The 57,474-nt window shown below is 41.0% G+C and overlaps 1 protein-coding gene across 2 annotated transcripts; it reads right to left on the minus strand.

The window, feature by feature from the left end:
- Positions 1-497: 497 nt before the first annotated feature.
- Positions 498-19,910, minus strand: LOC115162097 (DDB1- and CUL4-associated factor 7). 2 transcript variants are annotated; one of them, XM_029713070.1, is made up of 7 exons: positions 19,409-19,910; positions 14,097-14,255; positions 4,940-5,051; positions 4,185-4,303; positions 3,642-3,851; positions 3,285-3,402; positions 498-2,638 (listed from the first exon to the last, which is right to left on the minus strand). In XM_029713070.1, the coding sequence occupies exons 1-7, from the start codon at positions 19,544-19,546 to the stop codon at positions 2,466-2,468; spliced, it is 1,029 nt and encodes a 342-aa protein (XP_029568930.1). In that variant the 5' UTR covers positions 19,547-19,910; the 3' UTR covers positions 498-2,465. The 2 variants fall into 2 exon arrangements, with proteins under 2 accessions (XP_029568930.1, XP_029568925.1); XM_029713065.1 differs by having other exon boundaries at positions 498-2,641.
- Between the last annotated feature and the right edge of the window lie 37,564 nt (positions 19,911-57,474).

Below are 57,474 nucleotides of genomic sequence, written 5' to 3' on the forward strand. Positions count from 1 at the left end.
ATGGTATGGGCAGGCATAAGCTATTGACAATGAATACAATTGCACTTTATCGAAGGCAATACCGTGACGAGATCCTGAAGCCCATTTTATCTGCCGCCATCACCTCATCTCTTAGTATGATAATGCGCGGCCCCATGTCACAAATATCTGTACACAATTCCTGGAAGCTGAAAATGTCCCAGTTCTTCTATGGCCTGCATACTCAGACATGTCATCCATTGAGCCTGTTTGGGATGCTCTAGATGTCCCACCAATATCCAGCAACTTCGCACAGCCATTGAAGAGGAGTGGGACAGCAATACACAACTCTATGTGAAGGAGATGTGTCGCACTGCATGATGCACAGTGGTCACACCAGACACTGACTGGTTTTCTGATCCATCTGTGACCAACAGATGCATATCTGTATTCCCAGTCATGTGAAATCCATAGATTAGGGCCTAATTAATTAAAATTGACTGATTACCTTATATGAATTGTAACTCAATAAAATCTTTGAAATTGTTGCATGTTGCATTTATTTTTGTTCAGTGTAGTTCATATTTATTTAACAATCCCTTGAAAACAGCACATAGGCTTAGTTGTCAATGGTTATAGCAGAGCTGGGGGTCTCCTTGACCCAGAGCAGCCAAATCGAACGCTCTGCACCGTATTGTGACGTTTTATTGATAACAACCTATAGGGGGGGTGCACGCAAGCAGATGAGGAAATCTGTCTAGGATAGAATAAATGACACAGTAAAACCTGCAAAAAGGGTGAATGTAAACAGAGAGAAGAGAAAAAAAAGCATTGCCCTCCCCTGTACCCAATAAAAAAAAGTAATAAAACAAATCAACTTTTTTTTGACAGCCCTCCCTTATTCCCCTCCCCCCCCACCACCACTGACTAAGCCTATTAATGGTGTGTCATTTTTTAAAGTTGGTTGCCATAAGGTGACACCAGCTGTCATGGCTGTTTATGTCATTGTGACAGTGTTACGTAGCCCTTACGACCGAGGCTTGAAGTAAAATGTAAAAAGTACAACCCCTTCTTGATATGACATTTGCACCTCAACAATACAATATCCCTCTCTGTACATTACAACAATTCATATACATTCACCTAATCTAGTTTATACACAAAGTGTTTAGGGTTACCTTTAGCACTAAGAACATGTTTTACAATATTTTACAGGCAGAACCAAGTAAGACAAATAGGAAAGCTGTATTGTAGTAGTGGATGAATAAGTTCAATGCAGATATTAACTGTAGTTTGTATTAAAGATGTTTTTCATATCACAATTGTCACTGTGTTCAATGGCAAAATTGTAAATGTGAAGATAAACATTTTTTTGAATACCTGAACAGTTGAATTCAGTCCCATTTTAAATATAACCATATGATCTGAAACTGTGTGATTCAGACATAAATGGGGTGTTAAGAGAATAAAGATATTGTAAATTACAATGGCCACTCAACTAATAACTACGTACATTATACAGCATTTTTAAAAAAAATAAAAAAGTTTAAAAGCGGAACCGGCAGTAGAAACAATAAGAGACTCCCTGCCCCCGTTTCGGTCAAAAGCTGAGGGGTGGGGCTGGAGAAATCTAACCACTCAAATTCGTAGACAGCTATGGATGCAAGTACTGACCATTCATGATATCAAAACTATAGTTTTACCATGTTGAGGCTATACAGTGTTTACATTTACTTTGTTTACAAACATGAGCTTATATTTTGGGTTCTGATTTGGAACGACTTTGAACTAAGCTCATGAAGCATTTATAGGTTATAGTATTCAAGAATCAAATGGGTACACATCATTAAATGTATAAGTCCAAAAATGAATGTAGCAACGGCTGATTCTACCAAAGACCACTTTAAAGAAATAGACCCATTCACATGTTAAAGCCTATACGCTTATCAAACAACATGCTGAAAAGTCTCAGATTTAAACAAAGTGCCCTGGTAAGTGTGGGTATAATTGTGATAAGTTGAGTCTTTTGGCTACTCTTGATTTGTGTTCTTGTTTTCCCTTCACAAACATGATCTCACAATGAACCGCATCTTATTCAAACATGTCTGTCAAAAATAACAGCCGCTGAGAAAATTCTAAATTGAGAGGCAGCCATGGGGAGTCTTGAGCATTTCCGTAAGTTACTCAGGAGGGTGTAAACATTGTCTGTGGGTAACGTTGTCGCCCCCCTTTTGAATGTAAAGGGCGTCTATAACATTATCCTCAAATGAAAAGGGCAACAACACATACACAATCCAGTATCATACAGTTCAGTCCTACATGAACAGGAGTCCCTGTTGACGTCAGATCATAAAAATGAAGTTGCCATGTCCGTTCTTGAGCGGGCCGGAGTTACACTATCCCTCTCGGTTTACCAACTGTATTAAAATAGGACGTCGACACTGAGCTCAGATCAGATTCCAAGGATCACCTCAGACTGTCCCGCTAAGAGCTGAGCCCAGGTTATGTCAGACGCGGAGAATCTCTAGGCAGTTGTTATAGCAGATTGCGATCCAGTCAGGCTGGGTGGATGCCCACTGGACGTTATTGATCTCGCCTTCGGCCGTGTAGGCCAGGATGGGGTCCTCGATGGCCCTGGGCATCTGCTGGATGTCCCAGATCAGTGCCTGATGGTCATCCGCTACTTTCCGGACAGGAAAGGGGACAGTAGTTAGTGTATTGTAGACTGAAATCAATGCTTGTGTTCTGGGCTACTAGAGGGCAGATTTGATAATCGATGCTATACATTTTTCAGCCCTGTGCTCTAGTTTTACTAAATAATTCCATGGGGATGTTATGGAACAACGATTTATAAAATCTCACCAGCGGTGCAGATGTGCCATTTCATTTATATTCATATTTTCTGAGAATGTCTGATGTTTTTGTCAACAGAATCTTATGGATTAATCAAATCAATAATATACATTTAAGGGATAGTTCACCCAAATTACAAATTGACATATGTTTCCATACCTTGCAAGCACTCTATTGAAGGACGGAGTGCATTGCAAGCTTTGAGTTTGTTTACCTAGCCACTGCCACCATCCGCCAACTTTAGCATTTTACACCCAAAAACCAATTTAAGTAACTGTACCCTATATTATCATGTTTTAATTTAAGTACAAATAATCCCAAAGTCCTTGGCATTTTCCATATATTGCTTAAAAAAAAAAAGGAAACAAATACGTTTTTTTTTTTTTTACTTGGAAGGTTAGCACATGGCTGGTTGGCACATTTGCACATGGATAATACTGTATAAGATAAGCAGGAGGAAACAGAGGGCTTACCTGCTGTACAGATGTGGCAGGAGGAGTGGGGCGCCCAGGCGATTCCGTTGACACAGGCGCGGTGGTTGTTAAGTCTGGCCACTGGGGTGCATGGCACACGGACATCCAAGATCACCACCTGGGACAGACAGAGAAAAACGCGCATGCTAAGGTAGAATACATATAATCATAGACCACTAGAATTTTTATTTAGCATAATTGACCGACTTTTACTGGTCCAATATTGTAGCCAGATAACCAAACATGCATTATTTGAATTGCTATAGCATTGATCAATCACATGATTGAAATCACATGCAGTACAATGAAGGATGGGACAGACATGCAGATGAACAGGCAAAAAGATGCAGAGCTGACCTCCATTCCATCCATCGCCATGGTAGCCAGGTAGTTGGGGTCTTGTTTGTTCCAGCAGAGGCGGAGCAGCGGGTGGTGCTGGGGGTCTTCGTAGATGATGGTGCTGTGCTCCAAGTGGCGCAAGTCAAACATGCGCACAGAGCCGTCTGCCCCCACCGACGCAAACATGTCCCGGCCACCACCGGCTCGGCTGAATGCGATGTCATAGACCTGCGACAAGGACACACACACATACGACAGACATTTGGTGAAATAACAGGTGACATCTGTTTCGATAGAAAATATGGTTTGTTCATAGTCTATTGACTTGACAGATACTTTAGGCAAGTATGGCTAAAATACAACAACTGACAACGGGTGGAGGCCATCATTTCATTGATCACTTAGAACATTGCTATACCATTACATTGCCTATGCCCAATATCCAGACTAGCACACTACTTAGCATGAATGGCCAATACATCACCACATACTAAGTACGCAAGTGTGGATATTGGAACTTAATTTATTTCAGCTCTGGCCTAACCCCTGCAGTGCCTTTACCTCTTTGTCATGGGCGATGAGCTGAGTCTTGACATGGCCAGACACCAGGTTGACCCTGCCTAGTACCTGACCTGTCTCCAGGCCCCAGATAGTGCAGGTGGTGTCAATACTGGAGGTACCTACAGAGAAGAAACATAATGAGATTTATTGAACAGGATCTTAAGCACTTATAAATTCGTAATATGTTGTATGAACTGGAATTTCTAACATATCATTTCAATTGCAGGGGACCCGTTTTGGCTTGTCAGAGATAAAACTACTGGCTGAAATTATACAAAAGCTTTACAACACATCTTTAATGATGCCTTCCTATACCCTTTAAGGCCTATGTATCATTCATAAGCAAATGGCATGCTATATAAAGGGTGGCAAAAGGGTTATGCTGCATTTGACAAAGCAACAGATGTAAGGACCTTTTATATCACCTTTCATGTAGTATGACTTTGCTTAAAAAATGTCAAGTGAAGTGTCGATGTAGAGCTAATGAAGACATTATGAATGCTCTACACAAAGTCTTAGGGTTTTTTAATTTTTTTTAAAATGAGACCAACCAAGGCTGTATAACAATGACACCTGGAGAGCTAATGGTATATGCTAGAGTCTCTTGTTTGTGAAGAGACGTCAAGAGCTCATACTTGCTCAAGACTCAATTGTTTGCTATTGACATTTAGTGTTCAAAATAAGCTAATCTGGAAGAGGCGTCCAGAGAATCCGGTAATATCCATAAAAAAAAAAAAGGATAAAGTTATTCTCACCCAGCAGGTTAGGGTCCACCTCATTCCAGTCAAAGGATGTCAGCGGTGCACAGAAGTCAGAGTTTTTGTTGTTGTTGAGCAGGCATTCCAGACGAGTCTCAGTGTCACTCACCTGTCAGGACCAACAAAAGTTTTTTTTTTTAAATCACCGAATCAAATGAAGCAGACATATTTATACCCCCGAGTGTTCCCCCCTGGATAATTTGTATGTCCACCCTGGATAAGTTTTATGTAGAAAGACCACGAAGCTCAGTTCTGGTGACTTTTCAAAAAGGGCATTCTACTCTAAAATGAATGAAAATTTTATTATGCTGACACCATCTAAAATATACATTTCCAACTCCAGAAATGAGCACAACAACAACATATTGGAAAAATGATTTGTTACAAATATTTATACATATTGGACCATGCATCTAGACTATGCTTGGTCTATATTATCAGATATGCCATTAGCAATAAGCATTATCACCTGTAGACCAACTGATGCAGCATTATGGCTATAATTTAATAGGCAGAAGCATGGGGTAGCCCATCTGCATTTACTCTATTGGGCTAAACACCAGACAGATCCCAAATGTGATCTCTAGATTTAAATTGGTGCAGTTCACGTATATTTAGGAGTTGAGAAATAAATAAAGTAGAAATGGAAAGCTGGGATCCCCCGCTTTAAAAAGAGGCCATTAAAACTTCTGTTTCCACCCACGATTGCAAGAACTGGTATGCATTGAATGCTTGTCAGAATGCATGTTTCTCTCACATAGAACACACAACAAGCCGACTAGGTAAATAGATAACCCAATAGTAAAATAGTTTTTCAGATTTTTCTATTCATTACTTGTTTTCATTGCAGAGGAAAAGATAAAATGTGGACTGTTCTAGCATCTTCAAAGTGCGCCTCGGCAGAAATATATATGTTTTTTTTTTTTTGTCCTGGTGGCAAATAACTGCAGCGCCACCCTCCCCTTTTTTGCTTTATATGCCAAGCCTATAAATAACTCCAACATGCAGCTATGAGCTTTTGACAGTTGTAGAGATAAAGCAGGAAAGCAGAGACCAATCTTCATATACTAGTTGCAATAAAATTATTTCCCCAATTAAGAGGGTAGTCCCAGCCGGGACTCGAACCTGGCACAAGTGACTGTCAACCCAACACCTTAACCGTTGCGCCAACTGATCCGAACCTCTTCACAAAGTCACTAGGTATTGGGTATAAAATTAGGATCCCCATTAGCTGTTGTAAAAGCAGCAGCTACTTTTCCTAGGGTCCACAGAAAACATGACATAATACAGAACATTAGACGAGAACAGCTCAAGAACAAAACTACAAATATTAAGAAGTATATATATTTTTTTTTAAAAAGGCACACATAGCTTACAGTACATATCAATACATACAAACTATCTAGGGCAAATAGGGGAGAGACGTTGTGCCTTGAGGTGTTGCTTTTAGTGATGCACCGATATGACATTTTTGGCCGATATCAATATCAGATATTTTCCTTGCCCCCCCCCCCCCCAAAAAAAAACCTATACTGATAACCGGTATTAACATTTTTAGCAGCCTTAAGCATTCTAGTACAGTTAACACACACAAAGTGGTTTAAGGCACTGCATCTCAGTGCAAGAGGCATCACTACAGTCCCTGGTTCGAATCCAGGCTTTATCATATCCGGCCGTGATTGGAAGTCTCATAGGGCGGTGCACAATTGGCCCAGCGTCATCCGGGTTTGGCCGTCATTGTAAATAAGAATTTGTTATTAACCGACTGGCCTAGTTAAATACAGGTTACACACACACACACACACAGACACACACACAGACACACACACACACACACAGACACACCAAAAAGTTATTGTTGGCACTTACGCATGTCTCCATTACCAAACCTATATTTCTTTCACTTACTTCCTGTGCAGTTTCGTTGTTCATTCGTTTCATTCTCAACCAGGATTTTTATGGAACGCCGTTTGGGTCTTTGCATGTCAAAAAATATACTATTTAACACGATTTGACTTGTCAAATAGTTACTTGACATGTCAATTAAGCTTGCTGACCAAATCAGGACCACAAATTTAACGTGTTCCTAAGTTTTTTTTACGTAGTTATTACCTATCACTCGTATTTCATATGTCACGACGACTCATATGCTATGATGCTGGTAAAGTTGTCTCGCGCACCTACAGTGCTGGTCATAAAAAAAGCTAGCTAGCTCATGGATGCAAACAATGTTCTTTCCCAAAAACATAGCGAAACGACATCTGTTTCAGTAGCTATATAGTTAGCCAGCTAACTATATAGCTAGGTGTCATCTAAAATAACCTTAATATAAAAGAGTTCTTATTTGATTAATGGTGGTCGGACCCACCTATGTGAAGCTATCCACAATAAGGATTAGCCACAACAGTGGACTTTGCGTTTAGCATTCAAAATAAAAAGTATGGCATAATTATTCAATTTGTATTCATTTGCATCACTGTCAATGGCATACTTTTATTTTGAAAGCAAACTGCAAATTCCACTATTGTGCCTAATCCATTTTGTAGCTAGCTTCACAACACATAGCCCTGTCCGGTCGAGCCTCACTAGCTAGATGAAGCTAGCTGGCTGCTTATAACGTTAGCTTTGGGAAACAGGGTTAAGTACCTGGCTAGCTATTTATTTAAGTCAATTTCAATAGACAAACAACAAGTGGCAACCTAGCTAATACTCACAAGGTTTCCTAAATCATTGCAAAGAATAAATGAAAATGACTGCAGTTTCTACTGGTCATTTTTTTCAGGCTGGTTGTATTGGTGCTAGCTAGGTACCAAGCTAAAAGCTAGCTACCCCAGAAGTTGCGGTGCAACAAATGCTTTATAACCAACGCGGTATTGAAAACACATCGTTCGTGGCCGGTGTTTTCAGACTTTTGTACAGCTTTGACAGTGCTACTGTATTTTTTTTGGACACAAAGACCCAAACAGCATTCCATAGTATGTATGTTGTGAAGCTAATAGCAGTGACGCTATTACTGTGTAACTCCAGTAGGGCAACATCTGAAAAAAAATTGCACACTTGGTAGTGTACCGGTGCTCGACCAGTCGGCGAAAGCCAACATCACCCACGCCAGAGAACGGTTGACTGTCAAGGGCAATGAATTCCATTATCTTGGCTTTAATGGATTTCGCCTTTGAGTTGTCTCGCTGAAATGTTCTTACTCTTTCAAATGACTGCTCGATCCACACAGCTTTGAAATCGGTGTTAAACTAGACAGACGTCGGCCGATACCGATGTTGGCATTTTTAGCTAATGTCGGCCGACTCCGATATGTTCACCGATATATCATATATCCCTAGTTGCATTCTGTTTTTTTAAACCAGGGTTGCTGTTCATTTGAGCAATATGATATGGAACGGAGTACCATGCAATAATGGCTCTATATAATACTGTACGCTTTCTTGAATTTGTTCTGAATTTGGGGACTGTTAAAAGATCCCTGGTGGCATGTCTGGTGGGGTAAGTGTGTGTAAGTTGACTATGCAAACAGTTTGGGATTTAACACATTGTTTCTTATAAAAAGAAGTGGTGCAGTCAGTCACTCCTCAACTCTTAGCTAAGAGTGACTTGCATGCATAGTATTTATAATCCGCCCTCTGATTACAATGAAGAGCAAGACGTGTCACTCTGTTCTGGGCCAACTGCAGCCTAACTAGGTCTTTCCTTGCAGCAGTCAACCACATGACTAGACAATAATCAAGATAAGACAAAACTAGAGCCTGCAGAACTTGCTTTTTGGAGTGTGGTGTCAAAAAAGCAGAGCATCTCTATTACGGACAGACCTCTCCCCATCTTTACAACAATTGAATCGGGATTTGACGATGACAGTTTACAATCTAAGGTAACACCAAGTAATTTAGTCTCCTCAACTTGTTAAACAGCCACACCATTCATGTCATGGACACACATGCTTTGTTTAATGCCAGTGGTAGGTCATTGGTAAAAATGAAAAACAGTAGATGGCCTAGAGCTGCCCTGCAGTACGCCACACTTCACATATTTGACATTAGAGAAGCTTCCATTAAAGAAAACCCTTTGAGCTATATTAGATAGAAAGCTCTAAATCCCCAATATGGCAGAGGTTGAAAAGCCATAACTTTTCAACAGGTTATGGTCAATAATATCAAAGGATGCAATGAAACCCAACAGTTCAACTCCCACAATCTTCTTCTTATCAATTTATTTCAACCAATCATCAGTCATTTGTGTCAGTGCAGTATATGTTGAGTGCCCTTCTCTATAAGCATGCTGAAAGTATGTTGCTAATTTGTTTACAGAGAAATAGCATTGTATTTGGACAAACACAATTTTTTCCCAACAGTTTGCTTAGAGCTGGCAGCAAGCTAATAGGTATGTTGTTTGAACCGGTAAAGGCTGCTTTACCACTCTTGGGTAGTGGAATGACTGGCTTCCCTCCAGACCTGAGGACAAATACTTTCCTCTAGGGACAGATTAAAGATATGACATATAGTAGTTGAGCCCCCTACCATCCTCAGTAGCTCTTCATCTAAGTTGTCAATGCCAGGTTTGTCATTATTGATCGTTAACAATCATTTTTCCACCTCTCCAACACTAACTTCACAAAATTCAAACTTGCAATGAATTTCATTAATTGTTTTTTTTCTTTTTATGGATGAATATGATGGCTCACTGTTCATTGTTGGCATTTCCTGCCTAAGTTTGCCCACTTTGCCAATGAAGTAATCATTAAAAACATTGTCAACATCAAATGGTTTTGTGATGAATAAGCCATCTGATACGATAAAAGATGTGGTTGAATGTCTTTCATTTAAAGTACGCCAAAGTTTTTTTTATATCATTGATCTTGGCTTCATAACACAGGTTCTTCTTTTTTGTTGTTGCGTTTAGTCACACAATTTCTCAATTTGCAGTAAATCAGATGTGCAGCCAGACTAAGACACTCCTTTTGCCCCATCTCTTTCAACCATACAGTTGATCAATTCCTCATCAACCCATGGAGCCTTAACAGTTCCAAGTCAGTTTAACAGGTGCATGTTTATCAATAATTGGAAAAAGCAGTGACTGTTAGCGCTTGGTGGCCTATAGCAACACAGCAAAATAAAGGCTTCAGATGTGCCAATTGAACCTGCAACCACAACTCCTCAATAACACTTGACATCAGATCTTCTCTAAGCATTACAGGGATATGGCTCTAAATACATACAGCAACACCTCCCGTATAAGCATTTCTGTCTCTTCTATAGATGTTAGATCCTTGTATTGCTACTGCTGTATCATCAAATTAATCATTTTTGTTAGTCTCTGAAAAGGCTAATATATTAATGTTATCTGAAGTTAGCAAGTTATTGATTTCATGAAACTTAGTTCTAAGGCTACATAGTGTCAAGAAAAAGTATGCGATGGCCTCCCGAGTGGTGCAAGGCACTGCATCGCAGATATTGGCTGAGCCACTAGAGATTCTGGGTTCGAGGCCAGGCTCTGTCGCAGCCGGGAGACCCATGGGGCAGCGCACAACTGGCCCAACGTTGTCCGGGTTAGGGGAGGGTTTGGCCGGCAGGGATTCCTTGTCCCATCGTGCACTAGCGACTCCTATGGCAAGCCGGTTGCAGTGCACGCTGACACGGTCGCCAGGTGTACGGTGTTTCCTCCAACACATTGGTGCGGCTGGCTTCCGGGTTAAGTAGGCATTGTGTCAAGAAGCAGTTGGGCTGTGTTGGTTGGGCTGTGTTTCAGAGGATGTACGGCTCTCAACCGTCGCCTCTCCCGAATCCGTACACGAGTTGCACTGATGAGACAAGACTACCAATTGGATAGCACGAAATTGGGGAGAAGACCTTTGAAGATTGTTGACTTCCATAAAGCTGGAAAGGGTTACAAAAGCATCTCTCAGTCCACGGTAAGACAAATTGTTTATAAAATTGAGAAAGTTCAGCACTGTTGCTACTCTCCATAGGAGTGGCCGTCCTGCAAAGACAACTGCAAGAGCACAGCGCAGAATGCTCAGAGGTTAAGAAGAATCCTAGAGTGTCAGCTAAAGACTTACAGAAATCTTTGGAACATGTTAACATCTCTGTTGACAGGTATATGATACGTAAAACACTAAACAAGAATGGTGTTCATGGAGGACACCACGGAAGAAACCACTGCTGTCCAAAGAAACCTTGCTGTACGTCTGAAGTTCATAAAAGAGCACCTGGATGTTCCACAGAGCTTCTGGCTAAATATTCTGTGGACCGATTAAACTAAAGTTGAGTTGTTTGGAAGGAACACACAACACTATGAGTGGAGGGGGGAAAAAGGCACAGCACACCAACATCAAAACCTAATGCCGGCCATAGCGGATGTAAGCAATGTCCCCACGCACTCTGGAAGCTTTCATGGCTGGAATAAGTTCTTTCCCCTTCTGGCACACAGCTTCAGCATAGTCATCTGAGGAAGATATACGTTCCACTCAAGTTCTTGGCTTTCCAGAGGAGCTACCTTGGCCTTGTTCACTGGGCAGCTCGCGGCTGCCCAGTGAACGATTGCATAAAGGAGTTCTGTATCTATAATTCTTAAAATAATTGTTTTTTGTCAACGTTTATCGTGAGTAATTTAGTAAATTCACCGGAAGTTTTCAGTGGGTATGCTAGTTCTGAACAAAACATGCTAATGTAAAAAGCTGGTTTTTGATATAAATATGAACTTTATTGAACAAAACATGCATGTATTGTATAACATAATGTCCTAGGAGTGTCATCTGATGAAGATCAAAAGGTTAGTGCTGCATTTAGCTGTGGTTTTGGTTTTTGTGACATATATGCTAGCTTGAAAAATGGGTGTGTGATTATTTCTGGCTGGGTACTCTCCTGACATAATCTAATGTTTTGCTTTCGTTGTAAAGCCTTTTTGAAATCGGACAATGTGGTTAGATAAAGGAGAGTTGTCTTTAAAATGGTGTAAAATAGTCATATGTTTGAAAAATTGAAGTTTTTGCATTTGAGGTATTTGTAATTCGCGCCACTCTATACCATTGGATATTGGTGAGGCGTTCTGCTAGCGGAACATCTGTCCCTAACAGGTTAAAAAGATCCTTCACCCGTGATAGAGAGATAGTACTGTCCTCAACGGTACTCTCACCAGCTTTGGTCTTTGTCATGGTAGCTAGCAACGCAGGTTACACTGTTACTCCTCGCAGTTCCAGACAGTGCAGGTCCCAGGGAAGATTGAACACAAAGAGCAGGTATCTAGACAGCCATAAACCCAGGACAAACTGTGGCCCCAGCCACAATAGCTAACCGCGTTGTTGGTTGTGTTCAAGCCCTCAACCCCCGAAACCCTGCTAGCTAGGCTAGCAGCTCCGCCAAATAGCTCCTCAGACCCGGCCATGGTCGGCAGGATCACTGGACAGAGAGTAGCAGTCCCAGCAGCTGATAACAAATGCGTTGTGGGTTCCAAAGTAAAAAGTTGGCGATCTATTAAGAAACTTCCCAAAACAACAAACCGAGCTCTCCCTCGTTCAACAGGAATTGGCGTGAGCAGATCGAAGCAGTGTTAACCTGATATGGATAGGGGGCAGTATTTTCACGGCCGGATGAAAAAAACGTACCCGATTTAAACTGGTTGCTACTCTTGCCCAGAAACTAGAATATGCATATGATAGATTTGGATAGAAAACACTCTGAAGTTTCTAAAACTGTTTGAATGGTGTCTGTGAGTATAACAGAACTCATATGGCAGGCAAAAACCTGAGAAAAAGTAAACCAGGAAGTGTAGGATGAGAAATGTAGTTCTTTCTAGTCCCTTTCGAAACTACAGTATCTGTGCTGTTACATTGCACTTTCTAAGGCTTCCATTGGCTGTCTAAAGCCTTCAGAAAGTGGATTGAGCCTTCTCCTGTCTCTGGGCAGAGTATAGGAGCTCAGTTACTGAGTGGTCTGCTTGAGGACAAAGAGATTGGATATGCGTGTTCCCGTGAGCACGCTGTTTTTTCTTTTCCTCCTTGAATGAATACACCATTGTCCGGTTGGAATATTATCGCAATTTTACGTTAAAAATACCATAAACATTTATTTTAAACAGCATTTGACATGCTTCTAAGTACGGTAATGGAACATTTTGACTTTTTGTGTCTCGAATTGCGCTCGCGCGTTACCCTTTGGATAGTGACCTGAACACACGAACAAAACAGAGGTATTTGGACATAACTATGGATTATTTCGAACAAAAACAACATTTCTTGTGGAAGTAGCAGTCCTGGGAGTGCATTCTGACGAAGATCAGCAAAGGTAATACAATATTTCTAATACTAATTCTGAGTTTAGGTTGCCCCGAACTTGGCGGGTGTCTGAATAGCTCGCCGTGATGGCGAGCTATGTACTCAGAATATTGAAAAATGTGCTTTCGCCAAAAAGCTATTTTAAAATCTGACACAGCGATTGCATAAAGGAGTTCTGTATCTATAATTCTTAAAATAATTATGTATTTTGTCAACGTTTATGATGAGTATTTTTGTAAATTCACCAGAAGTTTTTGGTGGGAATACATTTTCTGAACATCACGCGCCAATGTAAAAAGCTGTTTTTGGATACAAATATGAACTTGATTGAACAAAACATACATGTATTGTATAACATAATGTCCTAGGAGTGTCATCTGATGAAGATCAAAGGTTAGTGCTTCATTTAGCTGTGTTTTGGGTTTTATTGACATATATGCTTGCTTGGAAAATGGCTGTGTGGTTATTTTGGTCTATGTACTCTCCTAACATAATCTAATGTTTTGCTTTCGCTGTAAAGCCTTTTTGAAATCAGACAACAAGGTTGGATTCAGGAGAGATTTATCTTTCAAATGGTGTAAAATAGTCGTATGTTTGAGAAAATTGAATTGTGGTATTTTAGTTTTTGTATTTCGCGCCATGCGATCCCATTGGCTGTTGGCTAGGGGTTCCGCTAACAGAACGCCTAGATGTAAGAGGTCGCTACACTACCCCCGTCAGGAGAGCGTCTTCCCACGCGTCTCTATATCAAGCCCTTCACATGTATGGACCTCTCTGATTGGAACCGCTTGACGTTGACGCTAGAGGTAGGGTTAAGGTCGCTACAATATTCAGGGTAGGCACAGATCTGGCAGTGGTAGGCTATTGGCTTCTTACCCTCCAAATGCGCAGGTAGTCTCCACTGGTAGCCAGCAGGTCAGGATACACCCCCTTGGTGTCGGGAATCCACATAATTTTTGTGGTGGGGTAAGGGTGGTCGAATGTGTTCCGGCAGACAAACTCTGAGCTCTCCTCCTCCAATCCAACTATCTGAACCTATGGGGAAAACAGACAATAACAACAGCATGGGGCGGTAGGTAATCTAGCGGTTAAGAGCCTTGGGCCAGTAACTGAAAAAGGTGCTGGTTCAAATCGTCGAGTTGACAAACCTGCCGATGTGCCCTTGAGCAAGGCACTTAACCCATATAGCTCCTGTAAGTCGTTCTGGATAAGATATGAACATTTTAAATGTGCGGTCAAATCACAGCAAAAAGGTTGATTCTATATTAAGCCTGCTTGTTTTCTGTGATGAGGATAAGTATGATAAGCCTGTATTATTGAACTTTATTTACTGGAACTGCCCAACAGTGACACCTTTGTTTTATTGACAGTGACGGATATTGTTGCAATTGTGCTAGTCTAATTAATCAGGCTGAAATAGACAACTAATTTGTATATACAGCCTGACACTAGCAGTCATTTCTCAGTGTAATAGTTAGCACAATGGAAAAATTCGGAGTACAACGCATTTCTAATCCCTGGATCTGAGCCATATCTCACGTCGGCTCCGCGGTGTCTTATAAGCAAGCAGGTCAGATGTGCTGGCTAGGCAAGGGGTTAATTGTAACAAATTACAAATCTGAGTCTAATCTGACACCTCTTCTTACTGATAAAAATGATATGGTTAGGTACATGTAGAACGTTCCGTAGGTCAATAATCAAGAAAGAGGCGACAAGAATATTTACAATTCGACCTGAAAAAACATTCGTCATCAATAAAACAAAAGTGTTCATAGATTTAAACAAAACTTCCTAGGTATGTACATACACTAACCCAGCCTGGTCTCAGACAAGCGTAACATAGTAAATGTAATTCCTGGACACTCAAAAAAAGACAGTTAACCTCTACGGGCTAGGGGGCAGCATTGAGAATTTTGGAAAAAATGTGTGCCCATTTTTAACTGCCTCCTACACCAACTCAGAAGCTAGAATATGCATATTATTGTTCAGGTTCGGATAGAAAACACCCTAAAGTTTATAAAACTGTTTGAATGGTGTCTGTGAGTATAACAGAACTCCTATGGCAGGCAAAAACCTGACAAGGTTTCATGCAGGAAGTACCCTGTCTGACAAGGAGTCGTGCGTCTTGCATCTGTTTATTGAAAAGTAAGGATCTTAGCTATAACGTGACAATTCCCAGGGCTCCGATAGGCTCTCAGAACCCGGGAAATACCTGAAGGTTGACGAGGCAGCCTCAGGCTGAAACACATTATCGCCTTTGGTAAGTGGCGGATCAGAGGACCTTTGAATGAGGCGCGTGCACGATTCGCCCCTGTGGAGAAATTTAATTCGGCTGTTTAGGCTCATTGCATATTGCCGGTCGGAATATTATCGCTTTTCTACGAGATAAATGGCATAAAAATTGGTTTTAAACAGCGGTTGACATGCTTCGAAGTACGGTAATGGAATATTTAGACATTTTTTGTCATGCCATGCACGAGACCGTGATTTAGTATTCTGATAGTGTCTAGAACTCACGAACAAAACGTCGCTGTTTGGATATAACGATGGATTATTTGGGAAAAAACCTACATTTGTTATTGAAGTAGAAGTCGTGGGACTGCATTCTGACGAAGAACAGGAAAGGTAAGAACATTTTTCTTATAGGAAATATGATTTTGATGAAGGCTAATCTTGCCGGGTGTCTAAATAGCTAGCCCGTGATGCCGGGCTATGTACTTAGATTATTGCAAAATGTGCTTCATCCGAAAAGCTATTTTAAAATCGGACATATCGAGTGCATAGAGGAGTAATGTATCTATAATTCTTAAAATAATTGTTATGCTTTTTGTGAACGTTTATCGTGAGTAATTTAGCAAACTGTTAGTAAATTCCCCCGGAAGTTTGCGGGGGTTATGCTTTTTCTGAACGTCACATGCTAATGTAAAAAGCTGTTTTTTGATATAAATATGAACTTGATTGAACAGACATGCATGTATTGTATAACACAATGTCCTAGGTGTGTCATCTGATGAAGATCATAAAAGGTTAGTGCTGCATTTAGCTGTGGTTTGGGTTTATGTGACATGATATGCTAGCTTGAAAAATGGGTGTCTGATTATTTCTGGCTGGGCACTCTGCTGACATAATCTAATGTTTTGCTTTCGTTGTAAAGCCTTTTTGAAATCGGACAGTGTGGTTAGATTAACGAGATTCTTGTCTTTAAATAGCTGTAAAATAGTCATATGTTTGAGAAATTGAAGTAATAGTATTTCAAACGATTCAAAAATCGCGCCACTGGATTTCAGTGGCTGTTACAACTTTTCAACTACTTAGAAATGTTTTGCTACTTTGCAACTACTTAGAAGGGCTGGCGGTATATCGTATTTTACTATATACACACCAGTATTGATGCACAGACCGGTTTGGCTTTTTCCCCTTTACCTTATATAATTGTATTTGAATGTTTGGTTTGTTAAATATGCTGTGTGTAAGAACCATTTTTATAGTTTACACTGCTACTTGAGCTCTCTCGGAGTGCATTTGTTGTTGCTTGACCACGAGACACTTGTGTTCAGTCTGCATGGTTACTGCAGCACATGCAACAATTTTGATGACATCGATGTTGTTTCCAGTTTGCTTCTTAATATAAATCCACAAGTGTTCTACAATTACACAATTAGTTTGTGTTTCTTACATCTGCAAACAGCTAGTTTGTCTTTTCTTATTAGAATTTAGCTAAATTGTGTTAGCCACTAATGCTAATTAGCTGGCTAGCTAGTCACAAAAATGTACTGAAATCAAAAGTAGCAAGCTAACATAGCCTAATACCAGTATTGGTGTAGACCTATAGGGTCCCCTAGGAAACACTGGCCATCCATTCTGGTTCCAACCCTGTCACAATAATGCCTCCCTGGCATTTTCATTTCTTGTCATGTCAAACAATGTATTCAAAAAGCCCACTATTATTTATATTCTCACTATAGAATTAGAATGAACATTCTATTTCCATGATTCCAAGTGTTTTGATCTAAATTGCAAAGTGGTAAAAATAAGGTGTTTTTAATGCCCATATCGTGCAGCCCTAAAATCATACATCATTATAGAATTACAGTTCAAGGCTCAATGACTGGATGGTATAAACGTGTCTCCCACAGAATCTACTCCGGAAAATGCGAAAATTATTGTGTGAAAATTATTTCAAATGAGCGCAGGAAATGCAAAAATGTATGGAAATGCAGGAAATTATTTTAGGTTGAAGTTGAATTGAAGTGTAAAACAATCAGAATGGAACAAGACACATTCAAATCACTTAGAATGGATGCGGTACCACCGTAGGGTCACGCACTACTCATAAAGCACATTCTGAACTTTTATTATTCAAAATCGTAAAATACCGTGTATATATTTTTTTTATACCGTGATATATTTTGGTCATGTCACCCAGCCCCTACTACTTGGCATGTTAGCTAACCCTTCCCCTAACCTTGCTAACGTTAGCCAGCTAGCCAGAATTCATAACGTATAAAAGTTGACACCTACACATTCCAGGGTTTTGCTGTATTTTTACTCATTTCTACATTGTAGGATAATAGTGAAGACATTAAAACACACATATGGAATCATGTAGTATATTTTATATTTGAAGTAAGTAGCCACCCTTTGCCTTGATGACAGCTTTGCACACTAGGCATTCTCTCAGCCAGCATCATGAGGTAGTCACCTGGAATGCATTTCAATTAACAGGTGTGCCTTGTTAAGTTATTTTGTGGAATGTCTTTCCTTCTTAATGTGTTTGAGCCAATCAGTTGTGTTGTGACAAGGCAGGGGTGGGTATACTGAAGATAGCCCTATTTGGTAAAAGACCAAGTCCATGTTATGGCACGAACTGCTCGAATAAGCAAAGAGAAACAACAGTCCATCATTACTTTAAGACATGAAGGTCAGTGAATCCGGAAAATTAATCACTTTGAAAGTTTCTTCAAGTGCAGTTGCAGAAAACAACCACTACGATGAAACTGGCTCTCATGAGGACCGCCACAGGAAAAGAAGACCCAGAGTTACCTCTGCTGCAGAGGATTAGTTCATTAGAGTAACCAGCCTCAGAAATTGCAGCCCAAACAAATGCTTTACAGAGTTCAAGTAACAGACATCAACTGTTCAGAGACTGCGTGAAATCAGGCCTTCATGTCGAATTGCTGCAAAGAAATCACTAAAGAACAGCAATAAGAAGAATAGACTTGCTTGGGCCAAGAAACATGAGCAATGGACATTAGACCGGTGGAAATCTGACTGTCTGATGAGTCCAAATTTGAGATTTTTGGTTCCAACCGCCGTGTCTTTGTGAGACACAGTAGGTGAACGGATGATCTCCACATGTGTGGTTACCACCATGAAGCACAGAGGAGGAGGTGTGAGGGTCCTTTGCTGGTGACACTGTCTGTGATTTATTTAGAATTTAAGGCACACTTAACCAGCATGGCTACCACAGCATTCTGCAGCAATACGCCATCCCATCTGGTTTGCGCTTATTGGGATGATATTTGTTTTTCAACAGGACAATGACCCAAAAACACATCTCCTGGCTGTGTAAGGGTTATTTGACCAAGGAGGAGAGTGATGAGTGCTAAATCAGATGACCTGGCCTCCACAATCACCCAACCTCAACCCAACTGAGAGGAGTTGGACTGCAGAGTGACGGAAAAACAGCCAACAAGAGCTCAGCATTTGTAGGGACTCCTTCAAGACTGTTAGAAAAGCATTCCAGGTGAAGCTGGTTTAGAGAATGCCAAGAATGTGTAAAGCTGTCAAAGGCAAAGAGTGGCTACTTTAAAGAATATAAAACATTTTGATTTGTTTAACACTTTTGGCTACTACATGATTCCATGTGTTATGTCATAACTATAATTCTACAATGTAGAAAATAGTAAAAATAAAGAAAACCCCTGGTATGAGTAGGTGTCCAAACGTTTGACTGATACCGTATATTAAGTAGGTGATGGACATCCATAAATGAATTTACATAAGAATAACACGAAATACTGAGACCAGGTTTACTAACCAAGTATTAGCACATTGAATAACAGGTTTCCGACGTTATTTCGAATTTGATGTACTTTGTTGTTACGGTGTTCCCCGTTCTACCCTAGTAAGATTAAATGTAGGTTAATTTGATTAATAATGGAATGTTTGGAGAGAAAATGCGTTACCTTGTTATTGTACTCCTCGACAAAGCTGCCAAGAGCGAGACGAAAGCGCTTGTCTGGTCGCACACTCCAATTCATTGCATATACCGTCCATGGCGCCTCGTATTTGTAAATCTCTTTGCGCTTACCGTGAAGCGACATGGTCAAGGCAGTGAAAAATCAATTTCTTCAAAAAATACCAACTAAAGCGAACTATCACCGGTGACTTAATCTACAACCGGGTTTAAATTTCCGAGCTAAATGCGTCTTGGAGGCCGATGCTCTTTTTTCCCTTTGTAGTAAAATAAAATGGCACTCAACGTTTCAATGTAGCTACTTTGTATAATCTGCAGTAGCCTTATGTTGATGACGAGCCCACCAAAACATTACAATACGTTTGCGAGGGTTAGCTGAAAAACGCTACATTGAGCACACAGAATAGACTGCAACAAACATAGGCCTATTCACCGAAGCAATGGCTGCTGTCTCGGACCACTTCAAAAAAAACACTGGCAGTAGGCTACCACTGTTGTATCAATGTGTTTATAACTAAACCAAGATAGATCACAGCTTGTTGTTTCCAATGGGAACAAATTAGTCATAGTGGGCTGAACAAGCAAGGAGGTGGGTAGAGCCAAGCACGCGCTGACGATATACCATTGGCGCGTACTAGTAATTATCTGCATATTTCCGTTAAGGAACGCCTATTCTGTGAAGTACGCGTGTGCAATAACTCAATTCGCCTTTGCACTCCTGAACAATGCGATTTGTAAAAACATTTGCAAAGGGTAAAGTCTACAAAACTTAATCCAACTCTGTTAATACGATATTGTCGTTTTTGAAACAGAAAACTGTTTTGAGATCAAATGTTTAATAGATAAGAAAATGTGCAGAATCTGGGCCAAAGTCCATCTCGTTCCATCTTCTCCCACTGGGGGCCAGTGGGCTTCGTCTCACTACCATATTTGGAATTGAGTGGAAACGCCAACCGGATGCTTCACATGTATACGTACAGTGAAATATCTGTTTCATTGCTCCATCTGTGGTGGTATGCTATGCACGTCAAAACGGTGCCGACGTTACAATTGAGGGGATTTTATTAATTTAGCCTAGGTAGGCGTGTTTTGCACCGAGTGAAAGAGCAATCGTTTGGCAACCAGGCTGCCTTCCAGCGGTGAAACAGGTGCCCTGTTCAAAAGCCTGTGGCGAAGTAAGCTCAAAACAAAGTGATGTAATTAAGCACGTGGAGTAATGAGTAGGATCAGTGGTGGGGAAAACAAAAAAAATGTTTTAGATGCATGCCAGCAAAGCCACTAAACTACACTAAACAATACATTAATTGCACTATAACGGTGACAAACGGTGCCCACAAACTGTTAGGTTCTACACAAAGCTGTCCCAACAGCAGAGCTTTCCTTTCAGCAGCATGGAGTGAATCCTTTCCACTGCTACACCTGGCTATCAGCGGAGCCTAGTCTGGCAGCGAAACAATTCATTCAGCCTCATTTACTGCCTTTTTAAATATTGTAGCTAATATGGCTGACTTGCATAAACAAATGTGGTTTCATCTGACTCCTTGTGGATTTGTGTCGATAAGAACCGCATTCTCCTTAAATAATAACGAACGCCAACATGAGTTTTGACATTTGAACCATACACAAACATTATTAAATGTATGTTCAGAAAATGCATTATGTTTGTTTTTATATCATTAACACTTAGCTCTAAGAATAAGCAAGTGTATAAAGGTAGGCCTATTTGTTCAGCACTTTCAAAATCAACACCAACAGGAATTCGGATAGATGTTAGTACAGAAATTCAGCAAGATGTTGAGGCCTTAACTTACTCTTCTTTAAGTCAACAAAAAGAGAGAGAGAGAGAGAAAGAGAGCGAGAGAGAGAGAGAAGCGGTTAGCCTTCCATTTGAAGTGTTTTATTAGGCCTATGTTGTCTAAAAGGGAAGGAAAATACAATCACGAGGATCCACTTTTATAGACAATATAGACAACATACTGACGCACAGACAGCGCAAACAAAACAACCCTCGCAATATCAACTGGAATTACATGGCTCTATTACTGAACTTTTTGTTGAAAACAAATATGGTTACAGAACCAACAACCTTATATTGTATCCCCTCCTCGTGGAGAAAATCACATAAGCTAATTATAATACACAAAGTCAGCAAAACAATTAAATAAATCCAACATTGCCTAAGATACAGTTCTAATGAGATAGACCGATGTAAGCAGTAGGTCTATAACAATTGAGATGTACAAACTATGGCATAAGGGAACGATGAGCGGATAAGAGGCAAGCCGTAATTTCGATTAAGACAATGAGTGAGCTAAGACGGACGTAGTCAATATAACTATTTGTTCAGCACTTTTGAAATGTACAACAACAGAATTCAGAACATGGGCCGTTCTTACAGTTTTCTCCCTGTGCACCAAGTCAGAACCAAATAATAAATAAAGGAGGCATATAAAGCAGACAATGAAAGCTCTTCCAATATTCGATAATGACATTTCTCCAAAACAGGCTATAGGCTACATGTGCACTACCAAGTCAGAACAGTAGGATAAATCCTGAGGGGGAGAGGGACCAAATTATTAGGGTGGAGCACATAGGCTACTAACAGCTTACTACACAATATACACTTATAATTACTTTCTTAGCTACCGTATACATAGCTCACTGGCATATTAAATCATTTATGCAGCAGCACACAAGACATGTTTTGCCTCACCGTTGTTGTGCTGTGCTCACATTTTTTATTTTATTCAACCTTTATTTAACTAGGCAAGTCAGTTAAGAACAAATTCTTATTTACAATGACGGCCTACACCGGCCAAACCCAGACAACGCTGGGCCAATTGTGTGCCACCCTATGGGTCTCCCAATCACGGACGATTGTGATACAGCCAGGATTCGAAACAGGGTGTCTATAGTGACGCTTCTAGCACTGAGATGCCGTGCTAGAGATGCAGTGGGTGCTCTCGGGAGCCCACTTGAACAGGAAGGTGGCGTGGCAGTCCTTCTTGTGGGCAAATTTTGTAATCATACTTTGTCCTTAAAGTCTGGCATTCTCTGGATTTATGGTGCTTTCAAGACAACTGGGAACTCTGAAAAAAAACGAAGGTTGGAGCGCTAGAAAGAGGCCAGAGTTCCCGACTTGGATGACCGTTCAAAACGTTTTTTTTTCTGAGTTCCCAGTTGTCTTGAACTCACTGAAGTCTGAGATTTCCCAGTTCCAAGTTCCCAGTTGTTTTTAAAGCGGCAGAAGCCATGCTGGATTGACAGCATGGCCAATGTATTCTACCTTTTCCGGCCCATGGTGTTGCGTGGGAATGTTTATCCTTTTAGGCTTGGAAAGAGACAGATGTTTTAAATCCTTAAACCCAGACTTGAATGGACCAAATAGCAGGCAGGGGAAGCAAAATAGTGATTGCTTTGCAACATTTACAGTAAGCCACTGATTACTTCCAAACCACTCATTGTTGAATTTGTCATTTTCGACTTATTGTGTAATGTTTATGTCCAATGTCCAATGAGCACCGTTACGTTTTATCTATAATTTCTCTTCATATGACAAGGATTGAAAAGAATTTGCCAGTAGATTGTCGATGTGATTCATAATGATGACTGCTTGTCTAGCTTGCTAGCTAAGATTTTTAAAGTATGATGCTGACATGATCAGTCCAATCAATGCTACGGTAGATAATAACGTGATTTGACATCATTTTATCTGTGGCCAATGACCTTGAGCCTTCTTGGATGGGCACTTCCAATGTAAATCTATGGCAGCGCCCAAATGGGCTTGAATTGCCTAGGACTCCCTGTAGACTCTGCAGTGAGGTAGTGTCCCCATGAGTGACAGACCACTGAGCCAATCACAAAGCAATTAGAGAAGATTACCAACGCATAGGCTCTGTATTATCCGCTGGCTGCCCCTCCACCACAGAAATCACTGAGCTAGGCTGAAACACCTGCATTTGTCATGAATCCCGCTTCCTGAGTCTGTGTTCTGCCTGATCTGCCTGTTTTCTGTTTTGGAGTTGTTTCTGAACACACCCTGTCTGGTTGCCGGGCGACGAAGCAAGGCGGGAGATCTCTCAATTACCGCACCTGCATCTCATCAGCACACCTGGTCCTGATCATCACCTCTTCTCTTCATAAGCTCTGAGCTGACATCCATTTCCTGCCGGATCGTTAGCAATGAACAGTAGGTTGTGCCAGCGTATCAGCCGCATGTTACCAGAGTTAGTTTTGTTGCTCCGTACTTTTTGCCGGTAACTCAACCCCGTTTACTCTGTCTACAGTCATCCTCTCGGAACATTCACACCCCCTTGCCTGGCCGTCGGTGGTTTCAGTGACTTCATTGGATCTGCCTATTCACTCTCATCAACTCACCTCCGCTGCCGCTCCGTCTCCTGGATTATTCTATTTTCACCTCGAGTCTGTAAATAAACACTCACCTTCATTTTACTCACCTTGTCCTGGTCTGCTTCTGGGTTCAGCTTTAGAGAATCGTGACAGCGTTTTGGAGCTGCCTTACTCAAGAAAGAGATCATGTTTGAATGCGGCTTTATTAACTCGGTATATATTTTTTTTGTTTGCAAACTGAAATGTGACACGAATGAATGGCAAAATAACACGCAAAACAGGCCCTGAACAGGTGGGGCAGAGCCACTGAGTAGGATTGTGTTTTCACATGCAAAAGCGATTGCTTTTGTTAAAAATTATCTGCCTACCAATGAAAAGTAGTTTGAAAATTCTAACACATTTTCTGGGAAATATATGTTTCTGGATGATGCACCATGCTGCTTGGGTGACCACATCCCTGATTGTGCGAGACAGTCCCGCATTTTGGCCCTTTGTCCCGTAACCAAACAATCATGTCCCGCATTTTATCAACAAATTAAAACATTACAAAATTATGTCAAATTTTAGTCAGACTTCCTATTCATTTGATGAGAATTGACATTCCAACTCTCTTTTGTAGTCAAGTTGCGCGTATGACAAGATATACAGTGCATTTGGAAAGTATTCAGACCTCGGCTTTTTTCTTACAGCCGTATTATAAAATTGATATATATTTTTTTAATCCTCATTAATATACATACAATACCACATCGGCAAAGCAAAAACAGGTTTTTAGAAATTTTTGCAAATGAATTACAAATAAAAAATAGAAATACATGAGTATTTAGAACCTTTGCTATGTGACTCGAAATTGAGCTCAGGTGCATCCTGTTTCCATTGATCATCCTTGAGATGTTTCTACAACTTGATTGGAATCTACCTGTGGTAAATTCAATTACTTGGACATGATTTGGAAAGGTGAAGGTTCACCTTCCAACAGGACAATGATCCTAAGCACATAGCCAAGACAACGCAGGAGTCTCTGAATGTCCTTGAGGGGCCAAGCCAGAGCCCGGACTTGAACCCGATTAAACATCTGTGGAGAGACCTGAAAATAGCTGTGCAGCAATGCTCCCCATTCAACCTGACAGATCTTGAGAGGATCTGCAGAGAAGAATGGGAGACCCCCCCAAATACAGGTGTGTTAAGCTTGTAGCGTCATACCCAAGAAGACTCAAGCCTGTAATCACTGCCAAAGGTGCTTCAAAGTACTGAGTAAAGGGTCTGAATACTTATGTAAATTCATTGTTTTCAGTATTTTTATTTATACATTTTCAAAAATGTATACAAATCTGTTTTTGCTTTGTCATTATGGGGTATTGTGTGTATATTGATGAGGGGAAAACACAATTTAATCAATTTTAGAATAAGGCTTTAGGGCCTCCTGAGTGGCGCAAAGGTCTAAGACCCATGAGGTGATGCACAAATGGCCCAGCGTCGTCTGGGTTAGGGGAGAGTTTGGCCAGCCAGGATGTCCTTATCCCATCGCGCTCTAGCGACTCCTGTGGCGGACCGGGCACATGCACTCTGGCAAGGTCGCCAGTTGTACGGTGTTTCCTTCGACACATTGGTGCGGCTGACATCCGGGTTAAGCGAGCAGTGTATCAAGAAGCAGAGCGGCTTGGCAGGGTCATATTTCGGAGGACGCATGGCTCTCAACCTTCGCCTCTCCCGAGTCTGTACGGGAGTTGAAGCGATGGAACAAGACTAACTACCAATTTGATATCACGAAATTGGGGAGAAAAGGGGGTAAAAAAAAATTAACTTTTCTTTAAGAATAAGACAATTTAATCAATTTTAGAATAACGCTCTAACGTAACAAAACATGTAAAAAGTCAATGGGTCTGAATACTTTCCGAATGCACTGTAGCTAGCTAACATTAGCTTAAATGTGTACCTTACTATTTCACCATCCATGGAATTTTTCATCCCTGTATCCCACAAAACAAGTTGGCTACAGGGCAGACGCCAGAACGAATTAGTTGGATGGGCCTTTGATATCCATAGGCGGATATCACATTTTATATTCCCATTTTCATGGAACAGTTTCATTTCAATAATAAAGTTGTTTCTAAAAATCATTGTCACGTAGTTAATCATAAAAATCTGAAGTAAAATGATAAAAATCTAAAAGTTAAAATTCAACTAAGGCGAGAGCTCCAGCTTCTGCCATAATGTACACAGTGGTCCATTGGCGGCTAAAGAAATGATCTCATAGAACTCCGTGATAGCCTATAGGCCAATGCAGCAGTAGGCCTATAACTTCCATTGTCAACTAAGATACATATGCTTAAAGCTGACAAATAAAAACAGTCAACAATATCCTGATGAAAATTCCAGTTCTTTCCATCACATCTATCACATTCAGCCTCCCTGCCTCCCTTTGACTTGAGCTATCCTAGTGAAGTGCAATATTGTATCAAATCATCAACTGGATCCGTCCAGAAACTGTCGCTAGCGAACTTGCAACATTGTATCAACTAGCCTATTCCGGGCCCTGAGTGTTTCCTGCGCCAGTAAGCTCAGGACAGACCACTGTTTTTTCTGAAGTTTCCACTGGATATATGGGATCATCAGATCATGATATTTTGCTCTTTCACGCCGAGGCTTGGTGATTATCGAGGCTGAGAGTGCAGGAAAGTTTTTTTCAAATAATAGGAACTATAATTCGCACTGGTTGTTAAAAAACAGACTTTGTTTGCAATGTGTGGAGTGAAGAAAGAATGACTGAGAAGCTCAGCTTATTAGTGGTGGACCTGGTGAGTTAAAACAATCAGAAATCAGATATTGCCAAATGGGCACTTTCCTACAATTGCAGCAGCCCAGGAAAATGACTGTAATTAATTAATACATGTATTAACAGAAATTCATCTAACCAAATGACGGGGGATTCATTGTACATTTACTAGGCCTACTGGTGACATATGTAATAGAGAATTGATAAACAATCAAAGGGAAAATAATGAAATGATGAATGTGCAAGAACTGGCGGGAGACAGCTGAGTGCATGCAATCTGGAGAGAATCATGCCATATCTTCGCCACACCCCCCCTCCCCTTCTTCTTGTTGCAACATTTTAAATTATACTCAAGACACATTATCTTCCACACATTTTAGATGCTTTTCACTGATACTCAATCAGCTAGACATATTGCAACATGTGCTGCCCAAATTTCGGGCTTTCCAATTAGGAATAGGCTTACACTCTTGTTATTTGAAACAACCCACAGCAATTTTTTTTAAAGAAGCTAATGATCTTCTGTGGCTATGTCCTGTTCTCTGGTGAACTATTTTGAATGTTTTTATTTCAAGAGGAGTAATTATATATTTTTGGCAAAACTTCAATTTACTGTAGGGGAAGCCAGCATCCTAACAATGCACTATGCACTCCCCAAATGTCCTTTCTAATTCTCAAGAGGCTGAAACCAGAGATCTATGTATAATGACAAGATGCTCATGTCTCCGCCCTAACAATGGGAGTCGTCCAAAAGGCGGGAAGGCAGGCGACAAGCTTAGGTTTTAATATTATGCCAATAGAAACGCATTGGGCTTATTCTGGACAGTGTTGGCGAGAGTGAGCCCTCTCGCTTCGCCTCTTTCTCCTTGCTGAAATTCTCTTACCAGACAAAGCATCCAAGTGAGCGAAACAGTGCCCCTCTGTCTTAATATATTTAGCCCACATACTGAGACAGAGGGGCGCTGTTTCGCTCGCTCGGATGCTTTATCTGAGATTGATGCGTCTTTCTGCCAGCACGCTTCTTGGTCATATAGACGATAAAGATTTATATATTTTACTTGAACGGACAAGGAGGTACAGTAGTGCAATCCGGGACCCCTAAGGCCTGCCCAAACAAGCTAAATAACTTATATGCTCGCTTCGAGGCAAGTAACACTGAAACATGCATGAGAGCATCAGTTGTTCCGGACGACTGTGTGATCACGCTCTCCACAGCCGATGTAAGACCTTTAAACAGGTATGCATTCACAAGGCCGCAGGGCCAGACGGATTACCAGGACATGTACTCTGAGCATGCACTGACCAACTGGCAAGTGTATTCACTGACATCTTCAACCTCTCCCGGTCTGAGTCTGTAATGCCAACATGTTTTAAGCAGACCACCATAGTCCCTGTGCCCAAGAACACTAAGGTAACCTGCTTAAATGACTACCGACTGGTAGCACTCACGTCTGTAACCATGAAGTGCTTTGAAAGGCTGGTCATGGTTCACATCAAAACCATTATCCCAGAAACCCTAGACCCACTCCAATTTGCATACCGCCCCAACAGATCATCAGATGATGCAATCTCTTTTGCACTCCACACTGCCCTTTCACACCTGGACAAAAGGATCACCAATGTGAGAATGCTATTAATTGACTACAGCTCAGCGTTCAACACCACAGTGCCCTCAAAGCTCATCACTAAGCTACGGACCCTGGAACTAAACACCTCCCTCTGCAACTGGATCCTGGACTTCCTGACGGGCCGACTCCCAGGTGGTAAGGGTAGGTAACAACACTTCCACCACGCTGATCCTCAACACGGGGGCCCCTCAGGGGCGCATGCTCAGTGCCCTCCTGTACTCCCTGTTCGCTCATGACTGCACGGCCAGGCACGACTCCAACACCATCATTATGTTTGCCGATGACACAACAGTGGTAGGCCTGATCACCGACAATGACGAGACAGCCTATAGTGAGGAGGTCAGAGACCTGACCGTGTGGTGCAAGGACAACAACCTCTCCCTCAACGTGATTAAGACAGAGGAGATTTTTGTGGACTACAGGAAAAGGAGGACCGAGCACGCAACTGCTCGGCCTCCGATCGCAAGGCACTACAGAGGGTAGTGCGTATGGCCCAGTACATCACCGGGGCCAAGCTTCCTGCCATCCAGGACCTCTATAGCAGGCGGTGTCAGAGGAAGGCCCTAAAAATGGTCTAAGACTCCAGCCACCCTAGTCATAGACTGTTCTCTCTGCTTCCGCACAGCAAGCAGTACCGGAGCGCCAAGTTTAGGTCCAAGAGGCTTCTAAACAGCTTCTACCCCCAAGCCATAAGACTCCTGAACATCTAATCAAATGGCTGCCCAGACTATTTGCATTGCCCCCCCCCCCCCCCCCCCCCCCCCCTACGCTGCTGCTCCTCTCTGTTAATATATGCATAGTCACTTTAATAACTCTACCTACATGTACATATTACCTTAATTACCTTGACTAACCAGTGCCCCAGCACATTGACTCTGTACCGGTACCCCCTGTATATAGCCTTGCTATTGTTATTTTACTGCTGTTCTTTAATTATTTGTTAACTTTTCTTTCTTACTTTTTGTAGGCATTTTCTTAGAACTGCATTGTTGGTTAAGGGCTTGTAAGTGAGCATTTCACTGTAAGGTCTACACCTGTTGTAATCGGCGCATGTGACAAATAACATTTTATTTTATTTGATCATGCCACCCCTGGTTGGATAGATAACAAGGTAATGTTAATTAATTTAGTGTGAGGGAGAGAGAGAGAGCGATAAGAGACACAATGGTTTGAAGAGGAAGAGAGACCCTTGTGTTTGTGTGTGTGTGTGTGTGTGTGTGTGTGTGTGTGTGTGTGTGTGTGTGTGTGTGTGTGAATACTCTAAAAGATTATAAAGAAAATATGCGCATTTTCCCACCAGTGGTGTGTTTTCACCAAATGGACTTGTTGCAGATAAAAATATGTGCGTGTTGACATACTGCACACAAATGTGACCATTTCAGGAAACTAGGCGTATGTCGCAAGTCACGACTTCACAGGAGAGCCATTTGAACGTTATACCTTCTGGAACATGTGAACTGCCATGTGACTTCATAACAAACTTGTATGCCATCTGTAAATACGAATAAAATTGTTAAATTATGAGCCTTGTTGGTTAAGCCACAGAAAAAGTAGCAACCTTCCCACTAGCCATGATTGGCTGAGTTAATGAGTGGGCTGGACATTCCGAGAGAGGAGTTCGGGTTGGTCTGCCATATCAAAGGCTTCTGTCTATTTGAGCTTGTCAGTCTGTGTTGGTAATCCTGTCGAACTCTGCTTTAAAAAAAAGATATTGTGTAGTGTTGCTCTCCACTTTCTGGAGGATCGCGTTTTGAAATCAGTGGATGATAGTTAAAGAGATGGAGATTACATCTTCAAACTAAGGGCAACCATGGCATGGCATCCATGACAGGGAGACGCGTCCATCATGCATGATGATGTATATGGGTAAGATAGTCTAGCTAGCTAAATTTTCAGATATTACACATTTCTAATATTGACAGAGAGTGGTTTCATTTCAAGCTAAAGTGTACTGTTAGCTGGCTGGCTCCCTAGCTAATGTTACATGTATGACGTTATTATTCGTATCCCAGAACCGTTTGCTTTGCTAGTTAGAGCCTAATGTTAGCTAGCTAACACTGAACCTTGTTGGTTAGCTCCCAGCAGATTCATGCAGTTTAGTAACAACATGATTTGGCACTATGTTCACTGTTGTTTAACTAAATCAAATCAAATTTATTTATATAGCCCTTCTTACATCAGCTGATATCTCAAAGTGCTGTACAGAAACCCAGCCTAAAACCTCAAACAGCAAGTAATGCAGGTGTAGAAGCACGGTGGCTAGGAAAAACTCCCTAGAAAGGCCAAAACCTAGGAAGAAACCTAGAGAGGAACCAGGCCATGAGGGGTGGCCAGTCCTCTTCTGGCTGTGCCGGGTGAGTACGGGAAAAAAAATGTATAAAATGTATGCATTCACTACTGTAAGTCGCTCTGGACAAGAGCGTCTGCTAAATAACAAAAAATGTAAAAAATGAGATTATAACAGAACATGGCCAAGATGTTGAAATGTTTATAAATGACCAGCATGGTCAAATAATAATAATCACAGTAGTTGTCGAGGGTGCAATAAGTCAGCTAACATTTGCTGGCTGGCTCATTAGCTAAAGTTCCGTGATGTGTGTGATCTTACACGTTGTGTACCTAGCTAGGTACATTGTTTACCTAGCTAGCTAGCTAGCTAGTTACATGTCTTAAGCTAAAGTGTACTGTTAGCTAGCTAGCTAACGTTAGCTGGCTCCCTAGTTAATGTTAAGTGTAGGATGTTCTTATTTGTATCCCGAAGCCGTTTGCTTTGCTAGTTAGAGCCTAATGTTAGTTAGCAATTGCTCGCGACACTACCTCTAACTTCCTTCATACTGGACACAGAGACATAAAAATGGTAACCATGAATTCAAAATATCTACTGTTTACCCTCACTTCTTCGCCTGACCAGCGCATTAGATATGAAGTTTTAGAAACTGTTTCCTCCTTATATGCATTATATAGCAACCACAGGAGTTTTGATAGCGCACAGGGCTGCGGGCCAGAAGGTTGTAGGTTCGCAGACCACCATGGACAAGACTATCAGTGAAAAGATCTCCTTTACAGTAAAAGCATTGCTTGAATCTATCATCGTATTTGCAGGTATCAGGGGGGAAAAAAGCCTTTTATAAACATTTCATGCAATTCTACATCATTTTACATATTAGCAGAATATTTTTTAATGCCACAAAAATTACCGAAATTACAGGCTAAGAATGGACAGAAAGATGGGCCTATTTGTTCATCTTATCATATTTATCTAATGCCAAATCGGTGTGTCTTGTTTGCAACAAAACTGTCCCTGTTTGCATAGCATTTCATCTGCGACCTCATTAGGAATCTGTGCATTGTACTTTCAAAAGTTAGGCCAACCTTTCCACCAGACAGAGTATGTCTACCGACGCAGAAAATAGTTAGCTTTAACTGCTGGCTACTTTTCTTCCATGGCTTAACCCAAAGAGAGAAGATCACAAGTGTTTCCCTAAAAGCTGTCTGGGTTTAAACATGTTCTATTGTACAGAACGTGAATAGCTTAATCCATTTATAGTGACAGAATTAGATTACTTCCCAAGTAAGTCTATTTTTTGTCTCCTCAGCTATAGAAGTTTGTAGCTCAGCCTCTGAATGTCAAATAAAGGAAACAAAGATATTCCCATATGCATCAGAGTCACATCTTTCCTGGGTATTTTACAGCATGTTTCTACCTAAAGCATCGTGGACCAAAGCGCTGTTATACACTGAGTGTACACAATGTATTTTTCCATTACAAAAACTCTTAGAAAAAAGGGGCTATCTAGAACCTAAAAGGGTTCTTCGGCTGTCCCCATAGGAGAACCCTTTGAAGAACCCTTTTTGAACCCAAAATGGTTCCAAATGGAACCAAATGGGTTCTACCTGGAAGCAAAAAGGGTTTTCCTATGGGGACAGCCGAAGAACCCTTTTGGAACCCTTTTTTCTAAGAGTGTAGACTAACCAGATGAATCCAGGTGAAAGTTATGACACCTTATTGATGTCACTTGTTAAAACCACTTCAATCAGTGTAGACGAAGGGGAGGAGACAGGTTAAAGAATGATTGTTAAGCCTTGAGACAATTGAGACCTTGGATTGTGTATGTGTGCCTTTAAGAGGTTGAATGGGCAAGACAAAAGATTTAAGTGCCTATGAACGGGGTATGGTGGTAGGTGCCAGGCGCACCGGTTTGAGTGTGTCAAGAACTGTACCACTGCTGGATTATTCACACTCAACAGTTTCCCATGTTTATCAAGCAGTGGAGGCTCCCCAGAGGGGGACCATCGTTAAAAAAAGTGAAACATTTAAAAAGTTATCCTTTTTATATAAAAATATACTAGCTAAATATATTCAGATGTCAACAAATAATTGATTAAAACACACTGTTTTGTAATGAAGGTCTACAGTAGCCTCAACAGCACTCTGTAGCGTAACACCATGGTGTAGCAGGAGGACAGCTAGTTTCCGTCCTCCTCTGGGTACATTGACTTCAATACAAAACCTAGGAGGATCATGGTTCTCACCCCCAACCCCATAGAAGACACAGTAATTATGACAACTTCCGGAGGATGTCCTCCAACCTATCAGAGCTAGCAGCATGAGCTTGCAGCATGGTGTCCACCCAATAAAACGATCAGAGAATTAATCTAGTACTGAAAGCATAAGCTACAGCTAGCTAGCACTGTAGTGCATTAAATGTGGTAAGTTCTTGATTCAAGACAATAGTTGAACAAATGAATTGATTTAAAAATGAAGTAGAACCAAGATAGAGAGAGCTAGCTATATTTTGTTGTAATTTTTTCCACATTCACTTGCAGTGCCTTCGGAAACTGTTCAGAGACCTTGACTTTTCCACATCTTGTTAGGCTACTGCCTAATAGGCTGACCTCACCTATTGCAAAATAAATTTAGAAATCCATGTTATTCAATTATTGCACCCACACTGCTCGCGCACGCCAACGAGTGTCTGCGTTGCCAAGGGCTAAAATAGAAGTCATTCCTATTTCTGACACAGATCGCGCTGCAAGTCCTGCCTCGCCCATCTCCTCATTGGTTTATAGAAGCAGGTACCCACGTACCATCTCCTCATTGGTTATACCCACGTGGGTGATTGAAAGACTAACTGTTTTGCCGGTCGTTGTGGTAATACTATGAAAGTTTAGATGCCAATCACCATATAAGTTCAACGATGAAAAAGCCTGGAAGGAGGAGAGATGACTAGAAACGATTCGGTTGACCGTTTATGTGTGGATTAATTGTCGGAGTAGAGGACCTTGTGCATTTCAGGTAAAATAAAAACTCTGTTTATATCCCAGGACAAATTAGCTAGCAACAGCAAGCTAGCTAAATAGGACAAATTAGCTAGCAAGTGCAAGCTAACTAGCTAAATTGCCAATTGCCGACCTGTCCCCAAATGAATGTCCCCAAATTCACCGTAGGGTTTTACTATCTAGGTCTGTACCCAAACAATTTGAGCTTCTACCTTTAAAAATCCACCTTTCCAGAAACAAGTCTCTCATCGTTGCCGCTTGCTATAGACCACCCTCTGCCCCCAGCTGTGCCCTGGACACCATATGTGAATTGGTGCCCTCAATCTCACACAAATTATCAATGAACCTACCAGATACAACCCCAAATCCGTAAACACGGGCAACCTCATAGATACCATCCTAACTAACTCACCCTCCAAATACACCTCTGCTGTTTTCAATCAAGATTTCAGCGATCACTGCATCCGTAATGGGTCTGCGATTAAACGACCACCCCTCATCACTGTCAAACGCTCCCTAAAACACTTCTGCGAGCAGGCCTTTCTAATCGACCTGGCCGGGTTATCCTGGAATGACATTGACCTCATCCCGTCAGTAGAGGATGCCTGGGTATTCTTTAAAAGTGCCTTCCTCACCATCTTAAATAAGCATACTCCATTCAAAAAAAATTTGAACCAGGAATAGATATAGTCTTTGGTTCACTCCAGACCTGTCTGCCAGTGACCAGCACAAAAACATCCAGTGGCGTTCTGCATTAGTATCAAATAGCCCCCATGATATGCAACTTTTCAGGGAAGTTAGGAACAAATATACACAGGCAGTTAGGAAAGCTAAGGCTAGCTTGTTCAAACAGAAATTTGCATCCTATAGTACAAACTCAAAAAAGTTCTGGGACACTGTAAAGTCCATGGAGAATAAGAGCACCTCCTCCCAGCTGCCCACTGCTCTGAAGCTAGGAAATGCTGTTACCATTGATAAATTTACTATAATTGTGAATTTCAATAAGCATTTCTCTACGGCTGGCCATGCTTTCCACCTGGCTACCCCTACCCGGTCAACTGCCCGGCACCCTCCACAGCAACCCGCCCAAGCCCCCACCATCTCCTTCACCCAAATCCAGATAGCTGATGTTCTGAAAGAGCTGCAAAATCTGGACCCCTACAAATCAGCCGGGCTAGACAATCTGGACCCTCTCTTTCTAAAATTATCTGCCGAAATTGTTGCAACCACTACTACTAGCCTGTTCAACATCTCTTTCGTATCATCTGAGATTCCCAAAGATTGGAAAGCTGCCGCGGTCATCCCCCTCTTCAAAGGGGGTGACACTCTAGACCCAAACTGCTATAGACCTATACCTTTCCTACCCTGTCTTTCTAAGGTCTTCGAAAGCCAAGTCAACAAACAGATTACCGACCATTTCGAATCCCACCGTACCTTTTCCGCTATGCAATCTGGTTTCAGAGCTGGTCATGGGTGCACCTCAGCCACTCTCAAGGTCCTAAACGATATCATAACCACCATTGATAAGAGACATTACTGTGCAGCCGTATTCATCGACCTGGCCAAGGCTTTCGACTCTGTCAATCACCACATTCTTATTGGCAGACTCGACAGCCTTGGTTTCTCAAATGATTGTCTCGCCTGGTTTACCAACTACTTCTCTGATAGAGTTCAGTGTGTCAAATCGGAGGGCATGTTGTCCGGACCTCTGGCAGTCTCTATGGGGGTGCCACAGGGTTCAATTCTCGGGCCGACTCTCTTCTCTGTATACATCAATGATGTCGCTCTTGCTGCTGGTGATTCTCTGATCCACCTCTACGCAGATGACACCATTCTGTATACTTCTGGCCCCTCTTTGGACACGGTGTTAACTAACCTCCAGACAAGCTTCAATACCATACAACTCTCCTTCCGTGGCCTCCAACTGCTCTTAAATGCAAGTAAAACTAAATGCATGCTATTCAATCGATCACTGCCCGCACCCGCCTGCCCGTCCAGCATCACTACTCTGGACGGCTCTGACTTAGATTACTTGGATAACTACAAATACCTAGGTGTCTGGTTAGACTGTAAACTCCCCCTCCAGACTCACGTTAAGCATCTCCAATCCAAAATTAAATCTAGAATCGGCTTCCTATATCGCAACACAGCATCCTTCACTCATGCTGCCAAACATACCCTCGTAAAACTGACCATCCTACCGATCCTCGACTTCGGCGATGTCATCTATAAAATAGCCCCCAACATTCTACTCAACAAATTGGATGCAGTCTATCACAGTGCCATCCGTTTTGTAACCAAAGCCCCATATACTACCCACCACTGCGACCTGTACACTCTTGTTGGTTGGCCCTCGCTTCATACTCATCGCCAAACCCACTGGCTACAGGTTATCTACAAGTCTCTGCTAGGTAAAGCCCCTACTTATCTCAGCTCACTGGTCACCATAGCAGCACCCACTCGTAGCACGCGCTCCAGCAGGTATATCTCACTGGTCATCCCCAAAGCCAATTTGTCCTTTGGTCACCTTTTCTTCCAGTTCTCTGCTGCCAATGACTGGAACGAACTGCAAAAATCTCTGAAGCTGGAGACTCATATCTCCCTCACTAGCTTTAAGCACCAGCTGTCAGAGCAGCTCACAGATCACTGCACCTGTACATAGCCCATCTGTAAACAGCCCATCTATTCTACCTCATCCCCATACTGTATTTATTTATTTATCTTGCTCCTTTGCACCCCAGTATCTCTACTTGCACATTCATCTTCTGCACATCTACCATTCCAGTGTTTAATTGCTATATTGTAATTACTTCGCCACCATGGCCTATTTATTGCCTTAACTCCCTTATCTTTCCTCATTTGCACTCACTGTATATAGACTTTTAGTTCTTTTTTTCTACTGTATTATTGACTGTATGTTTTGTTTATTCCATGTGTAACTCTGTGTTGTTGTATGTGTCGAATTGCTATGCTTTATCTTGGCCAGGTCGCAGTTGCAAATGAGAACTTGTTCTCAACTAGCCTACCTGTTTAAATGAAGGTGAAATAAAAAATAAATAAAAAAACAACAACCCTAAGCACACAGCCAAGACAACGCAGGAGTGGCCACAGGACAAGTCTCTGAATGTCCTTGAGTGGTCCAGCCAGAGCGCGGACTTGAACTCAATTGAACATCTTTGGAGAGACCTGAAAATAGCTGTGCAGCTGTACTCCCCATCCAACTTGACAGAGCTTGAGAAGATCTGCAGAGAACAATGGGAGAAATTCCCCAAATACAGGTGTGCCAAGCTTGTAGCATCATACCCCAGATGATTCAAGGCTGTAATCGCTGCCAAAAGTGCTTCAACAAAATATTGAGTAAAGGGTCTGAATATATATGTAAATGTGATATTTTTATTTCGTTTTTTTATTTTATACATTTGCAAAAATATCTAAAAAAACAGTTTTTTCTTTGTCATTGTGGGGTATTATGTGTAGATTGATGAGGGGGAAAAAACTATTTAATCAATTTTAGGAGAAGGCTGTAACCAAACAAAATGTGGAAAAAGTCAAGGTGTCTGAATACTTTCCAAAGGCACTGTAGCTAGTGAATGCAGCTAGCTGGTTTAGCCTACTCAAACACCCAGCTCAAACAGAGAGGGATGCTATGATAGCTTGCTGGCTATGACTATGAGTTCCAACACTGGAACTCTTCCAAGTGAAGGTAATGTTTTGTTCTTATAAATGTTTTGCCACCGGGGCCTGCCGGTGTAACAGCTAAATTGCTTGCTGACTATTCACTGTACTGCATGATTGGAGCGGGTTTACTAACGTGTTCGTTTTACTAGCTATGTTGACTATGATGTTAGCTAATATGAAGACAACGATGTAGGCTGTGTGTAGCGATTAGCGGTTACGATATGAAGGTTTGGCTTGATTCTTTTTTTTCGCCTGGTCACAGATAGCTGATGTGTTGTGCACTGAAGTCCACAAGTTAAGGAAAAAGGTGAGAGGAGGAGAGCACATAGATGCGAGAAGGAATTATATGAGCAAATTGATCATGCTGTTTGTCTGTGGCTGCTATGAAAGTGAACGGTGTTGCGTGTGACCAGGTATTTCGGTCATATTCATTCTGTCGATTCTGTTGAAAAATGTTTCTTAAACAGAAGCAAACGGAACGAAACAGGGATAAACATACCTCAATTTGTCCAATAGAAACTTAGTTTGCAACTGTTGGATGCAGGTGCAGGAAGCTGTATCAGATACACTGAGTGCAAGTTTTGTGCACTCAGTGTATCTATATACTTAGTAATAAAAATGAATGCAAGTCATTTCAATCATTTGTTAATTTCATTTTACCAAAGAATTTAAGAATAAATTCATCATTTATAGACTTAATTATTATTCTACTCAATGTTGTATGCATGTTTGAAGAAAGAAAAGTATAATCTATATTAGTATTAAGAAGCTTGTTGTGCCATGAGGTGTAGGCCTAAAGGATCATGATGAACAGATATCAAAACCTTCAGGCAAAATGCATTCAACGATGAGACGACCCATTCCCACATTTTCAACTTTAAATGGTAAAGGGAAATACAGTACCCTGCCATCAACCTTCAAAGCAGAAACTTTCCCATTGTTCCTCAAATGCAGTGTATGATATACCATTTTGTAGCTCTGAGTCTCTGCTTTTATCCAATGTAAAAAAACACAATTTCAAATGTTGCTACGTAAGACCGAATCCAGGTGGTGAGACACAAATGTGAGCTTGCTATTTGCACCACAGGAGCTCTGTCAACATCACCTGTAAGAAGTTTGGTGTTCAGCTAACTGGAAACAACTTATTTCCCCATCTTCACATTTCCTCTCCCAAAGTTTGATGTTCTTCATGAATCCACACACTTGTCATACATGTTTAGAATGTGTGTGTCTTTACCTTGCAGAGTTAGATTCAGGTTGTTCAGTTTGCTGAACACATCAACAAAATAGTTAAGGCGGGCTCCCCAGTCTGTGTCCCCGAACACAGCCGAGTGCTCAGACAGAAAATCACTTCGCTACGCAGGTGAAATAGCCTCTGTAGCGTTTTACCTCTGGATAGCCAACGGATGTCGGTGTGAATCAGTAGCTGCTGGTACTCAGTCCCACTGTAATCACAGAGCCTTTCAAACAGTCAGTGATTAAGTTAATCACTTTCACTGTGTCATTCAAAACATTATTTAACTCATTCTTTTGCTTGCCAATGCCTCTCTGTGAATGATACAGTGGGATTTACCTTCTTTATGTGGGCAATTAATAATTTCACTCTCCCAGGCATTGATGCAGCACGATCCATGCACACATGAACACAGCATTTCCAATCTAGGTTGTGCTCTGAAAAATGCTGTCAATAATGTGAAACTCATTCTCATGTGTAGTCCTCCCGTTAGCTTCTTGCAGAACAGAATGTGCTCATTCTTTTTCTAAATGTCGCTGTATCGCACAAACGCAATCAACTGGGCTTCCCCACTGACATCAGTCGATTCATCCAACTGCAAAGAAAATGGACCGGAATTATATATATATTTTTTCACCAATTGATTTGAATTAACTGAGTTGATGTTTATATAAGCCATAACTTTCTGCAAGATGCTATCTACCAGCTCCATGGAGATTGTATAGTCATTATTTATAAGCAAAGCATTGTTTTCTCTATTATTTCCAAGGTTAACAAATTTGAACAGTAAAACTATGAAAAGCAACTTTTGTGGATTTTATTGGGCTTTTGTTCAGCTGCCTGTCTAACCATTAACAGTGAGACAAAACAATGCCAGAGCAATCAAACATAGTACAATACAGTAAAAGTGACTATTAAACTGAACTGTAGGAATAATTATTTCTACAGTATTTTACAAGGGATTAGCAGGTTGGCTGTATTCATTTGCATATTAATGAATGCTAGGTTTTTTTATACAGTGTTAGAAAAAGTACCCAATTTTCATACTTGAGTAAAAGAAAATGACTCAAGTAAAAGTTAGTTACCCAGAGAAATCCTACTTGCGTAAAATTACGTTTTAAATATACTTGAGTATTAAAAGTAATTGCTAAAATAGGGATGTTCTCTTGATACGTGTGTTAATTAGACCATTTTCCTGTCCTGCTAAGCATTCAAAATAATTTATTAGGAATGTAGTGAAGTATAAAGTTGTCCAAAATTTTAAAAGTAAAGATACCTAAAAAAACTAAAGTAAAATACTTGAAAGTACTACTTAAGTTATTTACATCACTGGTTTTATATTCCTTGCACTTCTAGGGGCCTAAACAAAGGCTTTCAAATTAGTCATGATAACAGGACATAACAGATAAAGTGGACAAATATTCATCCATTAAAAAGTTTAAAATTTACTACCACCCTGATCTGTTCCATACATTTACAGTTTCTCAATTGCTTAGACACAATTCCTGGAACAACTCACCATTTTCTCAAATCTTCAAACAATTTTAAAAACACACCCAACGGTACAAACATCTAACTTCTGCGTCCCAATTCAAACTTTGCCCTCTGACAACAAACAAGCTGTCAAAAACAGACTACATGGCTGTTACACACTGGAGGGATTAATTCAAAACACTGATGCCAAAGTGTTTAGAATAGGTTTTCAGAGAAGTAATTTTGAAAAAATCACAGCACTAACTATCCAGATAACCCATTCAGGAACACCCTGGCAAGAGAAATTCAAAACAGTACTGTAATAAATTCCTTACATTATTGGATAAGGGAATACTACTGTATATGCTGTTTTGGTCAAAAACCTGACATTTGAAATGTCACACTGACAAAACATGCAAGAAAGAGTCCATGCACAGTAAAATACCCGATTTCCAAAAGCTTTACTTCTAAATGCAGCAGATGTAAGTCGCTCTGGATAAGAGCGTCTGCTAAATGACTTAAATGTAAATGTAAATGTATGTACAGGTTACTCAGCATCAGCGTTCTCATCATCAATGTCACACATTATGTTTGCTCTTACCAGGCAGTGTGGGAAAAATGTCCTTGTGTGCCTTAGAAAACCCTGGATAGACGCAACAGGCACATCACCACAGGCGTCCACCATTGCCTCCAGGAGGTTTTGCTGTGCGTAGGGGTTGCAGTCATACACTCTCCACCGCCATGCTGAGAAAAATTCCTCAATTGGATTCAGAAATGGGGAATATGCTGGCAAAAAAAAGAAGAGAACCTGGGTTGGTCATTGAACCAGGCACGAACCAGAGCAGCTCGATGGAAACTCACATTATCCCAAATGAAAACATATTGGGCTAGCTCTGGTTGCCCTTCCTGCTGAAGAATGTTATTGTGCAGCTGATCTAGAAATTGAAGGAGTTGTGCCGTGTTGTATGGACCCACTTTGACATGGTGGTGGAGGATGCCACGATTGCTAAATGGCTGCACGTAGGGTGACGTTGCCTCCCCTCTAGCCAGGAACTTGTGTGATGGCACGGTGACCAATGATGTTGTGCCCCCTTTTGTTAGGTTGAACCCTGCCTCGTTGATGAACTACTGTGGGTCAGCCATGGCATCCAGCTCAAAGATTCTCTACAGAAGTAAAGAAAAAAAAACATTTCTGTGCTACAAATATGTACTGGTATGAAAGATTGTGTACTGCAACACATTACTGTATTGATATGCTGGAGAGACGGGCCATACTCTAAAAATTCTGTACAGTATAGCAATTACCTGCACATATTGGAATCGTTGCTCCTTAACTCTGTTTGAATTCCTTTCAAAAGGCACATGGTACAGCTGCCTTGTCCTTATGTGGTTCTTCTGAACGATCCGGTCAATTGTGGAAATGCTGATGCCAGTCAGTTCCTTGGAAGACTACCTGGTCTTCAACTATATGGGTTTGAATTTCCCTCAAACGGATGGCATTAATGGCAATCACCATATTCACCAGGGCAGTCTCCTGCTCAGCTGTGAGAAGTCGCCGCCTACCTCCAATAGATGGTCGCCTCTCAGTTCTGCAAAAATGAAATTTGACCATTACTGACCTATGGTCATCCATTACTGTAGTAAAAACTACACTGAGAACAAAGTGGAGATTCAGTCTATATACATTACAACATTACATGTATCATAGTAACAACAAGGCAAATGACCTGTTTTCCCGTCTGAAAGTACGGACAATGGATGCAACCATGTAACGGCTTAGGTTGGCTTGCGCTAACTGTCCAGCTTCTCATAGTCCTCCCATGTATGAGCACATGATGAACTAGGGTGAAACGGATTTCATCTGAGATTACTTGTCTTTGTTGTTGTTGTCATCCTTGTCCACTTCCTCTCTGTTGTCTTGCAACTTCGGCATTGTTAGGATCCATTGTTCCAAAGCACATGGACATGCCTCTAGGCCCTATTTATTGATCCTGCAATTCTGATTGGTGCGTTAACAATTTTGAGGCTTAGTGTTTACACCTGGAGAAAGGTGTGCTCTTTGAGTTTAGGTTGTGATGACTTGAGTTAATTATATTGAGAGCATGTATTTGGCCCCTTTTGTGTAAGGTTTTGCAGAAAGAGTTTTGAATATTGAAACGTGTGGAAACAGGTGAATAGTGTTTACGATTATGGGAAATGTGTGTGAGTTTTCGGGAAGGGTATGAGTTTTTATGCTACAGGAACCAGTTTTTGTGTTTAAGCAATCAAGAAAAACTGTAATAAATGTAGGTTATTGACACTTTTATACTATTACGTGGGGGAATTTAATTTAGAACATTTCTGAAATTCCATGACACGAAGTACTTTTTTAGTGTTGCTGACGAGACGCTGATCATGTGAAGAGTTTGCAAATCAAATGCCCAATTGTGGTGCCACCAGACAGCAGAAAACAAGTAAGTTAACCTTTAAATTACATTTAAATTAGTTTCTAGTGGTTAAGTGTTGAGTTAGATTACATAGTGTGTACCCAGTCATTATTTAAAATAATTTTGGTGACTCCACAGCAATTGCTAGCTAGCCGAAATGTAGCTAGCTACCAGGCTGAGCTAAATAAAAAGCCACTTGGATTCATCCACGACTCATAGTCACGTCATGAGATTTGTAAACGAAAGAGGAATATAATAAGACAAATCAAATGGAGTTTCCTATCTCCCCATTTAGAGATTCTGGCGCAGAACAGAAATGCCCTTATCCAGATGGTGTGACACCGGCACACCATCCAAGTAGATCTGCTAACTTTGTTGTTTGTTTTAAGGTTGTTACCTCCAGCAGGCAGAGAGGCAAGAACCATTCTTCCAGCAGTTCAGGGACAAGCTACACTATTCATAATACTGTGTAATGTTCAATGTAATTGCAGTACTGGTCTTTTTTAAATTTAATGTATTTGTATTGTTTAAAGAAAATTACAAATAAAAGGAACTGTATGGTTGAAACATGCCTTTAATGTTTATTTATTTTAGCTGTTTGTGATAATTTCTTAAGTATTAATACATTTGTGTTTACATCATTAAGCATTTATGTGTTATGAATGGCCATAGTTGTCTGACTTTATAGTAAGTACAGCATCATATAAGGCACTTATGTACGTGTTATGAATGACCAAATGTGTCTGAGTTTATAATAAGTACAGCGTCATATGTGACCCGTTTCAAAAAGCTAGGCGTATGTCGCACGTCATTACTTCACAAGAGAGGCATTCGATTTTTTATTTGTATTATTATTATCAAAATGCATTTTTAGGCAGAAGTGCCTTCTAGAGCATGTGAACTTTCATGTGCCTTAATAACAAACTTGTATGCCATCTGTAAATTTGAATACAATTGTTAGATTACTAGCCTAGATGGTTTAGCCACAGAAAAAGACAGTGATGTTTTAAATGTATGTATTTCGGTCCTTGACTAATAATGGTCTGTACTATGTATTGTGTCTGGTTTCATGTGAACACCAGGAAGAGTAGCTGATGCTTTTGCAGCAGCTAATGGGGATCCTAATAAATACCAAATACCGAACCTTCCCGCTAGACATGATTGGCTAAGATAATGGATGGGCTGGACATGCCGAGAGATGAGTTCCGGTTGGTCAACCATTTAGCAGGCTTCTGTCTATAACATGAGCTGCTCAGTATGTGTAGATAATCTTTGCTACCACAGTTTTTTTGAAAGATATAATGTTAGCCAAGGAGATCTGCAAAAGTGTTGCTACTGCTCTCAATGACATTGCTGCTCAGAATTTAGCAGGCGCTATCAACAAAAATCAGTGGGGAAAAAAAGACTTTTTTCTGCACACGGTCAATGTCAACTGGGCAAAACAATCTGTAGCTAATCTACAAATTCTTATTTACAATGACGGCCTACCCCGGCCAAAACCCTCCCCTAACCCGGATGATGCTGGGCCAAAATCTGCACCGCCCTATGGGGCTCCTGATCACGGCCGGTTGTGATACAGCCCGGGATCAAACCCGGGTCTGTAGTGATGCCTCTAGCACCGTTGCGCCACTCGGTTAGCTAGTTAGCTAACATTGAACCTAACATTGAACCTAGTTGGTTAGCTTTAGCTATCTGCAGATTCATACTCTAGCATTTCATGCACAGTGGCTAGCTATGACAATCCATTTGTACTGTCGCTATGGGTTGGAATTAGGGTTCATTGATTAGCTAGCTAGCTAGCTAGCTAGCTACATGTCAAAACAAAAGACTCAATTTTGCAAGAGAATGATTACATGACCCATCAAGTTAGCCAGGTGTGTCTGGGGATGATTACGGCCATCTATTATATTTCACGAACATGTGTACATGTCTAGACAATAGTGACCCATCCACTTAGCTAGATGTGGCTGGGAGGTGGCTGTAGCATTTCTTTCACATGACCCATCAATTTAGACAAGTGTCTGGGTAAGCATCGTCTAATAATTATAAAATATGAATAACATATTTGTATCTGGACACTTTCAAAGTCAGATTAGGATATATGCCAAGGACTAGATGAAGTGTATTTTTACCTGGAGTTTTCCTTATTGTAGGCTACTACTTTCACCACTTTTTGTCTTAGAATCGTTGGTTGCTTACTACACTAGCTTACTCACTCTGTTCAGGACATGGCCTAACATGTGAATTCTTAAAGAGATGGGTGGGGCTAAGGCTTAAGAGGGTGTGAACGATTTTGAATAGGTGTAGACAAAGAGCCCTCCAGTAGGTGTACCAAAAGATTCAAGGATCATTTTCTCAAAAGTGGGGTTACAAGTTTATCAACTTTCAAAGCAGAATTACTTTCCCATTGTTCCTTAACTGCAGTGTATGATATACAATTTTGTAGCTGAGTCTCTACTTTTATCCAATGTAAAAAACTAATTTCGCTACACAAGACCAAATCGAGGTGGTGGGTCACATACGATAAAAGGTATTTATGTATGTGTTATAAATGACCAAAGGGGTCTGACTTTAAATGAAGTACAGCGTCATGCTATATAGAGTCTTTATGGATGTGTTATGAATGACCGAAGGTGTCTCACTTCAAAAAAGTATTACAGGACACTACATGTCAATAAATAGATGATTAATGTTCTGCTGATTTATATTCTCTTATGATCCACAGGTTACTGTAGGGTGTGAGAGGTATTTAAATGCTTGATGGACCTGCAAAGCTTGCGTGTGTGTGTGTGTGTGTGTGTGTGTGTGTGTGTGTGTGTGTGTGTGTGTGTGTGTGTGTGTGTGTGTGTGTGTGTGTGTGTGTGTGTGTGTGTGTGTGTGTGTGTGTGTGTGTGTGTGTGTCAGAACCAAGATGATTTAGAGTAGTCCAACCTGGGACTACCGCACCAGGTATTCCTCTTCTGTTCCCATGCTTGAGACCAGGGCTTGATTACAACCTGTTACAATGGTGGCTGATCTTTCAGTGGGGGAGTGGGTGAATGTGTCAAAGACCTGATGGGCCCAACACCGCACGGTATGGCTCCTTTTTGTTGTGTGCGTGTTCGTGTACTGAGGAACATGTAACTTGGTTCCAGAAGAAAGCCACTTTCAATTTCTTTAGGTTGGGCTTTCATCAAGGTAAGTGTTTCTTGTTGTAATGACGTCCCCAGGCTATTGCACACACAGCACATATAAGCCTGGGATATCAACCATTCAAAGTTGGCCTTAGTGGGAGTGAATATAGAATTCTATAGGAGTGACCTTACCGAGTAAAGTATTTGTCATCGTCACTAGTTAACAGAGTGAAAAGTCATAATTATGGCTAAAACCTTCCCATTTCCACAATTGATCGTCTTAAAATTTGATTTTAAACCTAACCCTAACTAATGAAGGCCAAGTTTGATACGTTTGTCCACCAACGAGATTAGGTGTAATGTGACTAACATAACTTCACTTTAGAGTGTATTCCAATCCTTCAACCCAACATGTCACCCTTTGTAAAGCATAAGTTTATATCATATTCGACATAGTGGGTTATGTCACATTTGACATTGGTGATTATGTCACACAATTGTGCCACATTTATGAACCCTTTATAAAGCATGAAATATGGTTATAGATACTTTTACATAGTGCTTATGAAGGCTTTATAAGCTGAATGTAATTTAAAGCGGGACCGGACTATGTTTTATAACAGGGCCATTGACCAGAATCTGGCCTGGTCTCAAGGTCTGTGGAGCATTGGATGAACAAAATATGTTATCAATAGTCTAATACCTAATTTAGGTTATTTATCTGAGAATGGCCTCCCGAGTGGCGCAGAGGTCGAAGTCACTGCATCGCAGTGCTTGAGGCATCACTACAGACCCGGGTTCAATCCCAGGCTGTGTCACAGCTGGCCGTGACCAGGAGACCCATGAGGCGGCGCTCTATTGGCCCAGCGTCGTCCGGGTTAGGGGAGGGTTTGGCCGGCCGGGATTTCCTTGTTAGAACAGAAGTGTTGTTTTGTCCACCTGGTTTACAAGTCATTTTATTGCTCTTACACAACATAAATCAGGAATTCTGTTTTAGCTCAATTTCAAATCAATGTCTTTTAGGTGTTCTTGTTGTATCAAATCAGGAGTCAGAAGGGCTAGTGGAGAAGGAGTCTCATTTCTTATAAACAATTTGTTTCCTTGTTTCCTCACCTCCTCTCCTCGCTTTCCTCTGATGTTTTCAAAAGGAGAGAGGATGGGAGGAGAGGACGTGAGGAGTCGAGGAAATCCTCTAGCAGGTCATTTCTATGTCTAAGTATAAGATGCATTGCTGACGTAAAGGTGCAACACTGGTTTTGTACTAAGTGAGTTTGTATTATAGGACTGACTGTTTTGGAGATCAGTTTGACAGCTTGTTTATCTTTAATCAGGTGGCTTGAAAGATGTAGCTGGGAGATGGTCCTCATTGCCATCCAATTAGAGTCAAATTTGAGAAGGAGGCAAGGAAAGTCAGGGAAGCAGGTGAAGGTAACAGTGAAATGAGGCAGATGTATGCTTAGCACCATAGCACCAATGCTGCTTCAGGCATCTGAAGCAGCAGGTTATCACTGTAACATCAATGCAATGGACATAATAATGCATATTTAGTCACCAACCATAGTCAGGGAATACACACACTTACATTAATCTTGTTCTTATAAACATTTTAGCAGGAATTTGTGCACATTAACATCTTGCAGTGTTAATTCTTAGATGAATACAACCCAATGGTTTTCTGTTATTAATATAGGTGTGAAAGCTAGAAAAGGAGGGAGTGGAGGTCATTGTTATGGTCAATAAGACAAATGACAGGGTAGTGAAGTAGTCTTCATTACAGAAGGCGATAATCACATGAAGGGTCATGGCGATGCAATGAGTGAATTTGTTGACCATTTAAATGGTAAGGAAAATACATACAATTATATTTAATTTAATATTTACCTGAATTAACATAATTGAAAAATGTATTGCTATGTGGTTTATTTTTTTAGACAACAGCTAAAGGCAGAAGGAAAAGCTCCACCAGGACACAAATAACCTGATGAGAGAGCTTCAAGACCTCTTCAACAAGAACTACTGTCACGTCCTGACCAGTAAAAGGGGTTGTTTGTTATTATAGTTTGGTCAGGGGGTGGCAGGGGGTGTTTGTTTAGTGTGTTTCGGGGTTTTTTGGGCAATGTTCTATGTTAGTCTATTTCTATGTCTGTGTCTATTTATTCTATTTCTATGCTTAGTTTATTGGGTTGACCTTCAATTGGAGGCAGCTGTTCCTCGTTGCCTTTAACTGAAGGTCCTATTTAATAGGGGTGTTTGTTCATTGGGATTTGTGGGTAGTTGTTTCTCCGTATAGTCATTTGTCCTTACGGGACTGTTTTTCGTCGTTGTTTTGGTCAAGTGTTTTGTTTCGTTTCCTTAATAAATAAGAAGATGAGCATACACATTCCCGCTGCGTTTTGGTCCCATCCATACGACGAACGTGACAACTACAGTATGTTTAAATTTGCCTCCTGATGTAATGTTTTTTTGAACAGTAATAAAATAGAATTTGATATATATTTATTACCATAACAAACGGTCATAGTTTGATATAGTCCATGTCAACATTATATTACATTACCAGAAGAAGAAAAAAAGTGAAAATTACAAATGTGTGTTTTGTATAATCTGTTCATGGACCTATGTTTAGAGAAAATGAAACACTTTCATAAAATCTACTATAAAAATATGTTGTTGTGATGGGGAGAATTTAATGTCCATATGGCACATGTAGTAAATATTGAAAGTACCAAATAAATATGTTATGTCCGTTTGCAACATATGATCATAGGAAGCCAGGTTCCAAATCCAAAAGTCAGAGAACCATGCCCAAATGACGTATATAACGTCCAAATGGTACATGTAAGTATTGAAAGTGCCAAATCAGGATGTTATGTTCATTTGCCACATATGATCACAGTAAGTCAGGTTCCAAATGCCAAAATCAGCATATCACGTCCAAATGGCACATGTAAATATTGAAAGTACCAAATCAGGATGTTAATATCCATTTGAAACATGATCATAGGAAGTCAGGTACTAAACCCAAAAGTCAATGAACCATGCCCATGTCTTATATACAATATAGGTTCACAATATCAACACTTATTATATCAAAATATATATAACCACACATGAGGAATGTGATATATTTACAGTGATATATACACTGAGTGTACAAACTATTAAGAACACCTTCCTAATATTGAGTCCCTTTTGCCTTCAGAACAGCCTCAATTCAATGGGTCATGGGCTTTACAAGGTTTCAAAAGCATTCCAGAGGAATTCTGGCCCATGTTGACTCCAACAGTTGTCAAGTTGGCTGGATGTCCTTTGGTGGACCATTCTTGATACACACAGGAAAATGTTGAGTGTGAAAAACCCAGCACCGTTGCAGTTCTTGACACAAACCGGTGCACCTGACACCTACTACCATACCTCATTCAAAAGCACTTCTGAATGATCCCTCTGAATGTCACACATACACAATCCATGCCTCAAGGCTTAAATATCCTTCTTTAACCTGTCTCCTCCCCTTCATCTACATTGATTGAAGTGGATTTAATAAGTGACATCAATAGGGATCATAGCTTTCACCTGGTCAGCTTATGCCATGGAAAAAGCAGGTGGTTTTAATGTTTTGTATACTCAGTGTGTATATATACTACCTGTGGTAAACCGTGGGGTGTTGGGTTGAGCGTGCAGAGATTGACACAGAGACACGGAGGCTTTAGTCCACAAAAACAACTTTACTAAGACAGAAAATATAATCAAAGGTTTTGCTCGGTCTTTCTTCTCTCTCTTAACTGGTGTCCGTCTCTCTCCCCCTTTTCTCCAGCGGTGTGCCATCGTGATCCTTTTATTTAGCCTCCACGGCTGGTTGGCACTTTCCTCTAATTACCTCCACTTAGAGCTGTCCGTGTCTGGGTGCAAATAACATCAAATTGATCAGAAATGCAGTGTAGACGTAGTTAATGTTGTAAATGTCCATTGTAGCTGGAAACGGCTGATTTTTCATGGAATATCTACATAGGCGTACAGAGGCCCATTATCAGCAACCATCACTCCTGTGTTCCAATGGCACGTTGTGTTAGCTAATGCCTGAGTAAGTCGCAGAGAAGGTATCCGGCACACAGACTTGAATTTCTAGCACTGAAATGGAGTGTGTGTGAGAAATTCAGTCACTGGCTTAAGGGGCACGAGTTCACTGTCTGGACAGATGGTCACCTGTTAACGTACATCATGACAAAACCCAAGCTGGACGCTTGCGAGCAAAGATGGGTTGCCAAGCTGGCACCGTACAACTTCGATTTGAAGCATATCCCAGGCAGCAAGAATACAGTAGCAGATGCACTGAGCCGCAAACCCTTCGCAGTGACTGTCGCGCAGAGACTGATGAGGGAGTCCTACCTAGCACTTCTGTCTGAGGCTGTTGGGATGTTGAATGATGATGTCCAAGATGCCTTCCGTTGGGCTTCTTATTCGCAGAAGATAACCTCCTTGACCACTGCTGAAGTGAAGGCCATATGTCATCTCCATATCGACTGGGAATGTTCAACAGAGATGCAAGCAATCCAGCTTGGTTCCAACACCCAACAGCTGCTTTCTCCTGGTATTGATACTTTGCCTGAACACTCGCACGAGGAACTTCGAGATCTTCAGCTGCAAGACTCTGTGACTTCCAAGGTCATCCCTTTCATCTTCAATAAGAAGCGGCCCACCAGACGAGATCAATACAATGTTTTTTCTAAAGTGTAGTTGCTGATGAAACAGTGGGACCGCTTGATCCTAAGACAGGGAGTTCTGTATCGTGTCATTAAGGAGAGTCACACAAACCGGAGAAAGTTCCAGTATGTCTTGTCAGAGGTGTTGAGACTCAAAGCGATGACTGGCATTCACGACCTTGCAGGACATCAAGGCCAAGAACTCTAGCCCTGGCCAGACAGAGGTTTTTCTGGCCTGCAATGGAGAGAGACATCAAGGAGTATGTGCGCTGCTACCAGAGATGCGTTCTAGCAAAGACTCCGGAGCCAGCGGCTAGAGCCCCATTAGAGAGCATCAAAGAGTATCAAAACTTGCTCTCCCATGGGGTTGGTGTGTTTGGATTTTTGGACAGCGGAAGACAGTAAGAAGAACTCAGTTGATGTTCTGGTGGTGACTGACCATTTCACTAAACTTTCCCATACATGGCCATGCAGAAAACAGACAGCCAAGCAAGTAACTTGTAAACTGTGGGATCATGTCTACTGTGTCTACGGATTTGCTTCCAGGATCCATACTGATCAGGGCGCAAATTTAGAGAGCGAGCTAATAGCAGAACTGCTTAAGCTCTCCGGTGTCCAAAAGTCAGGAACCACGGCATATCACCCAATGGGGAATGGAGAAACTGAACACTTCAACAGGACTTTAGGTAGCATGCGCAGAAGTCTGCCCTTGAAAACCAAAGAATATTGGCCTGAACAAATCCAGTCATTGACATTTGCCTACAATGCCACTGTTCACGAGACTACGGGCTATGCTCCATTCTTTCTCATGTTTGGTAGGGTCCCTCGGCTACCAGTGGATGTTATGTTCCGCAATGTTTTGGATGACTCCAGTGTTGTGGATTGCAACAAGTATGTCGAGAATCTGATCACTGGGCTGAAGGAAGCTATGAGTGTTGCCCAAAGGCACACTGACAAGCAACAGAGACGACAAGGTCGGGAGTATGACAAGCGGGTTAAAGGCATCAGTTTGTCCATTGGGGATCGTGTCCTCATCGCCAACAAGGGTGAAAGGGGCCGCCACAAGTTGGCTGACAAGTGGAACCCCGAGATTTTCACAGTGACTTCAGTCAATCCACAAACTCACACGTACATAATCCAAGACTGTTATGGCAGAGAGAAAGTGGTATACAGGAATCTACTGCTGCAGGTGAATTTCCTGCCATTTGAAAATTATGATTCAGTGCACTTCAATGACAGTGATGCTGCAGGGCCTTCAATCAATGTAGATGCAGGAGAGGTCACCCACTCCGGCGATGGACTGGACAGGGAAGACATGGAGGACTCTGGGGAGGAAAGTGCATCTTGGCTGGCGGAGGATTCAAGCGATTACTCCGAGCTCTGGACATCGGATGGAAAGTCAGAACCAGAAGAACCTTGCTTGCTTGAGGAAAATGACCTGGGAAGCACCTCTGAGATCCTGGAGCTGATTCCTTCAAACCCTCCTCTGATCAATGATCTAAGGCCAGAGCCACTGTTAGTCACCATGGCCCCTAGCCCAGTGGCAGGTCGCACAAGGGCGGGGAGGGTAGTTAAACCAGTCAAGAGACTAATTGAGTCAATCCACCAGATGGTGCAAGTTTAACATAGTACAGAGATATGATTTAGTACAGAATTACCGTTTTTTAAGGCTAAGAAGGTAGGTGTAGTGTAAGAGGCACTATGCATCTAGGGGCAGTTGAAGGCCTGACCAACTTTTACTTGCCCTGAACCCTATGGGTAGCTTTGAGCTGAATTCAGAATTATGCCTTGAGCTTGGTAGGTTATTTTGTTGATTGACAAGGTTGGTGAAATTCAGGAGTGGTGAATGTAACAGTTGTTAAAGTACTGTGTGAATTTCACCAGGTTCATATATTATGTCATGTTGATTTGTTATTATGCATGCCTGCATCCTGGGAGTAGGGGAGTGTGTACTTACGTTTTGCCCTGCGTGCTCGTGCTCAAATCATTTTGATGCACTATGAGAGGTAGGCACGCTTTTTCTGTCGTGTTCAGAAAAGTTGGATTCTTTTAAGCACAGTCATACACAGTGTTTTGTTCATGAATAATGTTGTATATTTAGAGGTTACTCATAAGTGGATGGTATTGTTAAGATGCACTTGTAATTGTACTTTTTAGGATGAAATCAACATTCTTAATTCAACATGTGGTTAATAGCTAGCTAAGGTATTAGCAGGCTATTGTGTGTGAACAATGGCTAGCTCCTCAAATGATCCCAGTCCCTTGTATTGTGCATCAGTTGTAGAAAGAGGCGACGATTCGCAGAACATATGTGCTCTACAAATGTTTTATTTTCTTTTGGATGCAGGTATGTGGTTTTATCTATGTAAAATATATGTTATGTGTTGATGCATAATAAGGAAAGGCTGTACAAATTTTTGTATTCGAAAATCATTTTGATACACTATGAGAGAAAGAGCGGACGATTCGCAAAACATACAGTGAGGGGAAAAAAGTATTTGATCCCCTGCTGATTTTGTACGTTTGCCCACTGACAAAGAAATGATCAGTCTATAATTTTAATGGTAGGTTTATTTGAACAGTGAGAGACAGAACAACAAAAAAATCCAGAAAAACCCATGTCAAAAATGTTATAAATTGATTTGCATTTTAATGAGGGAAATACGTATTTGACCTCCTCTCAATCAGAAAGATTTCTGGCTCCCAGGTGTCTGTTATACAGGTAATGAGCTGAGATTAGGAGCACACTCTTAAAGGGAGTGCTCCTAATCTCAGTTTATTACCTGTATAAAAGACACCTGTCCACAGAAGCAATCAATCAATCAGATTCCAAACTCTCCACCATGGCCAAGACCAAAGAGCTCTCCAAGGATGTCAGGGACAAGATTGTAGACCTACACAAGGCTGGAATGGGCTACAAGACCATCGCCAATCAGCTTGGTGAGAAGGTGACAACAGTTAGTGCGATTATTCGCAAATGGAAGAAACACTAAAGAACTGTCAATCTCCCTCGGCCTGGGGCTCCATGCAAGATCTCACCTCGTGGAGTTGCAATGATCATGAGAATGGTGAGGAATCAGCCCAGAACTACACGGGAGGATCTTGTCAATGATCTCAAGGCAGCTGGGACCATAGTCACCAAGAAAACAATTGGTAACACACTACGCCGTGAAGGACTGAAATCCTGCAGCGCCCGCAAGGTCCCCCTGCTCAAGAAAGCACATATACATGCCCGTCTGAAGTTTGCCAATGAACATCTGAATGATTCAGAGGACAACTGGGTGAAAGTGTTGTGGTCAGATGAGACCAAAATGGAGCTCTTTGGCATCAACTCAACTCGCCATGTTTGGAGGAGGAGGAATGCTGCCTATGACCCCAAGAACACCATCCCCACCGTCAAACATGGAGGTGGAAACATGCTTTGGGGGTGTTTTTCTGCTAAGGGGACAGGACAACTTCACCGCATCAAAGGGACGATGGACGGGGCCATGTACCATCAAATCTTGGGTGAGAACCTCCTTCCCTCAGCCAGGGCATTGAAAATGGGTCGTGGATGGGTATTCCAGCATGACAATGACCCAAAACACACGGCCAAGGCAACAAAGGTGTGGCTCAAGAAGAAGCACATTAAGGTCCTGGAGTGGCCTAGCCAGTCTCCAGACCTTAATCCCATTGAAAATCTGTGGAGGGAGCTGAAGGTTCGAGTTGCCAAACGTCAGCCTTGAAACCTTAATGACTCGGAGAAGATCTGCAAAGAGGAGTGGGACAAAATCCCTCCTGAGATGTGTGCAAACCTGGTGGCCAACTACAAGAAACGTCGGACCTCTGTGATTGCCAACAAGGGTTTTGCCACCAAGTACTAAGTCATGTTTTGCAGAGGGGTCAAATACTTATTTCCCTCATTAAAATGCAAATAAATGTATAACATTTTTGTTTTTCTGGATTTTTTTGTTGTTATTCTGTCTCTCACTGTTCAAATAAACATACCATTAAAATTATAGACTGATCATTTCTTTGTCAGTGGGCAAACGTACAAAATCAGCAGGGGATCAAATACTTTTTTCCCCTCACTGTATGTGCTCTACAAATGTTTTATTTTCTTTTGGATGCAGGATGCAGAGAGTGAAGTCTGCTTAATTAAAACTACCTGATCTCCAAAGTCCACGTCTATAGTCTCAATCAACCACACACAACGCAGAGTTACAGCGGTGCAGTACAGCACCGGTTACATGAGCACAGATGGGAATATTCCACAAGGATTCTTTTCCAAATTAAATGTAATACCATATCCCTTAACAATATATATTTGAAATGTCCAATGCAGCCTTGTTTTATGTCAATATTAAATAATCTCTGAGTAACAACTAATAGATGCAATATGCAGAAATCGCTTTGTAATTTCCTTGCTGCTAAAATTTGAATAGTTCGACTAATTTCAGTTTGTGACAATACAAGCAAGTATAGTGTTGAGAATTCTTGTATCATCTAAATAGCTGTGAAATATATTTTCCATAACCAAAAACAGCCGTTTGAAGCTGGTTTACAAAGCCAGAAGTAAAAGTAGAACGAAACTTAAGAACAGGAAGCATATAAAGAGCACACACAGACCAGCTTTACTGCTTCTTAGACTTGCTTTCAATGAAAATGACAGATTTCTAACTCACATTTTTATTTAAATTTGGTCGGGTCGCTCAAAAATGTATATATTGCCGCTTTTATGTGCCTTACTGTAATTGTGTTAAATTATTTTCATTGTTTTGGTCACCATCAGGAAACTAACCAGCAAAGACAAATTGGAACTTGCAACGTCCATTGGATTCCAAGAGTTTTCTCATGAAAAAAATGTGCAAGCACTTCAATCCATGATGAACCAACATGGATATTGGGAACAAACATTTGGCTGAATAGGGACAAAATTGTGATTTCCAGTCGAAAGCGGTGCAGCTATTCATTCCTTTCACGTCACATGTTAAAAAAACGCAGGAAGTCTCGGTGAATCCATACAACCACTCAAGCCCCCATTGAATAGTTCAGTCCCTCCCTCCAAAACTTTCACACCAGAAAACCCAGAATTGCGTCCTCTTTTTAAAGCAGAGACATGTTCACTTGTGGTGGGGACAGTTGGTAGGGGAGTTGTTGACCTTCCCACACGTTAATAGAGAAACAATGGCTCCATTGACTTGGCTGTATCCCGCCTCACAGCCAGAGCAGTTAAAGGTCCAATGCAGCTGTTTTTATCTCAATATTAAATCATTTCTGGGTAACAAGTACCTTACTGTGATTGTTTTAAATTAAAATGGTAAAAAAAGAAACCATAATTGCTTCTTAACAAAGAGCAATTTCTCAAGCAAGACTTCTGCTGGGACTGTCTGGGAGTGGTCTGAGTGGGGAGGGGAAAACTAGCTGTTATGGGCAGAGAAACTTTCTTATTGGTCTATTAACTCATTGCCTGGTGCTTTCACCAGGCAGACCAAAACACCATCGCACTGAAACAGAATGAAATTTCAGGCAGACTTTTTAAACAGCTCTTACACTAATAGGGCATTATCATAACTTTCACACTATTATTCCAACCTCAGTGTGGAAATATATATAAAACGGAAAATCACATTTTTGAAGATCCTTTTTGCTTTATTTTTACAATTTTTGACATTGTAGAATAATAGTGAAGACATCAAAATGATTAAATAACACATATGGAATCATGTAGTAACCAATAAAGGAGGGGGTGTGATGGTGCTTTGCTGGTGACACTGTCAGTGATTCATTTAGAATTCAAGGCACACTTAACCAACATGGCTATCACAGCATCCTGCAGCGATACACCATCCCATCTGGTTTGCGCTTAGTGGGACTATCATTTGTTTTTCAACAGGACAATGACCCAACACATCTTCAGGCGGTGTAAGCTCTATTTGACCAAGAATGACCTGGCCTTCACAATCACCTGACATCAATCCAATTGAGATGGCTTGGGATGAGTTGGACCACAGAGTGAAGGAAAAGCAGCCAACAAGTGCTCAGCATATGTGGGAACTCCTTCAAGACTGTTGGAAAAGCATTCTAGGTGATGCTGGTTGAGAGAACGCCAAGAGTGTGCAAAGCGGTCATCAAGGGAAAGAGTGGATACTTTGAAGAACCAAAAATATATTTTGATTATTTAACACTTTTTTGGTTACTACATGATTCCATGTATGTTATTTCATAGTTGATGTCTTCACTATTATTCTACAATGTAGAAAATAGTCCAAATAAAGAAAAACCCTTGAATGAGTAGGTGTGTCCAAACTTTTGACTGGTACTGTATATCATTGCATGGTTTCCCCATTACTCCCAATGGTTTTTGGTTAGCAGTGTCGAAAGTTAGCTGAAGTTAGTACTGGCTGTTTTAAGAAATCCGAACCGAGGATTACAGTTTCCCTTGGGAGTAAGAAACAATATAACTGCAAGGTCTAAAATACCGAACCTATCCTTTAAGTAATTATTTTAGGCATTGTTATAGATCAATTGATACGAACTTCTGACTTAAATCTAAAAGTTTGGTTAGTAAAGTGTAATTCTTAGATTTTCTGTTATTCCATGTTTTCCCACAATATTTATTTATTCTGTTTTAAGAATGCATTTCACACAGACACAAAATATTGAAAGATGTTTTCCATGTATTAAGGCACACGTAGTGTATATAACCAATCATTACATAAAAATACACATTTTCTTCATAAAATATTTTCTTACATATGGACTCCTCTCTGCACTGTAACCAGCATAGCTGCATGGTTATTACACATATGACCATATTTCCTACAAAAAGCTTTTGTTTTCTTCCTTGCTAGTATGGTGTATGTTTACGTCATGTTTTTTTTGGCTCACTGATAGGTAGGAAACATCCCAATCGGACAAAACCTCAATGTACAGTACCAGTCAAAAGTTTGGACACACCAACTCATTCAAGGGTTTTTCTTTATTTTTACTATTTCTACATTGTAGAATAATAGTGAAGACATCAAAACTATGAAATAACACATATGGAATCATGTAGTAACCAAAAAAGTGTTAAACAAATCAAAATATATTTTATATTTGAGATTCTTCAAAGTAGCCACCCTTTGCACACGCTTGGCATTCTCTCAACCAGCTTCATGAGGTAGTCACCTAGAAAATATTTCAATTAATTGGGGTGCCTTGTCAAAAGTTAATTTGTGGAATTTCTTTCCTTCTTAATGTGTTTGAGCCAATCAGTTGTGTTGTGACAAGGTAGGGGTGGTATACAGAAGATAGCCTATTTGGTAAAAGACCAAGTCCATATTATGGCAAGAACAGCTCAAGTAAGCAAAGAGAAAAGACAGTATATCATTACTTTAAGACATGAAGGTCAGTCAATTCAGAAAATGTCAAGA

The sequence above is a fragment of the Salmo trutta genome, chromosome 2 (assembly GCF_901001165.1).
Source record: "Salmo trutta chromosome 2, fSalTru1.1, whole genome shotgun sequence".
Classification (NCBI taxonomy): domain Eukaryota; kingdom Metazoa; phylum Chordata; class Actinopteri; order Salmoniformes; family Salmonidae; genus Salmo; species Salmo trutta.

Bases quoted from the DNA above. Each gene is read 5' to 3' on its own strand.
- LOC115162097 (XM_029713065.1), bottom strand. From the start codon at position 19,546: ATGTCGCTTCACGGTAAGCGCAAAGAGATTTACAAATACGAGGCGCCA. The intron at 5,052-14,096 runs GTAAGAAGCCAA...TGGTCCTGACAG, and splicing joins ACTACCTGCGCATTTGGAGG to GTGAGTGACACTGAGACTCG. The intron at 4,304-4,939 runs GTGAGAATAACT...TCTTCTCTGTAG, and splicing joins GGTGGACCCTAACCTGCTGG to GTACCTCCAGTATTGACACC.